This window comes from Dreissena polymorpha, chromosome 4, assembly GCF_020536995.1.
Source record: "Dreissena polymorpha isolate Duluth1 chromosome 4, UMN_Dpol_1.0, whole genome shotgun sequence".
NCBI lineage: Eukaryota > Metazoa > Mollusca > Bivalvia > Myida > Dreissenidae > Dreissena > Dreissena polymorpha.
The window spans coordinates 96,831,338-96,903,175 of NC_068358.1; the positions used below are offsets into that span (position 1 = coordinate 96,831,338).

The 71,838-nt window shown below is 34.5% G+C and overlaps 2 protein-coding genes across 9 annotated transcripts in view; one reads left to right on the top strand and one right to left on the bottom strand.

Moving 5' to 3' along the window:
• Positions 1 to 28,046: 28,046 nt before the first annotated feature.
• On the bottom strand, positions 28,047 to 57,264 carry LOC127877560 (programmed cell death protein 7-like). Of its 6 annotated transcripts, none has more exons than XM_052423534.1 (9): positions 56,589 to 57,264; positions 55,416 to 55,556; positions 52,793 to 52,882; positions 49,896 to 50,027; positions 46,922 to 47,060; positions 33,579 to 33,715; positions 31,498 to 31,621; positions 29,435 to 29,522; positions 28,047 to 28,420 (listed from the first exon to the last, which is right to left on the bottom strand). In XM_052423534.1, exons 1-9 carry the CDS (start codon positions 57,240 to 57,242, stop codon positions 28,285 to 28,287), a joined length of 1,641 nt encoding a protein of 546 aa, XP_052279494.1. In that variant the 5' UTR covers positions 57,243 to 57,264; the 3' UTR covers positions 28,047 to 28,284. The 6 variants fall into 6 exon arrangements, with proteins under 6 accessions (XP_052279494.1, XP_052279491.1, XP_052279493.1 ...); XM_052423531.1 differs by lacking the exon at positions 33,579 to 33,715 and adding an exon at positions 46,270 to 46,406; XM_052423533.1 differs by lacking the exons at positions 29,435 to 29,522; positions 31,498 to 31,621; positions 33,579 to 33,715 and adding exons at positions 42,122 to 42,209; positions 44,189 to 44,312; positions 46,270 to 46,406.
• An 8,887-nt stretch (positions 57,265 to 66,151) lies between these two features.
• LOC127879501 (uncharacterized) overlaps positions 66,152 to 71,838 on the top strand; it is a 58,968-nt gene continuing 53,281 nt past the window's right edge. The window contains exon 1 of one of the 3 annotated variants that reach the window (XR_008049126.1): positions 66,152 to 66,425. The gene's annotated coding sequence lies outside the window, so the exon portion shown is untranslated. Of the gene's footprint in view, positions 66,426 to 71,536; positions 71,649 to 71,838 lie in introns of those variants that run through there. The other 2 variants (XM_052426360.1, XM_052426363.1) reach the window with 2 other exon arrangements.

A 71,838-nucleotide genomic window follows, 5' to 3' on the forward strand; every position in this document is an offset into this window, starting at 1 on the left:
ACCATTTTTAATGTCTCCCTTCTACGTGACTCAAGAAATATAGCTACAAAAGAAAACACTAGGTTTAAATGTACAAGTAAAGGCAAAGGTTAAAGCCATGTAAATTTCAGACACTATTACTTGAAAATTAATACATACCAAAACTTTTTCTTCTATATGCTGAAAATAGCAGCATACATTTTGCCTTTAAAAATAAGATCATTATTTTCAATATTAACTAAACTCAATAGCGCACAGCTGCTTGTTTTTCTACATACATGTAGTAAAAGCGAATTGCTACATACATGTAGTAAAAGCGAATTGAAAATTTGCCTTCACTAACATTTGTATCAACTTGCCTAAGATGGGAAACTACTTTTAACACAACAACACATAGTATATATTTTTCACTGCTTGAAATCACGTGATCACAAAAGTACATCGTACGCACAAAATGGCGGAAAAAGCTCTCGTTTAATGACGAAAATTAAGGTATTCTCATATTTTATAATATCATACTAAATGATAACTATGCGCGGAGTACCCGCCTAGTCGCCTTATGTACTTAGATTTCTGTAGTTTTCACAAACAATCCGGAACAATAAGCAATGAAAATTGTACATCGTCTGAATATACTTTTTTTGACGTGTTTGCTGTTCAAGACTACAAACAACGAAATAAATACAACATTTTTTGCTTGATTACATGCTTAGAATATTTCGTACAAGGTGTTGCATGTTGTTCAAGCTGTTTTAGATCTGTGGCGACGAATTTGGACCGCAGTACATCGTCGGAACGTTTTTTTGTTTGAGTACATCGTCTGAACGGTTTTGAGTACATCATCTGAACTGCTTCTGTTTTTATTTTTAATGCGATGTTTATCATAATAAAATTGTAATAACATATGTTATCAGCCAAGCGATTTTTCGTCCAAACGACGTTCCGTTCTATGATCAGAAAAAACAAAATATTGTGCCCTAAAGCCAAGCAGCTCTCGGGATGTTGGGGATAAATCTATATGTATGCAAGTACATCCATCACACAAGGAACAGATACAAAAGGCTGAAATCCTCTAGGCCCTTAAGGTAGCTTCATGTGGGTATCCATACAGAACATGTGATGACACTCCTGCTCTGTATCAAGCTTTGTTTCCTGGACCTGTGTCTAAAGATTTTGTATTATGTATTCCTACTTTTAAGGGAAAAGTTCCTACTTTTTCCTACTTTTTTCCTACTTTTTTTGCAAAAATAGTTCCTATTTTTTCCCACTTTTTGAAAAAAGATCACTTGACAGCCTGCATGAAAATGAAGAAATGTATTCCAAAATTTAATATATTCTTAAATTATTTGAAGTTAAGGATACAGACAGAAGAAGAAATTGCCCTTTTCAAAACAAAATTGAAACACACAAACGAAAATGGATCCACATCAATCAATATTTTTTAAGTGAGGCTTAATATTTAACAGTTTTCATATAGCAATGCCCATACAATTACTAAAATAGCGTTGTCGTATTTGTTCGCATTTTCGTATGTTCTTTATCAACTGTATTTTAATTGCAAAGTACAGAAACACAGGATGAAAGAAATTATTGTTGTTGTTATATTTATCCATAATACAAACTGTTAAACATGTACTAGAATATATGCTGTGTGTGTGAGAGTGTGCGTGATGTGTGTGTGAACATATGTGAGAAAGGAAGTATACTTATCATAAGAGAAATGAAAAATTCTACTTCTATATTTTTATGTTTTATATTTTGTTATTTACTTTCATATGTTTTTCTTTTCTTGTCTGTATATGCGTGCATGTTTATGCATTTGTTTTGAGTATGTGTGTGCATGCGTTTGGTTACGATAGTTGGTACTTTATGAAAACGTAAAACCACTCTTTTTTGTACATTTCGACTTTTGTTTAATTGATAACTTCATCAGAGTGCATTAATAAATGAAAAAAAAAATATTTTGTATTTTAATAAAGTGAGTTAGCTGTTGATTCCGTCTAATCTGGTTTTGGATTCGGCCAAGATACCATCGGAAAAACAATATTCTGACTAATGTTCAAAGCCGGCAGGAACGTTATAAAGACTAGTGATCTGAGTTAGGTTCGTGTAATTTGGGGGAATGAATGTTGTCTCTAGAGCTTTCATAAGTCTTTAATTTAAATCGGCCCAGTTACCTAGTATTTTATCCAACGTAATGTAGTTTCTAACCCTGCTGGGATATCTCTTGGAAAATGTATTGACCAATTTTTATAAAGATTTAGGCATTTCATGAGGACTTTCAATTGTTCACAATATTTTAGTTGACCTAGTGACCATGTGTTTAATCGAACTTGACCAAGTTTTAAACCAATGCAATATATAATTTGGACAAATGTTCTGACCAAGTTTAATGAAGGTTGAAAAATGAATCTTCACAAGATTTGTCTTTTAATTTGACCACCGAGTTACCTAGTTTTAGCCCAAGTAACCGAGATCAAACTTCTGGCTATCAGTACGATGTGGTGCTGTATGTAGCATCTAGATTGTTTACGGTGCAATTTTTGACGAGGCAAGATGCATGACAAACGAAATACAAAAGGTGATTACAAAAGCTAAAAATGAACATTTCGTTTTAACAACTGTCAACAGTCATTATTATTATTCCATTACAAGTTTAGCCATGCTTTAGCACGGTTTTGCTTTAAAAGTGAAATAGTACTTTAAAGCGATTACACACCTTTCATGATTAGATTCTATTAGAGGCAAGTTAGAAAAACTGAACTCTGCTAGTCAACCATGGTAAATAATTATTGTTTATGCCAATTATGGGCTCGTAATTTCTTTGTTAATATCTTCATGAAGATTTATATGTCAAACGCTAAATCCAATACCTTTCATCAACAACTGTAGACAAACATAGAGACAGCTCACATGACCATCAGATCAGGTCCAACACTGTTTTATTTTTATTTTATTTTTTGTTTAAACCTATTTATTTAAGCTCGATTGCATAACAAGCCTAAGGCTTATATGAAACGCTCTCGAGTCCTTTTCCTTCGTGTCTATGGGGGAGATCTAAAGAACGCTCCCACAGTGGGGATCGAACCCGTGACCTCCCGATCGCTAGGCGGACACCATATCCACTACGCCACGGCGATCTCCTTTTATTTAATGTACTCAGTTTAAGTGATTGTCTCCAAATAAATACAACGGCAACGCATTTAAACCCATATTACTCATAATACTATTAAATACTCATCATCAATCATCATTATCATCCATATCATCATCATCCTTTCAACATCATTATTATTATCATACAAATAATAACCCAAAGACAAATAGGAGTGAGTGCTTGTATTTGACAGGACTTTCCACATATAAATGCAAAAAAACAATTCTTCTGACGCTCGTATGTGTTCCATGTGCCACCGCTCAGTTGAGGAGTCTCGAGACGACTGTAAACGATGTAATATCTTTGTGCAGATGTCTTAAGAACTGAAACGATACTATTTAAATGATGTAGGGCATGCAATTATGAATACGTAACGTGCACATGTGTGGCATGTAAAAAAGTGCAAATTTATTCATAACAATTCGAAGGCAAGTATATACCTAAAATCAAGAGTTACTGTTTGACAAAACTGATCCCCGCCGATGCCCAAAGTGCACACAAGACGCCCCCAAATGCCCATCGATCACGTTAAGTTGCTTAAATATTATAAATGTACAAATGTGAAACATTAATTTGTTTAAATAATCTGCTATTATATGCAAGATTCATCCACCACCACCAATCAAGAGAAGTGAACATGCCTTCACGTACACCCCATACAATAATCGGTAGTAATAAACGATTCAGGTAAAACCGCGAGCGGGATACGCAACCCTACTGCCATTTTTCTTTTCTTTCTTTTTTCTTTTAATGGCAGGGGGACGTATGAGGACCCATGGCTCAAGACCGGTGTCTAGGTGCCTTCATCACCTCCCGAAACCTCTAATTTAAGAGAAATCTACAAATAAGCAGCTATTATTTACTATACAAAATAAGTATTCTTTAGTAAAACATGTAAATAAACGTTATCAATTTAATTGCGCAAATTAACATAACAAACAAACATCAAAAGCATCCCGTACACACCCCGGACATCAACAAGAAACAAACAAATCACTCAAGCCATAACGTCCATAAACATTTAAAAATAATGTTGATAAATCATAAGTATTCCGTTGTAATTCACATTAAAATAAAATATGAAGCAAAAGATGAAACAAAATAATCAAGAAAACTTAGCTGCTTCAATCTTAAATGTAAATACACTCATCGACTTTCTTGGTGAAGAAAGAAATCGGTTCGTGTTTAGATCCCATCTCACATGGACTAAAAAACGACCTGAAAATAAACTTAATATCGACTTTATTTTTGCAAAATTATAAACGTAAAAATAATGTAACCAATTATTTAGATATACATATGTCCATTAAGGGCGGGCGGGCGGGGTTATCACCCCTTCGTTTTCCTTTTCCATTACTTTAGCCTGTCAAATACACCCTCGAATGGCGACTCAATAGATTTGCAAATCATATATACCCAAACACGAAAAACTCGTGCGCTTTCGCGCTAAATCGTAAACACAAAACCCGTGCAATTTTCGCGCTAAACCATTACCATAATCTCTCTTCTAAATAACATGTATAACACCATACTATACCGTATTTATCAAACCGAGAATAATTTCATATGTTGATAAATTTATTTGATGAGAATTTTATAATTTTCTGGGTTAAAATTCATGATTTAATCCAAGGTATTCTTTCAAACTTTCCTGCAATATATCAATGTTATCATTTAATCAAGACCAGAAAGAAATGGTCTATAAATATTACAAAGAATACGATTGCTTTCAATTGGTGTTTTCTCATTATAAAGTCTTATTCAAAGCTTATCAAATCTCTCCCAATTATCATGATAACTGTCGTATTCAATTTGATACTGTTAAAATAAACCAGAGCTTATTTGGATTCCTAAACGAAAAGAGATACATCGACCTATTTTGTAAAAGTAACGCAAATAACTTTACTCTTTAGAACAGTTGCATCACTATAAACAAGCGCTTGACATTTTCAATAAATCGGACACAAACACGTTTGTAAAAGGAATTTAAGCAAACTCACAAAATGAAAAGAATTTAGCATAATTAAGAGGGCAATACGATGACATACTTTTTTTAAATAATGATGTTTTTGTTTTACGCAAGAACGTTCTACTTACAAATTGCCCAATCATCTGTTGTGTTGTTTTTGTGCCATTTACAAATCGGCTTTAATGCAAATGTTCAAAATGCATCCAGTTTAATCCTGGTGCTGAATTAAACATATTTCACTGCCCGAATGTATGTCAATATAAATCCTTGAAGCCTCAATTAACGAGAAACACTAGCAAGATATGCTCTGTCTAAATTAACATTTTTAATCACGGAAGCCTAGTAAGGTCATGTACCATTAGTCTGGGCATGACGTCGCAGTATATATATTGGGAACATAATTGGAAATTGCTTTGTCAACAAGAGCAATAACTAGAAGTGATTGAAAACCAAGCATACGGCTTTCCGACTGATTTTACAAGAGGCCGTATAACTTTACCATTTATGTCAATGAATAATATTGACCGCGAAGCTTGCAATCTGGTCTTTTAGTGTCAATGCATATTTGTGAACATTTATGCTATGTATAAATGTTGCAATAAAAATATTTTGGTTTCAATTGGCCAATAATTAACATCGTAATTATTTTTTTATGGAGCAATACTGTTTTCTAATTATTTTGATACTTTATATACACTAAGTGATTTTTACTTCTCGTTGAAACTGCCTCAGTTATTCTTTGCAAAGTGTGATGCTGTTTTGACTGTTGTTATAAGACTATTGGCAGAATGCAAATACGCTAATATCAGATGGGTAATCAGATGGGTTATCACGTGACAAACAAGATGGCGACGTCCATTCCGAGACGTGATAACCACCTGTGATTATACCGATAATAACAAACAAGTATCGCAGTCATGTGCGTATTGTTTAAGGCTTAAAAATGCCCGGATGTTGGCAGACGATATAGATAACATTTTCTATGACTATTATGTTTGGCGAATTTGAATAAATATTTGCGTGGAGCAGTTGAAGCGCATTCGCTTAAGGTTCAGGAAATGCATGGATTCGAATACCGGACGTATCAGCTTGTTTTCCAACTATCTTCCTTAGAATATAAATAAGTTTAGACTATTAAAAAAAATTAAAGATTTTTAAGCGATCATATTTAATGGCATTTAAAAAAAATGCAAAAATTGTTCAACATTTATTCAAATAAACATCGGCATATATTACTGTTGTAAAATACTTTCTTAAATAAACGTCAGAAACTATTTGTAGATACATTTATTTCCTAAAACTGCATTTTCTACTATTGCAAATGATGTTGAACCATTACAGTGCACTTCGTTTTAACCATCCGCATTCATACGTTAACAAACCGAACATTTGCTGGACTTTACAAAATCGCGACGCCAATAATTGCACATTCGTCACACCCAATCCTGATCGGAATCGATTTGTAAGTTATTATTGAATAGTATCTGCTTTAATGATATTTTCGCTTCGAAGAAGCGTCTTCTTTGAAAAGTTTAGGCGATAGTGTCCGCCATGATTAACCTGAGGACTGCACAGGCTAATCTGGGACGGCACTTTACGCACATGCATTAAACGCCCTTTTAACAGACCAGGTCCCATATATAATATGACCAATCTGCTCAGCAAAACATTCACCGAAAAGTTAATTTTGGGCAAGTTAAAAATGGCATTTCTTTTGAACAAGTTAAGATATTTTTTAATTAAACTGTTTTAAAACTGCAAGTTTAAACCCACAAACTGATTTAAGCATTCAGCAAATAAACTTGTTTGAAAACAATGACTGGGGTTGCTATAAGTTATGAATTTTTAACAAAGTGAATCCCGTCGTAAGATATGTTTCGATAGCATACTTTTTTCAATGTATTTATTAATGGGTTATGAAATTTTAAATATTTTTCACGAATAAATAATTGTCTTTTTTCTCGCAGAAGAATGGCGAGTTTTTTATCAGGTAAGCAGTATACCACCATCATGATGTTCCTGTTCGGTTACTTGACTGACTATCCAGAATACTCTACTGCACTCCAATATTACGGAAATCCGGCTAATAGTATACGACAACACGTCTAATAGTACACTCAAGTGAACATACTTATGCGCATAACTGACAACCGCCCTTCCGCATAACTGATAACCGCCCGACTTGAGTAAGAGGAACGGGGGACGATGGCCGTGGAAATTATGACCACAATCAGATGTTGAGGCTAGATAGAGAAATGAACCCGCGATACTCGGATTTTGTTTTCAGCGCTCTGCAAACTGAGCTAACTGGCCTCAAAAACAGAGTAATTTATCATGTAAGGACGTTCACAAATAAAGTTATATTCACAACTTAGCGATACGATGGGTGTAAAAGTGTTTGAATCTCAAGTAAAATAACTCAGGTAACCAATGACAGCGTCTTACATATCGATCATATCGTGAAGTTCGACAAGCAAACGTGTCTCGTAAGCTGGTGCAAAGTGCGTTGATTGTGTTGCCGGTTACACACACACGGAGAATCACCACATATCCTTTCTAGTGACCAGCCTATTCAGAAGATGGGGTAACATTAAGGTTAAGATAAGACAAAAACAAAACCTGTCCACAAATAAACATCTTTAAATTATTATACAATACTATTGCATATAGTTCAATGCCTGCATTAGCAGTCATAATTTACCGTCTCGAAGACTCTTTAATAAAATACATATGTTTCAATTATATAATAGTTTTACCCATTATATAGCAGCAGAAGAAATGCTCAAAACGATTGTATCAATTATAAACCAGCACTAACATAACTTTAGGCAAGTGTATCTAATATATACTATGACAAGTATTGTTCAGAACCATTGTACCCATTACAAACCAGCACAATTGTAGATAAGAGCAATTGTTAACATGTTATATTAGATTGCTCAAAACAAGCCTTCCTTATATAAACCAACACAAGCATAAGTCAAAACAAGCCTACCTAATATAAACCAACGCAAGCATTGCTCAAAAGAAGCCTACCTGATATAAACCAAAGCAAGCATCGCTCAAAACAAGCCTATCTATTATAAACCACCGCAAGCATAGCTCAAAACAAGCACATCTACACACTGTATTGTAAACCACCATCAGCATTGCTCAAGAACAAGTCTAACTATTATAAACACGTGTTATAAATAATGACTGAAACTAGTATAACTCATAACACGTGTACCCATGAAACACATTACCACAATACTTGCTTAGAAATATTTGCCCATTACATATTAAAACTAGCATCTAATCAACAAATTGTACCGTTATATACCAGACTTAAAATTGATACGAACAACTCTACCTATTATATTCCCGCACCAGTATTGCTCAGAACAAGTGTTCCCATGACGTTCCAGCATTCACAATTCACAGAACAACTGCACCCATTACATACAAGCACTTCATACAGAAAAAGAAATTTTACTTAAATATATTTTCAGTAAATGTCATCAGTTTAATTGAACATACGTCCGATTATTACTTTTTTTGTCTGGAATGAATATAAAAAATGAATTTAAATCTCAAATAGCTTTTTTCAGACACATTTGATTCTTAAGTGTTTAAACCATCTAAAACAGTTATCAGATTGAACCAATAAAATGCCAACTGTTGAAAGTGTATTTCAATCATATGACGTTTGTATAGTACAGAAAACCGTGAGATAAACATGAATTATTGTTGGGGTTATACATGTGTATAAGTTTTCTTATATATGACTTGTCTCTTATAGTAAAAACCATGAGATAAAACTTAATTTTATTTTACAGTATTGCGATCGTCATCTAATCTCACACCCACAGTCATAGTCGAGCAACTAAACCGAGGTCGCTCAACTTAAAATTATAATTAAGGCTTTTTAATTGATCAGATATTCAGGCTAGTTTTCCGATCAAGTGTATTTAAACCGGGTATGAATGTTTTAATCTTTTGGGAATAACTTGACACTTCCTGAATAGGCTTGATGTTTCTTACCATAGTTTATAACTGCTTATAAAGTGTTTATTAATTATGTATCAGCTGAATGAGGTCAGTTCGACTCCTAAGCGTGATAAGAATACTGTTTATAGGACCAACATGTGACGTAACCCTCCATACATCACACCTTTTGATTTTGATGTGTAAAGGATATGTCATGGCAAGGTCGGATTTTCGGGACATTATTTTTATCTCTACGCTAAGGTACAATTTACAATATGAACCAATATTTACAATATAATACCAAGAACAAAATATATGGGTTTTTAGTCATTTAGCTGTGTACTTTGCCTTTTGTTTGTGGACTATTCGTTAACCCAGGGACACGTGTTTAGCCATCTTTGAAAAAAAAGGATCACTATATAGAGAATACTAGGTTAGCGTTGAATACAGAGAAGTTTATGTTGCGAGGCTTAGAACGCCGGAAGCGCGAGCCTTGGCGAGCGCTTTCGGTGTTCGAGCCGAGCAACATAAACTTCTCTGTATTCAACGCTAATCCTAGTATTCTATTTATCCCATTTGATTTTTTCAACGTGACATTTAACAAAAATAGATCTAATAACCTTACTAATAATTTTAATTCAGTCATAAAAGCGCTTAAAATCTAACAAATGTAACCATGCGTAGTGATATACATGTATTTGTTCTGGTACGCAAAATAGTCTTTAAAAAATTCACACAAACTGTAAAACAAGTAAAAATATCACCATATGCCTACATTTAATTTTACGTAGTATGCGAATTTTAACACATTACGACCGCGAAAAGAAGATTTTACTTTACTATAATTCATTTTATTTTCGAAAGAAAATGATCAAAATCCAATATGGCGGCGATTGCTCCTGACAAAATGCTGTCGATGTCAACATACATGTACACCATCGACGACCTAGTTCTGGCTACCATAACTTTAAATGTCGCTTTTAATGATTTTTGACTGGCGCGACTTTGTACAGGTCTGTCAATAGTCTAAATAAACTGTACGCTGAAGTTTCTTTAGCTATCGAAGACCTTGACAATTTTGACGAGTAAACAGACAATTGCAGCGACTGACACTTTATTTGACAAAATATAATACAGGGCAATACGTTTTCCGACTTCGGACGACGAATTTAAGGACGCGCAGAACGTGTTTTTTATATAATGTTATGGGTATGCCGTGTGTGATCCGATGCATCAATGGCGCCCATGACATGGGCCATATTAAAATCATTTCCCCGAGAGCAGGGAACGACAAAAGTACAAACAAAAATCAAAACACGTAAGAACTAGTATCTTACCTTTAATTATCCTTTAAAATCCATTTAATAATCCATTTAACTCAATAATTGACGATTTTGCATCCAGGGTCTTCAATAATTATTTTAGCATAGTTAAATAAAGACCCTCATGCCATTATATCACTTTATTCAAATGAGTTTATGAACGCGATAAACTTTCTTCTTCGTCACACGCTACGTCATGTACTCTACATTACTGCTGTTCAAATGAACCGGAGCAGTTTATCTAATAATAGCCGTTGGTAAACCCGGTTGCATTTGCAGATTTCTGCATACAAACATAAACATGTTTTATTTATCTTTGTTAAATGCCCTTATTGTACGAGAAAATAATTTAATATATAAATACACAAAGAATGGAAAACATTCCAGTACACAACAGATAAATGAGTAGAAAATGGGACGTTCCCAATTCCAGAGTGGTGCTATTTTTACCATCTTATACTTTACACAGCTCTATGCCTTACGTGAATTAAAAAGGAAAGCAAACATAGCAGATTATTCATGAACTGTGCGATATGTGTATGGCTTGTTGTACATTCTTAATATTTAAGTTAAATGTCAAAAGTATATGCTTTGGTTATAAACAATGCACATTACACGAAATAAGGAAAATGTGATCAATTGACAATTCAGATATGTCGACATAGAGTACAGGTAAAAAACATGTGAAATAAGTCGCGTTTATAATAAATCGTCCAAAAAAATGGGGAAAATGAAGCAATAAGTATGTCAATTTATGACGCCATCAATCAGCTGATTCATTATACGGATGGCGAAAAATTATGTCATGACTAGATTAAAAGGTTGAAGGTCGTATAATTTTGAGCTTAAGTTTTGTCGACTTTGTTTCTTATGAAAAATCATTCAGTGGTAAAGTAAATATAAATAAAAAATAACAAAACAAAAATCGTGTAATTTTATATTTTATTTCAACATTTCTTTTGGTGAATATGTCATATATATTTTTTTCTGCAAAATTTGCACATTTTCTTCTTATGGGTGACCTTATAATTCGATCAATGAACCAAACAATATCGACCTAATTTTAGCGCATATCGCATGACGTCATTTAAAAAGTAGTCCGTGCACGCGACAGGTATATTCCACAGTGTTGAATACAAGAAAGTATATTCCACAACGTGTTATACCGTCAATGTCGCGGTGAAAATTGGATAAATTATGTTACATACCCAATACAAACATGCTAAACATTTTATCGGTGCAAATTAAGAAAAGCAAATGCATACAAGTTTAACTTTCAAAATCTAATTTAAGTTGTGTGGCGACCTACATATGTATCAAACTATAACAATCTTAACAACTTTGAGAGAAGGCCATCTAAGGATCATTCTTTAGGATATTCATTAAAATAATATCGGGAAGGTTAGTAAGACATGTCAATAGAATGAAGTATTGACACACACTGGATAAAGGCAATCACAAAGCTAAGGATGAGTTTAAATTGTATAATTGTTTCAGGAAGTATACAGAAGAAAATATATACTGGTCAGAAATGTCTGTATTTTTATATAATAAAGTAATGCCTTGCTGTTTATGTAAATAAACACAATCATGTGAATTGGTTTATTTAGATTGTTCATCTGAAAACAAATTTTAAGTGTTTTATTACTTAAAAAGAATATATAAATATATAAATATATATAATTGGTTCTTAAATAATCGAATAATCACTTAGTTGCTTTTTTGAACGGTATCAATATTCATTTATGGTAAATGATACACATCACCAGATACACATTTTGTAAACAACCACAACGTCCCTATAAGGTCGTGTTAAAATCTCGAAAACAATCAGTTTTTACACTTGTAAAAAATATTTCATTAAATAACTTGCGATAAACTTTCATTAGACTGTCTGATTTAATACTTTCTAGAGAATGTGTGATAATTTATTCTCATTTCAATGACATTTGAAGCGCATTCGATTGCTAATACTTAATTAATTGGTTTAAACATATTTATTCAACAAAGAGTTTTACAACATAAATAAACTTTTATAGGATTGGAACGATAGCTAGGCTAGTAGGGTTCCTTTCCTCAGTAGTATATTTACAAACATAGTGGCGGTATTTGCATTTTAAGCACAAAACATTTGAATAATAATACAAGTTTTAACAAGTTTGTGAGTAAGATTGGAATCAAAGTTGTTTAAAAATGTTGAAACAATGTATTAAGAAAAAATATATTGTTGGTGTAATTATAATCAAAGAAATTATTTGTTAAAAAAATGATGAAACGATACTTAATTAAATATATGCTTAACTTTCAATGCCATGTCTCTAAAAGTTTTCCTTAAGAGTAGCATCTGCCAGTATCACTTAAAATATTTTCATGTTTCAATGCATGCACTTTGCTCTTCATTTTTTTACAGTAACAGTTATCAGAGCAAAGTCAATGCGCTATAATTCCCCTGGAAAGAACGTAAAGTAGTTAAACAAGAAGACAATGATCGAGTTATATTGCTTACGGGCGCATTATTCTTTAAAAACGGGATGTGGTACTTAATAACAAATAACAGATGATGGCACTGTGTATTCGAATGTTTGGCTTCACAACTTGTATGTTTAGAAAAATAATGGAGACCTAAATACCATTATAGTAAGAGTAGATATCATGTGTTCAATATAAATAGTGTCGACATGACTGGTTTTTCCGTCTTGACTGGTTTTTTGTTCAGACGAGATTTCCTTTTAAAAAAACATAAAAGCGAAAAGCGTAAATTCACTGAAAGAACATTATGTAAACGAGTGACTATTATAATAATATCAAAGTCAAATTAATTACAAAAATATGTAAATAATGCGTATAAGCAATACTGAAAATCGGCATACATTTATTTAAAATAAAATTGATGGTCGGTTGCTGTTTGTTTAAGTTGAAAGCTGGAATATTTGAACAAATATGATTTAAACGATTTGTTAATCACTTTCACTCATACATGCCATTGTTCGCAAAGATGGTGTTGAAAACTATAATCAGATTTTATTGTTAGGTCTCCAGCGACAAACCAGCTGCAACTGTAATGCATTACTTTGCCAGCATTTGTCAGACCAGAAATACCCATTAGGCTTGAAATTGTGCAATAAGATTGCAATCTTTAGCCGAACCTTTTTAAACCTGTCTCTGGAATGCAAATGGAATTCAAATTGGTCGGGTATGGTTGGGACTAATTCATATTGCGAGATAACTCTTTAGGACATAACTGAAATAAACACAGACACACAAATGTTTCTTTTTATAACATATTGAAAAATTAGCACTCTGAAAAGTGTCCTTTTACACTTCTTCAAAACTTTTATGTCAATGCCATAGTGCTTCATAGCATAATCTGCGACTACACGGTTACAAATCCATTTTATGACTACAATTAAAAGATAGTATGACATTAGTGACTACAAATTCTTACCAAAACATACTTGTACAATATCCCTTAACATGCAAAACGTTAAACGAATCAAACGTTTACAGTTAAGAACATATAAGTATTCTGCAATTATTATGTATTTTCACCAGATTTTCGTTATTGTGTTTTGAAATGGGTGTGTTCCTTTATTCGATATACTGTGAAAATCTTTATTATGAGTGTTTAAAAAAAGAAGAATATAGTTGAACTGAAAATTATCGTTGAATCCAATAGTACATTTTATGTTGTCGCTATTTTATATAGTCTTTGACAACTGGCATATTATTTTCACCAGATTTTCGTTATTGTGTTTTGAAATGATTGTGTTCCTTTATTCGATATACTGCGTCAAAATCTTTATCATGAGTTGTTTGAAAAAAAAAAGAATACAGTTGAACTGAACATTATCGTTGAACCCAATAGTACATTTTATGCTGTCGCTATTTTATATAGTCTTTGAGAACGGGCTAACAACGATTTTTTATAAATATTAATGAGCAAACTATCAACCAATCAAATTACGCTTCACTTTTAAATACTCTCTGTATGAAGTATGCATAGCATCTTTTTTATTAGACTGTATAACGGAATCGATTGCACATAAGTGTTCGATAAAGAAGCATATGATTGGTCAAGATGTGGAAACGTCATTTTGCTTACCTGATCTGAATCAATTAACATAGCGTATTTGATTGAACGTGGGTACCGACGAGAACATTAAGACCCATCTTGGCAAAATGACACCTGTTTAAGGTCAGAATTGCGTTGATATATGATGTTGTTGTTTGTTGTTGTTGTGTTTTTTTAAATCTAGGTACACACAACTTCTAATCGAATAAACATTAATATAATCCTAGTAGCTTCGCAATCTCCTAAATCTTCGATTTTGAAAAACAAAACATCCATTTTTTTCTAATCCCAAAGCCATGTTCACCGTGTGTCATGATGTTTTAAATTAAAATGTTTGAATTCAAAAGCGGACGGGTTTGATTTATGATAAATGTTATAATTCAAAGGCCATACTTGCATCATGCGATGTGGGTTGCTATCGCACTTGGCCGGTGTAGTATGCAACAAACAGTTGTATAAAGTTGTATTGTGAACCGAATTGAGTAATAGTATAAAGTATGTTAAGGCGACCATTTGTTTTTATTGTAGGGCTATAATTCATTAGCTTTTCCAGTTGTTTTTTTAGTTATGCGCGACACAAAAATCCGTTGGACGGGCGAAAAAAGGAAGGGCGAATGGACATGCGGTCAATGGCAAATCTCTACTCTAAACGAAGGGCATAAGAACGGCATGTGTTGATGTAGCATTTATATAAGTGCAAGAAAGTAAATTGCCTATCACAAATAAACTGGAATGTATCAGTACATATTAAGCTTATAACCTTTATAAACCTAAAAATCTTATTCGTTTAACGGGAAGTTGAAACTCTACTAATACTTTCATACTTTGTATTTAATAATTTAGCAAATTAGGTTCAAAAATAGCATTGAACACTAATAGCTATGAGCGCTTTGCAGACATCGTTGCATTTTCCAGATCCAGACTAATAGTAGTTTAGCCAGTTCTAAATAAATTATTTGCAAGTGAAAGTTGTTCAAATCATTCAATTACAGCTAATTATTGTGTCATTATACTTTGGATTATTGAAGTACAACAGTATAAAACCTTTATGCTATTGTTCTTCAATTATTTTTGCAGTAATGTATTTAGTTCAAATGTAATTGTATAAAGAGTCTTGTTCAAAGTGTTTATTTATTTAGATTTGAACAACAAGACGTCAAAACATTAATTAATTTTTATAACCAATATATCTTTTGAAAAATCTCAACCTATTAAAATAGCAAACAATGACTATCCATAAATAACCGAATATTTTTAATCTTAATTTTAACAAACTGTTTATATGTCTCTTAAAGTTGGTTTTCAGCGAAAGCTAAGGCTAATTGAGACACGCTAGGGTCTGTCCTCTTGTCAACACTGGTATTTGGCAAAATGAGTAAGGATCACACCCTAAATGCTGTAGGCCATGTCCTAATAGGGGTCTCCATGCACCCCCTGGGATTAATTTTCACCTATACCAAGTTGTTCAGTAACTCAAGTAAGTAAATTATTTTTTCACTTGTCCTCAAAGATAAACTCAATTGAAAGTGTTCATATCAACCAGTTTCCATGGCAACCGTCACTCAAAATTGGGAAACAGACCAGGGCCACTATATCACATCATTATTATACTTTATCTTATCGTAATACAAACAAAATAGTGTTTAAACAAAGGCTACACATTGTGCTTTATTTTAAAGACCAAATTATATATTTATCTTAATTGCATATTCATGAATATAAATGAGAAACTAACAAAATCGGGAAAAAATTACTATTTATGACCATAACTATGTAATTATACAATCAAATTTGATGAATTTGGTGTCTATACCTAGGTTTCAAGGGGCAAAGAACACATAAAGATCATCGGAGCTTGTTGAAGTTTACAATAGGACACACAAATCCAACATGGCGCCCAAAATGGCAGCCTAGATGGCCGCCAAAACCTATAAATGATCATAACTATGTAAATATCCACTAACATTTGATTATTTTGGTGGCTATACATAGGTTTTTAAGGGCCTAAGAACACATTTAGATCATCAGACATTGTTTAAGTTTACAATAGTACACACAAATTCAATATGGCGTCCAAAATGGCCACCAAGATGGCCACCAAAACCAATCAATGATCATCATTATATATCTATCCACTCACATTTGATGATTTTGGTGTCTATACCGAGGTTTCGAGGGGCAAAGAATACATTGAGATTGTCAGACATAGTTTAAGTGTATTATGTTAGAGAGAAATCTCACATGGCGTCCAACGACACAATACGAAGGACCACAAGTCCATTACTTTTGACGTGATGCGTGTTATGTAAAATGATATCGTTTGAACCTGCCGCGATTTCTGGATTTTGACAAGAGGATCGATATGTTCAGCTTCAGGCAACACTGAGTTAGCAGGGAATGATGCAAGATATTCTTTCCCATGATTAATAATTATGAACAATGGGGACAAAGCGTGCATTCTGTCAACATAAGCCTTAGTTTGCAACCTTGCCACAACCTTCACACCATTGTAACGTTTGACCAACCCTTGTATTGGAAGGCTGCCGAAATCATCATTGATGCGCCACAAAATAGTTGAAAATGTTGTTCAGAATTTGGGATGTTTCATAAACGTGTGAACTTGTGGGGGGGGGGGGGGCAAAAGATCCATCATGAAAGAAACTGCTCTCAAAAAAATACTTGAGGCTGTCTTTGGAAAAAAATGCAATTGTGCACATTTTGACACGAAAAGCTGTCCATGGTTTCACGAGACCATCTTCTTGTTGAAAAGTACATACACAGCCAGGACCCAGGAAGATCCAGACATTCAGATACTTCTGGATCATGCCAAGGATTTGTACTCTGCCCTTCTTAGAGGCAAAACAACGCTAGCAGATAATACATGTTATGCGATTTTGATCAAACTCGAGAGGGCTACAGAGAAGAGGAGACATGAACTTGTGTTGGCTGATGCATTAGCAGGCAGTGTCCGCTAGCTATCCATCTTTGCTGGGCACATTACCTGCAATCTGCTTATTACTACATGTATCTGCAGCAAAAAAGCAACCTAGAGGAAACGCACCCGAATGTTCATCGAAAGTTTGGTATTGGTTTTCACGTTGTTCGTAGGAAACATCTGTGCTGGGCTGGGCTAGGATGTTATCTTGTCATTGAGAATACATTAATGATGTTTTTATAGAGCACATGTGGTCTAACTCGCGGCAGTGGACTGACCGAGGAAATGCAAACCAATTGGACACTATCTGCAACATTCGAGCACAACAGTGCGATGCAGGATTTCACAGAACTGACCTTAACTACAAGTCGACAACACAAAGACTCAACTGAGGCGTGCATCAAAGGAGTTTCTTCTGATCTAGAGAAAATGCAGACACAGATTACAACCTGCTCACCATACACAGCTGACCTTACTCTGAGAAACATGGTAAATGGGATAATGGCTGGGTCAGATATGAATGTTCGTGCAATTTAGGCGGTTTGGAAAACGATCATACGAGATATCATACGAAAGTCAGTCTTTGCTTATAAATTTACGAGAAAATACAGAGCCAAAGCTCTTGGGGAATAGCTTGGCTGTTAAGATCGCATCTGACCGTGCTTTTCATCCTGCTCTTCTGTTCCAGTGTTTCCTGGTGGTGTCAAAATCTGGAGATGCTTCCCTTTCAGTCGTATTGTCTTATGAACTGAGCTCCCATCCTGCTGCCTTCTTTGAAGCCAAGAACATACTTTGTACAGCAGATAAGCCTCAGATCGCGACACATAATGTGAGGCTGTGATAAACTGTATTCATGAAACAGATGCATGATGGTTGCACTTTGCTGCATTGTTGACCATGGAGAAGGGCGACTCAAATAACGCACTAGCCGAGTCTTATGTAGATTCAGAAAAAGGAATTACGGACAAGCGACAGTGGGGTTCGATGGCTTCGAAGACGGTCATTATAACAAAAGACAACACGCACCGGAGACGATGAAACAAACGTGAATCATATTAAGAGTTTCAGCAAAGAAACAGAATGTTGATGTTAAAAAAGTAAAACTTTTTGTCTCGTGACAGAAACAAGACCGGCATGATTGCTCTGGTCAGCACAACTCTGACTATAGTGGGATGCTATGTTGTTCTGTCTTCAGGGGATGCAGACGTTGAAATTGTTAAATCAACAGTATAACGATCCCGTCGTAGCACCAAAACATTGGTGGGCGAGGATACAGATTTGCTCATCTTGATCCTGCTTTACTCCTAAAGGGACAATACGACCATCAACTTCCGCTTTGATGTAAATAAATAGTCAAAGGAATACAAAGTGTATAATATTAACCTTTTGAAAGAACTCATGCTTATTCAGGCTGTATTTAATCTTAAATGATTTTCAGCAACGGTAAAAAATGAAGTCTACAGAAGTTAATAAAACCTGATCCTATCCTGAAGTCATGTGCTATTTCATTCTCTCTTCCAAATGTCGTAAATTGTATTTTATGATTATTCAACTGCTAAGTGATAACCTCAATTCGAGTGAAGTGGTCATTGTCTCCTAAACTATGGCGTTTTACAAAACAACCATAACGTTTGAGTAACAAGTTATGGACTTGTGGCCCATCGTATTGTGTTGATGGCCATTTTGGACGCCGTGTTGGATTTCTGTGTAAGATAATTAGCTTACATTTTGTCTGATGATATAAATGTGATATTAATGTATTTTTTGCTCAATGAAACCTGGTTATAGGCATCAAATTCATCAAATTTGAGTTGATAGTTACATAGTTATATGTTATGATCATAAATATCTTTTTGCGGTCTTCTTGGCGGCCATTTTGGATGCTGTCTTGGATTTGTGTGTAATGAAATATACTTTTACAATGCCTGATGATCTAAATGTGTTCTTTGCCCCCTGAAACCTATGTATAGACACCAAACTCGTCAAATTTGAGTGGATAGTAACATATTTATTATCATAAATAGGTCTTGGCGGCCACCTTGGCGGCCATTTTTGACACAATGTTGGATTTCTGTGTCACATAATTAACTTACACTTTGCCTGATGATATAAATGTGTGCTTTGCCCCCTGAAGCCTGGGTATAGACACAAAATTTATCAAATTTGAGTGGAAAGGTGCTTAGTTATGATCATAAATAGGTTTTGGCTGCCATCTTGGCGGCCATTTTTGACGCCATGTTGCGTTTGTGTGTACTTTATTAAACTAAAACAATGTCTGATGATATAAATGTGTGCTTTGCCCCCTAAAACCTGGGTATAGTCACAAAATTTATCAATTTTGAGTGGAAAGTTACATAGTTATGATCATACATAGGTTTTGGCGGCCATCTTGGCGGCCATTTTAGACGACATGTTGGATTTTTGTGTACTATATTAAACGTAAACAATGTCTGATGGTCATTATGTGTTCATTGCTCCTTGAAACCTAGGTATAGACACCAAAGTTATCAAATTTGATTGTATAGTTACATAGTAATGATCATAAGTAGTATTTTTCGCTATTTTGTTAGTTTTTCATTAATATTCATGAATATGCAAATGAGATAAATATATGATTTGGTTTTTAAAATAAAGCACAATGTGTAGCCTTTGTTTAAAAACTAATTTGTTTGTATTACGATAAGATATAATATAATAATGATAATATAATATAATGTGATATAGTCGCCCTGGTCCATTTTCCAATTTTGAGTGGCGGTTGCCATGGAAACTGGTTGATATGAACACTTTCAATTGAGTTTATCTTTGAGGACTAGTGAAACAATTTACTTACTTGAGTTACTGAACAACTTGGTATAGGTGAAAATTAATCCAAGGGCAGTTGCATGGAGAACCCTATTAGGACATGGCCTACTGGTTAGCCAATATTTACTCTACTCAACTGCGACAATCACATATTTATGAAGTTGAATGTGCGATTTATATGTGCTCGATAATTTCCAACAATTAGGAACGACGCAAAGATTTTGATCGTGTTCTTAATCGTGAACGTATTATGGCGATCCTATGAGATCTTCCTGATTAATATAATATCTTACAGCAGTCTTGCTAATAGTGGATAATCTTAAATGGTAAACAAAAATATTTCTAAAATAAAATACGCAGCAGGTCAAAGGATTGTATTTATATCATTTGGATCAAGTCTAATAGTAAATTCCATCAATAAAATAACGCAAGATAATTACAACCGCAATCGCATTGCATCGTATCTGGGCGTATTTATTTTTTTTAACGAACAGTATAGTTGAGCATCGTACGATATCATACTAATTTTCAAGTCGTTGTTTTTGATTCATTACAAACATCCCGGCCGTATTTAATTCAATCTTTTTTGGAGATCATACCTTGTCGAAATCGAGGCATCTGTAAATTTCAAATCATAAAAATATTGCAAAATGGTAAAAAGCAACGTGATTTTAAAAAAGTTTTTTTTTAGCGTTTGTGACCTCTTAATGTCCGTCAATCCATCAGCAGCTTAAGGAGCTATGTATATACCGGAGTAGTTCATAAGACCCCCCCCCCCCTTGGAATCCGCCCGGAAATTAGCATATTCCGCCCCGTTTCAGCATGCAAAAATAATTTTTAATATTTTCCGCCTTATTAGCATATTTCGCCCCAAATTCCGCCCCTTTCCGCCAAGTTTCCGCCTCGTTTCAGCCTGGAAAACATTCTTTCTTGTAACCACTATATTCCGGGCGGAATCATCAATTTTCCAGGCGGAGCTGTCAATAAAATTCCGTTTCAATTCCGGGCGGAACATTTCGTACAGGTTATTTTAAATGTACTGACCCATTGAAATAACTGATTAAACATGGTAAACTGCAATCCTTATTTTCAGTGAAATGACCTTCTATGAAGGAGAAACTTGCACTTCTTACTATCATATTTCTGACCAAATGAATGGAGGAAGTAAACGTGGTAATGAACTAATAGTGTAATGATGGCCCAAAGAAATGAGGAAGCAACCGTAGAAATCCATGGAACTACTACGTTGCAAAATTGTTAAAAAATTGGAAAGCCAATGTGAGAATCTTTCGAGAACAGTTAACTACATCACTAATTTGCGTCCAGAAATATTGCAATTATATTTCGAGACCTATAACACTTGCATTGCCTCCAGCAAAATGTAACGTGTTTTGAACAAGCATTACCCTGTGCATCAAGGCATGTATTATCTTCAATATTGTTATTCATGTAAGTTTGAGAAATTTAATAGGCTGCACACACACACACAATAGATATTTAAGAGCATGACATGAAAAAAGAATAATAGGTGCGATTAGGATTTGAGGATGATTTACCATTATATGAAACCATGAGGATTAAGTGATGTGTTTGTCAGAAACACAATGCCCCCTATTGCGCCGCTTTTAAGCCATACATTTGACCTTTGACCTTGAACGATGACCTGGACCTTGACCTTTAGCCACTCAAACTGTGCAGCTCCATGAGATACACATGCATGTCAAATATCAAGTTGCTATCTTCAATATTAAATAAAGTTATGACCAAACTTTAACGAAGGTAAAAGTTTGAGGAACGAAAAATACAATCATATTTGACCTTTGACCTTGAAGGATGACCTTGACCTTGACTTTTCACCACTCAAAATGTGCAGCTCTATAAGATACACATGCATACCAAATATGAAGTTGCTATATTCAATATTGCAAGAGTTATAAAGGTTTAACCAACGTTAAAGTTTTGTAACACACACATACAATGACTGACACAATGACAGACAGACAGGCCAAAAACAATATACCTCCGATCTTTCGATCCAAGGGCATAACAAAATCTAAAATTTACATCGCTCAAGTATAAAAGGGGAACAATAATCCCTCAAATATGTACATTAATTTTAAATAACAAGTTGCTTATATTTAAATCATTCTATAGCTCGGCGACATTCCTAACAGAAAAAAATAAATAAATAAATGCTCCTTTCTACAAATATTTTTTTTAAACAATAAAAGTCCCTTGGACGATCTTCTCGTGATTGCAGAAAATAACGTATTTCGGTGGACAGCAACTTTCTAAAATAATTAATCCTCATCACACGTGAATCAGAATCAAATATCTGCCAAAACAAACCAATGTAATGTACAATACTATAGCCGATTGCTGGGATACAGTCAATATTGCACCCACAGGATAGTTGTGTAAGCGAAGCCCACACGGCAATATATACTTTTATCCGACAACCTGACTTTGACACTAAGTGTTTTACACTAACACAATCCGTCTGCCCGTATACCTTACGCTTTTTACGGATGTGAACTCTGGAATACATACACGCAAACGGATATTAAAAGACTTGTGGACGCACACAGGTTTTGCGTTAAACGCATACAGTGAAACTTTCTACCAGCAATGACTTTTCACTCGCAGTGTTAGATATTGAATCGCTAGAAACATGTATTGACGCAAGAAAACTTAAAATTTGACCTTTGAACAATTGGACAGTTATGCAGACTTCCTTGTAGATAGTTGGCTAAGCATGTGTTCCTGAATAGACTGACGCGATTCCTTAACAATGATTTTGAATGCCAAGGATTTATTCCAAATATATTTAGGTTACGTAATAAGTATAATCTAAATGAATATCTAAATCTGTACTTGAGCAATTGGACCTTAGTGTCACAAATGAATTGGAAGAGCATTCTTCAGAGACACGTCACAAATATAACAAGAGAAGCCGGGTATTCGGAAATATGCACTCAAAGACAGGCTTGTCCGCGAGAATGCCGAAGAACCGTAATATGTGCCTTGTGCAATCTCAAAATTCATCCAGAGTTAAAATTAGTTAATATAGCGGTACGGCGCATGTTATCAAGATTATACGCGGAACAGTGTCATAAGTGCTCAAGATGGTGTGAACATATTATTGCCCTTATAATAATCCTCACATAACAAGCATAGTGGCACTCGTCGTTAAAACTTGCGGGGTAGACTTCTACTTACAATACTGCAGTTTACCGCATATAACAAGCAGACGTATTGATGTGTCAAACGTTCCTCAACGCAGGCGCGTCAAATTTTACAATGCTTCAAACGTTATTATACCAACTTGCTCGGGCAATGTGGTTGCTTATACTTCAGATAACGTATTCTAGAATGTATGTTGGTAACATGTTACTCCGTTTGTTTCTTATGTTGCTATCAATCTTGCCGCACAACGATATTAGTACAGAATCAGTAAACAGAAGTTATTATAGAATTTCGTTTGTTTTCGTATCTAGAATGCCAGATTATTTTCGCGTAGGTTTTGATCAGCACTGGTTTGAGAATACATGTGTTTGTGCGTTATGCGTATTCTCTCATCCCCGCATGCATTGATGCACTAGGATATAACATGCGTAATGTTTATACCACATGCGTACTGTTATTTCTCCGTTACGTTGACCTCAAGATTTATTTTCCTTAACAATATCAATTTAATTCCACGCCTATAAATAATAGTTAAAAAATATGTGTATATAAGTTTGCTCTGTTTATCATGTCAATGTTTACAGTCTTGATCGCTAAAGAAGTGTAAGATATCGTACTACGTAAACATATTACTCTTATGTTTTCTTTAACAATTGTAAACTTGGATGTTATCATTTGTTCAGCTCTTCGTGTATTTTGAAGAAATAAAAATAAATACATTTGTGAAAGTAACTTCTTAATGGCATGATTAAATATAAAATTACAGTCCAGACGAGCTGTCTTATGGCAGTTTCGATCAATACCTCGAGTTGTGATCTTAACCTCTGAGGAAGAGACATGTTTTTCACACGAAATGACGCCTTCTCTTGATAATCATTAATTAAAAAATATCACGATGAAATTCAAAGCTTAAGAACATTCAAGCCTTTTTATGGCCAAATATGACCGTTAAACTAAGTGCGATCATGATCGTTGAGGTAGTGACACGGGTGTTATAGCGAAACGTCGTCTTGTGATGGTTTACATTTGTACCCAGTTAATTCATGATTATTTAACAAACTACTAGTTTAAACAGGAATTTTTAGGCTATTTATTTTTAATGTTTACACTTGATCCTAAATATTACCTCGATCTTTGAGACGAGTGTTACAAGCGACACGTCGTATTATGGTCGTATACATTTGTGGCAAGTGATGTTACACAAAATATGGCCGAGACAGAACTTCGCACATACTTGTAGAGGAGTATAAAGAATGGAATTTTAGGTGCGAAGAGTAAGAAGAATCATAAACCTATGTAGAACAGGTAATTCAACTATGAACGTTTGAGCGACAGTCCACCCTTGTCCTTTCAACCCCTCTTTAACTTAACAGTAATCACAGAGGAGTTGAACACCCAAAATGTTGAATGTATATTATAGTGTTGACACAAATAAAAATGCCATAATTTTGAGAAGTCATGACGTCTAATAAAATGTTCATTTTCTTCCTGATCTTCGATACATAAAAGTCATGAAACTGTCAAAGCGATATCCATCTTGTATTAAACGAAGAATTCAAAACACAAGTTTCGGGATCTAAAGATCAAACACAAAGAGATCAGTCTGCAAAAACTTGTCGCAGAAAAAAAAATGTCTTTCTTCGCGATCACTTCATAGAACGATTATTCATTCAACTGAAATTTTAAGCAAGATCCACCCAGTAGCTAGACGAATTGAAAACTAGAGCTTTGTCACAGGCGTGACTATTTTGTATGTTGTCTGCACAAAACAAGAGAATCTAATTTATGGCGATTTTTAATAATTATTATGCCATTATCATTTATGGTCATTTTGACCTTTGAACTCTTGAATTCTTTCTCATGACAAGCCCTCCAATGATTGTGAACAAAATTAATCACTGCGGGGAATCACGTGATCACAAAAGAACATCGTACGCACAAAATGGCGGAAAAAGCTTGACGACGAAAATCAAGGTATTCTCATATTTTATAATATCAAAATATATAACTATGCGCAAAGTACCCGCTTAGTCGCCTTATGTACTCTGGTAATTGTCGTTTTTCTTAGATTTCTGTAGTTTTCTCAAACATTCAGGAACAATAAACAATGAAAGTTGTACATCGTCTGAACATACTTTATTTTGACGTGTTTGCTATTCAAGACGACAAACAACGAAATAAATACAACCTTTTTTGTTTGATAACATGCTTAGAATATTTCGTACAAGGTTTTGCACGTTGTTTAAACTTTTTCAGATCTGTGGCAAGGAATTTGGAAAATAGTACATCGTCTGAAGTCGAAGCGAATTTTGTTTAATCAATTTGTTCTGAAATAGTCTAAGGGAAGAAATACATGAATTATAGGTCAATAGAAGTCTTTGTATTTATCGTTCTTAGAGGCAATGTTTATTGGTTATTTAATCAACTATTACATGATAAGTATATGATATTTCACTATATTTCATTTAAGATAACGACTATGGTTAGGAGACATTCTTGTATTTAAATTTCAAAATAACTATAGGTAATACAACTTAGTCTAAAACATTTAAGAGACATTATGACCATCATACAATTTTGAAATTCTTCACAAAGTTTTAATAAATAACACAGGTTTTTCAAATAATTGAATGTCAGTGTGAAAATCAATTATGCATTACACAACATTTATTGTTTAGTTATATTTTTTCGTACTTCAATTTTTTTATTGAAAGCCATTTAATATTCATATAATTTAAGTAATGTTCCACATTCTACTACCAAAGCAAATTGTTTTCTCTCGATAGAAAGAAATAATTAAAGGTTATTCTAAAAAAGTTATGAGCCGTACCTACACTAATGTTGGGAAAGTAGTTCCATACCATTTAATATGGAATAATCGCAGAAAATGTTGTGGATTCATTCCCTGGGTCATTTTAATCAACATAATATATACAAGTATGCCCCACCAGGCTTTTTCCGCCCTATGCTACGGATCCGAAATTCGGCCCCATTCCCAATGCAAATTTGGTTGTTTTTTTCCCAATCGAAAAAAAAATTCCCAATTTCAAAAAAAAAAAAAATTATATATTTTTTTTTTTAACTTAAAATATATAAGTTTATCTGATCCGGTGTAGAAAATAGAAAGTGTTGCATAATTAAATTATCTGTTTCCTTGAATTTGTTTTAAAAGCTGTAAAATATGTTAATGATTATTTAAGACTTTCCTTATTTTCCTCAAAATCCGGCGCTTCACACGATTTTTTTCACCTCAAAAAAGGCCAGGCCTTTTCCCCAAATTCAGATTAAAAAACCTGCACTTATCTCACGTTCATAATACTTTGTAAAATTTTAATAATAAGTTATCAAAATAGTCGTTATTTACCAGTTAACGGCTTCTTTGAAATATAAGAAACACTATTTACATGCGATCATTTTTCCCAATTGAGCCAATTTTGCGAATAATTTTTTTCCCAAAATGGGGGTTTTCACGACGCGAAATTCCCAAAATTCCAGTGTGGCGTATTCCCAAAATGGAGCGAAAAAAGCCTGCCCACTCGGAAGAAGCTGGATAACATTGAAGTGCACCTGTCCGTCGGGCGGTCGTATGGTTTGTATACAGACAATTTGGTCGGTATTTAGACAACTTTTTTTCTCAGAATAACTGCAAAATACTCAGACACATGATCATGCAAATGAAAAATGTGTTCAAGCATTGACAATTAATCATTTTTTACATGGTGTTTACGAATAACTTTTCCAGACAGCTGAATCCACCATATCTTGATTTTTTTTGCTGTCTGATATATAACTGTGTTTGATTGTCATCATTAAAAAGTCATGTCAGTTTGGAAGGGGGGGGGGGGGGCAAACATGGTTTACAAACATCTCTTTGTTATAATTATACAACAAAAGCAATAACGTACGTGTTATTATTATACATGAAGATGTCGCATACAAAATTATTAATAATTACAAGACTGAAAGTTAGCATGATCTTTCACTAATTAATTGAATGAGAAAACCAGCTTATGGGATACAACTGCCTTGTACTTTATTTGTAACGTTTGTGTTAACAACCAATATTTAAAAAAAGATTCACAAAATACATAAAGCATTTGCATTTATTTGATATGTAAATAAAAATAACGGAAACTTAAATAATCGTTAAAAATTGTATTCTTTCAATATTTTGGGACAAACTGTTCTTCTTATACTAATGATAAGGAACATCCTGATAAACAAATGGTCCTGCTACAAAATCATCTTCATAAATTCAACAAGTTCCAAGCCAAAGGTCAAGAAAAGTCAGACTCACATCTAAGACCATGTTTCACAGATTGCTGTAACATCATTGCCTGGAGTACTCTGCACATTTTAGGTGCTACACGACAAAAAACAGCAAATTCTGCTTGATTTCCAGACTTCAATAAAAAATGTTTGTTATTCATATTTATGTTGTACGGGCATGAACATGGACAGTTTGATCAGATAGGTTGTGTGTAAGGCTGAATTCTAGTGGATCCCTCAATGAAGTGGTAGTGAACTTCAAAACCATGTATGTAGCCTATGTAACAAAACCCAGTGGTAAGGGGTTCACCTTGTCTCTGGATTGGATACCTCAATCAAGTGGTTGATGAATGGGTGTGACTAGGTGTTTAGCCAATTAATGTGTTATTGCACACAGTGCTTCGGCAAAGAGCTTGTCTCAGATGAGGATCCCTTCATCAAGGGGTAGAATGTAGCATAGGACAGTGTTATACCACCCATTGGTCTGCCATACAGCTGGCATCAGGTGTGGATCACTCAATCAAGTAGTTGCAGGCGTTGTAAGTGACTATGTATGTAGCCTACAAATGTATTACACCACCCCTGGTATTGGATACAGCTGATACAGCTTGGATCCCTACATCAAGGAGTAGTGGACTTTGTGACCAGGTACGAAGCCCAGGCATGAGATGATGGATCCTCTGGGACCACCCAGTGATCTGGAATACAGCTGGCCCCTGGGGTGTCGGGCAGTGTCAGATGCATGTCCCAACCCATTCTGAAATGGAACATACCATACTTTGTCTAATTATACCAAACAAATATTTACAGTTTTATTGCAGCAGGCAATCATGTATTAGTCAGTTTTTATGATAGCTGACATACATAAACAAGAAGATTGTTTTGACAATTTCCAGGTCACGATCATTTACAACACAATATTAGTTCTTAATGGATATTTATATCAAACATCTGCAAGCTGCGTGTCAACAAATATAGTGATGATACTAAATGAGTTAACTGTACATACGCAACTGCAGTCACTAATTGATTTTTATCATCAATCAATTTGCAAATCCGAAATAAACCTCTTGTCTTGGTAATATATCACTTTAATTATCAGCCCCATAACGCGTTTTCTTGAGGGTAAGAAGGAGTGAATGCCAAAGTTCAATTTTGCAATTTTTAGGGACCCCATGAGACCGTGTAGAAATATTTTGTTAACTTACTTAGCCTGATATGATGACCTGGTGACAAAGCCAATTAATTTATATATATATGGTATGTTTTGATCAAAGGAATTGTCACATTTTATGCTTTGCCAGCCTTGACATTGGTACGCTAAGTGAAAAGAGTGAAATCGACTGGACACTGGCACTATAGTAGGCACTAGGCTGACTTGGGGTCTGGGGCATGGGCCCCAAAAGTGCCAATGCCTATGGGCTTCCATCATGCTTATCAGGAAGTGATTGTATTAGTGTGAAGGGTAATATCAACTGAACATCATTCGTGTTATATTTACCTTATTTGGTTGTTATGCTATAACTGTATAGGACTACCATATTAGAGCTATAGAAAGTTAAAATGAAAGTTGAATCAATGGATTTATATTCAAATATATTGGAGTTAAGAAAAATGAATATTTAAAGGTGAAGGACATCAACTGTACAACACATGTATAATTCACTCTTTCTCACATGATCTGTTGCAAACACTTTCAAATTCACATACATATTTAATCTAACAAGCATATTAAAGCAAACCGCACATACATGACACAGTGTATATTTACCTTACAGACACCAGGTTGTCCAAGCTATGGCTGGCAGACTCATAGAACTGCTGAAAACTGTATATAGGGTCCCCTGGCTGGGCCACTTCTGGAATAAACAAGAGATGTTTGTTAAACATATACAGCTCCACTGAACTAACTTATCATGAATTGTTAATTGATTCAATTCCCAAATATTAACATAAACGAGTAATAAAAATAACTAAATGGCTTATGAAACTGGCAGGAACAGTCGTTGTTTTTAAACACTTTGTGAACAAAGATAAAATTCTTGAAGCATTTACAGCTGTCAGTACTATAATCTATCTCATAATAAGAGAATTATCCCGATGTTTTTTTTTTATAATTTAACTCTTCTGAAGGGTTGTTTTACATGGTATTAGGGATTCCATAAATGACTACTGGTACTTAAAATAACTAATGTACCTATTAATATAATATTTCATATAACCAGTCCTTGTGACCTAGACATTTGACATGTTGAAATCAAAATCAGGTTTTGCCCATTCCTTTCAAGTAACTATCATACCAATTTGTATGGTTGTAGGTCAAATCATACTGAACAGAACCAATGTTATACAGACTTACCAACCTACCAACCGACAGACCTATCAACCTGGGGACAGGAGCAAAGCCATATACCCCCACCAAAACTTGTTACAAAGGTGACCAATATCCCAAATGTGTTTATGTAGCAAATAATAATAATAAAGTTTCAGGAATTTTATGTTTTTATGTCAAAAAGAGGCATATAAAAAAGTAAACCTAAAATTGTTGCACAACAAAAAAAACCATATAAGAAACAAGAGCTCCGCTGCTGGAGAAAGATGCTGCCCCCCCCCCCCCAACAGGGCCTTCATATCCATCACTCCAATCTTTGATGACATATCAAACATACACCAATTTAACACGTAATATCACAGTGACCTTGACCTTTGAACTAGTAAACCCAATTTTAATAGGGGTCATCTACTGTCCAAAGCCAATGCACAATTGAAGTATCAAGTCAATTGGTCAATTCGTTGAGTTATTGATCGGAAACGATTTTTACACTTATTGTGACAGCTACCTTGACATCTGGCCTAGTGACCCCAATTTATAATAGGGGTCATCTACTGTCCAAGACCAATGCACATGTGAAGTATCAAGCCCATTGTTCACTTTGTTGAGTTATTTATTGAAAACGATTTGAACACTAATTATGACATTGACCTAGACCTTTGACAAAGTGACTCAAATTTCACTACGCTATCTTACGGGGTTTGCCAAACAAGCTTTCTTTTGGGGTTTGCCAAACAAGATATCTTACTGTGTTTACCAAACCAGCTATCTAACTGGGTTTGCCAAACAAGCTATCTTAATGGGTTTGCCAAACAAGCTATCTTACCGGGTTAGCAAAACATGCTATCTTACAGGGTTTGCAAAACAAGCTCTCGTAATTGGTTTGCAAAACCAGCTATCTTATAGGGTTTGCAAAACAAGTTATTTTACTGGGTTTGCCAATCAAGCTATCTTACTGGGTTTGACAAACAAGCTATCTTACAGGGTTTGCAAAACAAGCTATCTTACAGGGTTGCCAAACAAGCTATAATTATGGGTTTGCAAAACATGCTCTCTTAATGGGTTTGCCAAACAAGCTACCTTATGGGTAGTGCAAAACATGCTATCTTACTGGGTTGTCAAACAAGCTATCTTAATGGGTTTGCCAATCAAGCAATCTTATGGGGTTTGCAAAAAAAAAGCTATCTTTCTGGGTTTTACACACATGCTATCTAACAGGGTTTGCAAAACAAGCTATCTTAATGGGTTTGCTAACCAAGTTATCTTACTGTCTTTGCCAAACACGTTCCTGAGCAGTTTGTTGTGTTTTATTGTACTGGGTTTTTCCTGAGCCGTGTGTTGTTTCATATCTTGCTGGATTTGCTAAACAAGTTCCTAAGCTGTGTGTCGTGTTATATCTTTCTGGGTGTGCCAAACAAGCTATCATACTGGGTAATGCAAACAAGTTTCTGAGGTTTGGTATTTTTTATATTTTACTGGGTTTGCCAAACAAGCTATCTTACTGGGTTTGCCAAACAATTTTCTGTGCTGTATTGTGTGTTCACGCTCAAGTGCCTCTGCCCTTCTCTGCCGTGTCTGCGCATCCTCCTTCTCTTTGGTCTCCTTTTGCTCCTTCTCTAACAGAACCTAGTCAAACAATATCCAATGTGTTCCTACAATTTGTATGTATATGAGCCTTACTATACAATATGGGATTTAATTGTGTCTTGTTCTGAGAAAATTGGGCTTAATGCAGTCCACACAGGCTAATCAGGGACGACACTTTCCACTTTTATGGTATTTTTAGTTTCAAGGAAGTCCCTCCTTGCCGAAAATCAAGTTTAGGCGGAAAGTGTCGTCCCTGATTAGCCTGTGCGGACTGCACAGGGTAATCTGGGATGACACTTTACGCACATGCATTATGCCCAGTTTTCTCAGAACGCGGCTCAATTGATGTGCAAAAAGTATCGCCACGACACTCTGCCGCTTGTATAAAAAAATCATTTAAAGGTAGACTTTTCTGATGGAAAATCCAGTTTGAGCAGAAAGTGTGTTCCCAGATTGGACTGTGCTGACTTCACGGGTTAGTCTAGGACAGCACTTTATGCACTTGAATTAAGCCCTGTTTTCCTAGAGCAAGGTTCATATTTATTTTCATAAATAAAGACCAGTGTCAGCATGTTCTTTAATCAGCTGTGCAAACATACGCTGCATATAATAATCGATTAAATTCAGGTCATACATTCAATACAGCCTGGGGTAGATGGAAAGAATACCAGACATTAGAAAATGTCACATTATATATCAAATGGTAATACCTAATTGTATATTCATTGCAGCTGAAGATCCTGACAGAATGCACATGTCCATAGCCGATGCATACCAAGTTTCATCAATTATGATTACTAGTGTTTGAGATCCCTCCAAGGACACAACTACCAGACTTACAACAAATACAATTATTTTATTACATATCACCATAAATTCAATAACAATAAAACAAGAAAGACAAAAGAGTGACATTATTCTTTGCAATTTTGGGCAGCATACCAATGACTTAATTCAACGATGAACTGACAAATGTAACAAACAAATTTGTAGAATTAATATCTTCTGCAAAATAAACTTTTTTTATCGGTGCAAATGCCTTGATATACAGTAGATTCATTAAGTGTAGGGTAATAATTTAATAGTAATAATAAAGTGTATGGTAATTGTTTGTATGTATTGCAATTATCCTCATTAATATCTTCACACCCATGAAGTTTATGTCGAAATCTTGTAGCATATCTGAGATATAGCCTTGAAAAGTTACATCATACAACAATAACAAAGGGCAAAAATTCTTAGTTAAGAAAGTGCAGGGTTATGGTTTTTGTGCATGACACTTCTTCCTATTGATTTCTACACACTCATGAAGTTTACTCTCGAAATGTTGCATCATATCTGTGATATAGCACTAAAAAGTTCCATCATACAAAAACAAAGAGAAATAACTCTTCTTTAAGCACATATAGTTTATAGTTCTTAAGCAAGGCCTTTTTTTCAATTGATTTCTTCACACCCATAACTTTCTTGTTTAAATCTTGTATCATAACTGAGATATAGCCTTGAAAAGTTCCATCATATAAAGACAACAAAATGCAATGACTTTTATTTGAGAAAGTGAATGGTTATGGTTCTTAAGAATGGCAATTGTCCCTATTAACATCAATGCACCCATGAAGTTTCATAATTAAAATTGTGCATGGTATCCAAGATATAGTCCTGACAAAATTCATCACACACAAAATAAAAAAGGGCAATAACTTATTAAAGAAAGTGTAGGGTTATAGTTCTTGTGCATTGCACTTCTCCTCATTAATATATCTAGACACCTATGTTTCATGTTGATATCTTATATAGTTTCTGAGATTTGGCCCTAAAAGTTTTGTGACACATGGACGGACTGACGGACGGACATACTAATGGACAGACCAATTCTATATCCCTATGTGTTTGGGGTGGGATAATCATTTAAAACCTCTCATTTCGTATGGTAATAAAAAAGCTTCTTTTGTTTCCCATGTTTTATATATTGCAAATTCCTATTTGTCTGGGTTACCTTTAGTGTGGATTCTTCTGCTTTATAAATGTTCATCTGTTTGTCAAGCAGCTCCTTCAGACTTGAAATCTTATTCTCAAACACCTGGTTCCTGGCTCCAATACTTCCTGTCCCTGCATAAATGCTGGACAGCACACCTGACAGGACACCCAATATGACTCAGCAATATTTAACAAACATCTGTTTCCTGGCTCAAATGCTGCTTGTCCATTCATTCATGATCAGCAGCATTCCCGACAGGGAACCAAACATGACTTAGCTGGGCCCTGCATAAATGCTAGAGAGTTCATCTATCAGGGAATCACACGTTAATAAAAGAAATCAAATGAGAAAAAAATAACAGTTACTTGTTTCATGTGGTGTTGATTTCATCAACAAAATACATACTTTAATCAAATACAGATATGCCATATACTGCAGTAGTTTGAATACCCAATCCCCAGCTTAGTATTTGTTCTTGGATTGATATTCAATTCTGTTTTAATACCCAATTCCCAGATTGGTATACGAACTTGGTTTGCTATACACAATAGTTTCCACACCCAGAATTCCTTATTTCAATCATTCACTATTTGCTTAATCTGAATACCCGCTAGGATAAGCTATTTATAAAAATGATTACCCACCCAGTCTCTCCAGCCTGTCTGTCCTCAGCCTGCGCAGTTTTGACAGACTGTCCAATAGCTGCTGATAGCGACCCGTCTCTGAGAGTTTTTTACGCACCTGACCCAGGATCATGTCTGCCTCCTTATACATATCTTCTTCCTGAACAAAATATATGGCTTGATTGTTTCGTTAACTTTAATGTAAGGGGCGTGATTTTTGCTCCTTTAATTCTTCCTTATTGATGACCTCATTTCTCTAAAAATATTTCTTCACCTTATACAAGACATAAAATCAAGAGGACCAAAGACCTTGAGGAGCCAGCGTTCAAAAGGTTTCACAATTAACATAATATAGAAAACTGCCCCAACTTGCTACATTGTACAGCCACTATTTTTACCAAACACATTAATTATGTTTCTCCATATGTTGGTCAAAAATATAGCTTCTAGAGTCCAAATTGATTTATTTTAGCCACATAGTTATGACCAAACTTTAACGAAGGCAAAAGTTTGAGGAACGAAAAATACAATCATATTTGAGCTTTGACCTTGAAGGATGACCTTGACCTTGACTTTTCACCACTCAAAATGTGCAGCTCTATAAGATACACATGCATAACAAATATGAAGTTGCTATCTTCAATATTGCAAGAGTTATAAAGGTTTAACCAAGGTTAAAGTTTTGTGACACACACATACAATGACTGACACAATGACAGACAGACAGGCCAAAAACAATTTACCTCCGATCTTTCGATCCAAGGGCATAAACAAATCTAAAATTTACATCGCTCAAGTATAAAAGGGGAACAATAATCCCTCAAATATGTACATTAATTTTAAATAACAAGTTGCTTATATTTAAATCATTCTATAGCTCGGTGACATTCCTAACAGAAAAAAAATAAATAAATGCTCCTTTCTACAAATATTTTTTTTAAACAATAAAAGTCCCTTGGACGATCTTCTCGTGATTGCAGAAAATAACGTATTTGGGTGGACAGCAACTTTCTAAAATAATTAATCCTCATCACATGTGAATCAGAATCAAATATCTGCCAAAACAAACCAATGTAATGTACAATACTATAGCCAATTGCTGGGATACAGACAATATTGCACCCACAGGATAGTTGTGTAAGCGAAGCCCACACGGCAATATATACTTTTATCCGACAACCTGACTTTGACACTAAGTGTTTAACACTAACACAATCCGTCTGCCCGTATACCTTACGCTTTTTACGGATGTGAACTCTGGAATACATACACGCAAACGGATATTAAAAGACTTGTGGACGCACACAGGTTTTGCGTTAAACGCATACAGTGAAACTTTCTACCAGCAATGACTTTTCACTCGCAGTGTTAGATATTGAATCGCTAGAAACATGTATTGACGCAAGAAAACTTAAAATTTGACCTTTGAACAATTGGACAGTTATGCAGACTTCCTTGTAGATAGTTGGCTAAGCATGTGTTCCTGAATAGACTGACGCGATTCCTTACCAATGATTTTCAATGCCAACGATTTATTCCAAATATATTTGGGTTACGTAATAAGTATAATCTAAATGAATATCTAAATCTGTACTTGAGCAGTTAGACCTTAGTGTCACAAATGAATTGGAAGAACATTCTTCAGAGACACGTCACAAATATAACAAGAGAAGCCGGGTATTCGGAAATATGCACTCAAAGACCAGGCTTGTCCGCGAGAATGCCGAAGAACCGTAATATGTGCCTTGTGCAATCTCAAAATTCATCCAGAGTTAAAATTAGTTAATATAGCGGTACGGCGCATGTTATCAAGATTATACGCGGAACAGTGTCACAAGTGCTCAAGATGGTGTGAACATATTATTGCCCTTATAATAATCCTCACATAACAAGCATAGTGGCACTCGTCGTTAAAACTTGCGGGGTAGACTTCTACTTACAATACTGCAGTTTACCGCATATAACAAGCAGACGTATTGATGTGTCAAACGTTCCTCAACGCAGGCGCGTCAAATTTTACAATGCTTCAAACGTTATTATACCAACTTGCTCGGGCAATGTGGTTGCTTATACTTCAGATAACGTATTCTAGAATGTATGTTGGTAACATGTTACTCCGTTTGTTTCTTATGTTGCTATCAATCTTGCCGCACAACGATATTAGTACAGAATCAGTAAACAGAAGTTATTATAGAATTTCGTTTGTTTTCGTATCTAGAATGCCAGATTATTTTCGCGTAGGTTTTGATCAGCACTGGTTTGAGAATACATGTGTTTGTGCGTTATGCGTATTCTCTCATCCCCGCATGCATTGATGCACTAGGATATAACATGCGTAATGTTTATACCACATGCGTACTGTTATTTCTCCGTTACGTTGACCTCAAGATTTATTTTCCTTAACAATATCAATTTAATTCCACGCCTATAAATAATAGTTAAAAAATATGTGTATATAAGTTTGCTCTGTTTATCATGTCAATGTTTACAGTCTTGATCGCTAAAGAAGTGTAAGATATCGTACTACGTAAACATATTACTCTTATGTTTTCTTTAACAATTGTAAACTTGGATGTTATCATTTGTTCAGCTCTTCGTGTATTTTGAAGAAATAAAAATAAATACATTTGTGAAAGTAACTTCTTAATGGCATGATTAAATATAAAATTACAGTCCAGACGAGCTGTCTTATGGCAGTTTCGATCAATACCTCGAGTTGTGATCTTAACCTCTGAGGAAGAGACATGTTTTTCACACGAAATGACGCCTTCTCTTGATAATTATTAATTAAAAAATATCACGATGAAATTCAAAGCTTAAGAACATTCAAGCCTTTTTATGGCCAAATATGACCGTTAAACTAAGTGCGATCATGATCGTTGAGGTAGTGACACGGGTGTTATAGCGAAACGTCGTCTTGTGATGGTTTACATTTGTACCCAGTTAATTCATTATTATTTAACAAACTACTAGTTTAAACAGGAATTTTTAGGCTATTTATTTTTAATGTTTACACTTGATCCTAAATATTACCTCGATCTTTGAGACGAGTGTTACAAGCGACACGTCGTATTATGGTCGTATACATTTGTGGCAAGTGATGTTACACAAAATATGGCCGAGACAGAACTTCGCACATACTTGTAGAGGAGTATAAAGAATGGAATTTTAGGTGCGAAGAGTAAGAAGAATCATAAACCTATGTAGAACAGGTAATTCAACTATGAACGTTTGAGCGACAGTCCACCCTTGTCCTTTCAACCCCTCTTTAACTTAACAGTAATCACAGAGGAGTTGAACACCCAAAATGTTGAATGTATATTATAGTGTTGACACAAATAAAAATGCCATAATTTTGAGAAGTCATGACGTCTAATAAAATGTTCATTTTCTTCCTGATCTTCGATACATAAAAGTCATGAAACTGTCAAAGCGATATCCATCTTGTATTAAACGAAGAATTCAAAACACAAGTTTCGGGATCTAAAGATCAAACACAAAGAGATCAGTCTGCAAAAACTTGTCGCAGAAAAAAAAATGTCTTTCTTAGATCACTACATAGAACGATTATTCATTCAACTGAAATTTTAAGCAAGATCCACCCAGTAGCTAGACGAATTGAAAACTAGAGCTTTGTCACAGGCGTGACTATTTTTTATGTTGTCTGCACAAAACAAGAGAATCTAATTTATGGCGATTTTTAATAATTATTATGCCATTATCATTTATGGTCATTTTGACCTTTGAACTCTTGAATTCTTTCTCATGACAAGCCCTCCAATGATTGTGAACAAAATTAATCACTGCGGGGAATCACGTGATCACAAAAGAACATCGTACGCACAAAATGGCGGAAAAAGCTTGACGACGAAAATCAAGGTATTCTCATATTTTATAATATCAAAATATATAACTATGCGCAAAGTACCCGCTTAGTCGCCTTATGTACTCTGGTAATTGTCGTTTTTCTTAGATTTCTGTAGTTTTCTCAAACATTCAGGAACAATAAACAATGAAAGTTGTACATCGTCTGAACATACTTTATTTTGACGTGTTTGCTATTCAAGACGACAAACAACGAAATAAATACAACCTTTTTTGTTTGATAACATGCTTAGAATATTTCGTACAAGGTTTTGCACGTTGTTTAAACTTTTTCAGATCTGTGGCAAGGAATTTGGAAAATAGTACATCGTCTGAAGTCGAAGCGAATTTTGTTTAATCAATTTGTTCTGAAATAGTCTAAGGGAAGAAATACATGAATTATAGGTCAATAGAAGTCTTTGTATTTGTCGTTCTTAGAGGCAATGTTTATTGGTTATTTAATCAACTATTACATGATAAGTATATGATATTTCACTATATTTCATTTAAGATAACGACTATGGTTAGGAGACATTCTTGTATTTAAATTTCAAAATAACTATAGGTAATACAACTTAGTCTAAAACATTTAAGAGACATTATGACCATCATACAATTTTGAAATTCTTCACAAAGTTTTAATAAATAACACAGGTTTTTCAAATAATTGAATGTCAGTGTGAAAATCAATTATGCATTACACAACATTTATTGTTTAGTTATATTTTTTCGTACTTCAATTTTTTTATTGAAAGCCATTTAATATTCATATAATTTAAGTAATGTTCCACATTCTACTACCAAAGCAAATTGTTTTCTCTCGATAGAAAGAAATAATTAAAGGTTATTCTAAAAAAGTTATGAGCCGTACCTACACTAATGTTGGGAAAGTAGTTCCATACCATTTAATATGGAATAATCGCAGAAAATGTTGTGGATTCATTCCCTGGGTCATTTTAATCAACATAATATATACAAGTATGCCCCACCAGGCTTTTTCCGCCCTATGCTACGGATCCGAAATTCGGCCCCATTCCCAATGCAAATTTGGTTGTTTTTTTCCCAATCGAAAAAAAAAATCCCAATTTCAAAAAAAAAAAATTATATTTTTTTTTTTTAACTTAAAATATATAAGTTTATCTGATCCGGTGTAGAAAATAGAAAGTGTTGCATAATTAAATTATCTGTTTCCTTGAATTTGTTTTAAAAGCTGTAAAATATGTTAATGATTATTTAAGACTTTCCTTATTTTCCTCAAAATCCGGCGCTTCACACGATTTTTTTCACCTCAAAAAAGGCCAGGCCTTTTCCCCAAATTCAGATTAAAAAACCTGCACTTATCTCACGTTCATAATACTTTGTAAAATTTTAATAATAAGTTATCAAAATAGTCGTTATTTACCAGTTAACGGCTTCTTTGAAATATAAGAAACACTATTTACATGCGATCATTTTTCCCAATTGAGCCAATTTTGCGAATAATTTTTTTCCCAAAATGGGGGTTTTCACGACGCGAAATTCCCAAAATTCCAGTGTGGCGTATTCCCAAAATGGAGCGAAAAAAGCCTGCCCACTCGGAAGAAGCTGGATAACATTGAAGTGCACCTGTCCGTCGGGCGGTCGTATGGTTTGTATACAGACAATTTGGTCGGTATTTAGACAACTTTTTTTCTCAGAATAACTGCAAAATACTCAGACACATGATCATGCAAATGAAAAATGTGTTCAAGCATTGACAATTAATCATTTTTTACATGGTGTTTACGAATAACTTTTCCAGACAGCTGAATCCACCATATCTTGATTTTTTTTGCTGTCTGATATATAACTGTGTTTGATTGTCATCATTAAAAAGTCATGTCAGTTTGGAAGGGGGGGGGGCAAACATGGTTTACAAACATCTCTTTGTTATAATTATACAACAAAAGCAATAACGTACGTGTTATTATTATACATGAAGATGTCGCATACAAAATTATTAATAATTACAAGACTGAAAGTTAGCATGATCTTTCACTAATTAATTGAATGAGAAAACCAGCTTATGGGATACAACTGCCTTGTACTTTATTTGTAACGTTTGTGTTAACAACCAATATTTAAAAAAAGATTCACAAAATACATAAAGCATTTGCATTTATTTGATATGTAAATAAAAATAACGGAAACTTAAATAATCGTTAAAAATTGTATTCTTTCAATATTTTGGGACAAACTGTTCTTCTTATACTAATGATAAGGAACATCCTGATAAACAAATGGTCCTGCTACAAAATCATCTTCATAAATTCAACAAGTTCCAAGCCAAAGGTCAAGAAAAGTCAGACTCACATCTAAGACCATGTTTCACAGATTGCTGTAACATCATTGCCTGGAGTACTCTGCACATTTTAGGTGCTACACGACAAAAAACAGCAAATTCTGCTTGATTTCCAGACTTCAATAAAAAATGTTTGTTATTCATATTTATGTTGTACGGGCATGAACATGGACAGTTTGATCAGATAGGTTGTGTGTAAGGCTGAATTCTAGTGGATCCCTCAATGAAGTGGTAGTGAACTTCAAAACCATGTATGTAGCCTATGTAACAAAACCCAGTGGTAAGGGGTTCACCTTGTCTCAGGATTGGATACCTCAATCAAGTGGTTGATGAATGGGTGTGACTAGGTGTGTAGCCAAGTAATGTGTTATTGCACACAGTGCTTCGGCAAAGAGCTTGTCTCAGATGAGGATCCCTTCATCAAGGGGTAGAATGTAGCATAGGACAGTGTTATACCACCCATTGGTCTGCCATACAGCTGGCATCAGGTGTGGATCACTCAATCAAGTAGTTGCAGGCGTTGTAAGTGACTAGGTATGTAGCCTACAAATGTATTACACCACCCCTGGTATTGGATACAGCTGATACAGCTTGGATCCCTACATCAAGGAGTAGTGGACTTTGTGACCAGGTACGAAGCCCAGGCATGAGATGATGGATCCTCTGGGACCACCCAGTGATCTGGAATACAGCTGGCCCCTGGGGTGTCGGGCAGTGTCAGATGCATGTCCCAACCCATTCTGAAATGGAACATACCATACTTTGTCTAATTATACCAAACAAATATTTACAGTTTTATTGCAGCAGGCAATCATGTATTAGTCAGTTTTTATGATAGCTGACATACATAAACAAGAAGATTGTTTTGACAATTTCCAGGTCACGATCATTTACAACACAATATTAGTTCTTAATGGATATTTATATCAAACATCTGCAAGCTGCGTGTCAACAAATATAGTGATGATACTAAATGAGTTAACTGTACATACGCAACTGCAGTCACTAATTGATTTTTATCATCAATCAATTTGCAAATCCGAAATAAACCTCTTGTCTTGGTAATATATCACTTTAATTATCAGCCCCATAACGCGTTTTCTTGAGGGTAAGAAGGAGTGAATGCCAAAGTTCAATTTTGCAATTTTTAGGGACCCCATGAGACCGTGTAGAAATATTTTGTTAACTTACTTAGCCTGATATGATGACCTGATGACAAAGCCAATTAATTTATATATATATGGTATGTTTTGATCAAAGGAATTGTCACATTTTATGCTTTGCCAGCCTTGACATTGGTACGCTAAGTGAAAAGAGCGAAATCGACTTGACACTAGCACTATAGTAGGCACTAGGCTGACTTGGGGTCTGGGGCATGGGCCCCAAAAGTGCCAATGCCTATGGGCTTCCATCATGCTTATCAGGAAGTGATTGTATTAGTGTGAAGGGTAATATCAACTGAACATCATTCGTGTTATATTTACCTTATTTGGTTGTTATGCTATAACTGTATAGGACTACCATATTAGAGCTATAGAAAGTTAAAATGAAAGTTGAATCAATGGATTTATATTCAAATATATTGGAGTTAAGAAAAATGAATATTTAAAGGTGAAGGACATCAACTGTACAACACATGTATAATTCACTCTTTCTCACATGATCTGTTGCAAACACTTTCAAATTCACATACATATTTAATCTAACAAGCATATTAAAGCAAACCGCACATACATGACACAGTGTATATTTACCTTACAGACACCAGGTTGTCCAAGCTATGGCTGGCAGACTCATAGAACTGCTGAAAACTGTATATAGGGTCCCCTGGCTGGGCCACTTCTGGAATAAACAAGAGATGTTTGTTAAACATATACAGCTCCACTGAACTAACTTATCATGAATTGTTAATTGATTCAATTCCCAAATATTAACATAAACGAGTAATAAAAATAACTAAATGGCTTATGAAACTGGCAGGAACAGTCGTTGTTTTTAAACACTTTGTGAACAAAGATAAAATTCTTGAAGCATTTACAGCTGTCAGTACTATAATCTATCTCATAATAAGAGAATTGTCCCGATGTTTTTTTTTTATAATTTAACTCTTCTGAAGGGTTGTTTTACATGGTATTAGGGATTCCATAAATGACTACTGGTACTTAAAATAACTAATGTACCTATTAATATAATATTTCATATAACCAGTCCTTGTGACCTAGACATTTGACATGTTGAAATCAAAATCAGGTTTTGCCCATTCCTTTCAAGTAACTATCATACCAATTTGTATGGTTATAGGTCAAATCATACTGGACAGAACCAATGTTATACAGACTTACCAACCTACCAACCGACAGACCTATCAACCTGGGGACAGGAGCAAAGCCATATACCCCCACCAAAACTTGTTACAAAGGTGACCAATATCCCAAATGTGTTTATGTAGCAAATAATAATAATAAAGTTTCAGGAATTTTATGTTTTTATGTCAAAAAGAGGCATATAAAAAAGTAAACCTAAAATTGTTGCACAACAAAAAAAACCATATAAGAAACAAGAGCTCCGCTGCTGGAGAAAGATGCTGCCCCCCCCCCCCCCCCCAACAGGGCCTTCATATCCATCACTCCAATCTTTGATGACATATCAAACATACACCAATTTAACACGTAATATCACAGTGACCTTGACCTTTGAACTAGTAAACCCAATTTTAATAGGGGTCATCTACTGTCCAAAGCCAATGCACAATTGAAGTATCAAGTCAATTGGTCAATTCGTTGAGTTATTGATCGGAAACGATTTTTACACTTATTGTGACAGCTACCTTGACATCTGGCCTAGTGACCCCAATTTATAATAGGGGTCATCTACTGTCCAAGACCAATGCACATGTGAAGTATCAAGCCCATTGTTCACTTTGTTGAGTTATTTATTGAAAACGATTTTAACACTAATTATGACATTGACCTAGACCTTTGACAAAGTGACTCAAATTTCACTACGCTATCTTACGGGGTTTGCCAAACAAGCTTTCTTTTGGGGTTTGCCAAACAAGATATCTTACTGTGTTTACCAAACCAGCTATCTTACTGGGTTTGCCAAACAAGCTATCTTAATGGGTTTGCCAAACAAGCTATCTTACCGGGTTAGCAAAACATGCTATCTTACAGGGTTTGCAAAACAAGCTCTCGTAATTGGTTTGCAAAACCAGCTATCTTATAGGGTTTGCAAAACAAGTTATTTTACTGGGTTTGCCAATCAAGCTATCTTACTGGGTTTGACAAACAAGCTATCTTACAGGGTTTGCAAAACAAGCTATCTTACAGGGTTGCCAAACAAGCTATAATTATGGGTTTGCAAAACATGCTCTCTTAATGGGTTTGCCAAACAAGCTACCTTATGGGTAGTGCAAAACATGCTATCTTACTGGGTTGTCAAACAAGCTATCTTAATGGGTTTGCCAATCAAGCAATCTTATGGGGTTTGCAAAAAAAAAGCTATCTTTCTGGGTTTTACACACATGCTATCTAACAGGGTTTGCAAAACAAGCTATCTTAATGGGTTTGCTAAACAAGTTATCTTACTGTCTTTGCCAAACAAGTTCCTGAGCAGTTTGTTGTGTTTTATTGTACTGGGTTTTTCCTGAGCCGTGTGTTGTTTCATATCTTGCTGGATTTGCTAAACAAGTTCCTAAGCTGTGTGTCGTGTTATATCTTTCTGGGTTTGCCAAACAAGCTATCATACTGGGTAATGCAAACAAGTTTCTGAGGTTTGGTATTTTTTATATTTTACTGGGTTTGCCAAACAAGCTATCTTACTGGGTTTGCCAAACAATTTTCTGTGCTGTATTGTGTGTTCACGCTCAAGTGCCTCTGCCCTTCTCTGCCGTGTCTGCGCATCCTCCTTCTCTTTGGTCTCCTTTTGCTCCTTCTCTAACAGAACCTAGTCAAACAATATCCAATGTGTTCCTACAATTTGTATGTATATGAGCCTTACTATACAATATGGGATTTAATTGTGTCTTGTTCTGAGAAAATTGGGCTTAATGCAGTCCACACAGGCTAATCAGGGACGACACTTTCCACTTTTATGGTATTACTAGTTTCAAGGAAGTCCCTCCTTGCCGAAAATCAAGTTTAGGCGGAAAGTGTCGTCCCTGATTAGCCTGTGCGGACTGCACAGGGTAATCTGGGATGACACTTTACGCACATGCATTATGCCCAGTTTTCTCAGAACGCGGCTCAATTGATGTGCAAAAAGTATCGCCACGACACTCTGCCGCTTGTGTAAAAAAATCATTTAAAGGTAGACTTTTCTGATGGAAAATCCAGTTTGAGCAGAAAGTGTGTTCCCAGATTGGACTGTGCTGACTTCACGGGTTAGTCTAGGACAGCACTTTATGCACTTGAATTAAGCCCTGTTTTCCTAGAGCAAGGTTCATATTTATTTTCATAAATAAAGACCAGTGTCAGCATGTTCTTTAATCAGCTGTGCAAACATACGCTGCATATAATAATCGATTAAATTCAGGTCATACATTCAATACAGCCTGGGGTAGATGGAAAGAATACCAGACATTAGAAAATGTCACATTATATACCAAATGGTAATACCTAATTGTATATTCATTGCAGCTGAAGATCCTGACAGAATGCACATGTCCATAGCCGATGCATACCAAGTTTCATCAATTATGATTACTAGTGTTTGAGATCCCTCCAAGGACACAACTACCAGACTTACAACAAATACAATTATTTTATTACATATCACCATAAATTCAATAACAATAAAACAAGAAAGACAAAAGAGTGACATTATTCTTTGCAATTTTGGGCAGCATACCAATCACTTAATTCAACGATGAACTGACAAATGTAACAAACAAATTTGTAGAATTAATATCTTCTGCAAAATAAACTTTTTTTATCGGTGCAAATGCCTTGATATACAGTAGATTCATTAAGTGTAGGGTAATAATTTAATAGTAATAATAAAGTGTATGGTAATTGTTTGTATGTATTGCAATTATCCTCATTAATATCTTCACACCCATGAAGTTTATGTCGAAATCTTGTAGCATATCTGAGATATAGCCTTGAAAAGTTACATCATACAACAATAACAAAGGGCAAAAATTCTTAGTTAAGAAAGTGCAGGGTTATGGTTTTTGTGCATGACACTTCTTCCTATTGATTTCTACACACTCATGAAGTTTACTCTCGAAATGTTGCATCATATCTGTGATATAGCACTAAAAAGTTCCATCATACAAAAACAAAGAGAAATAACTCTTCTTTAAGCACATATAGTTTATAGTTCTTAAGCAAGGCCTTTTTTTCAATTGATTTCTTCACACCCATAACTTTCTTGTTTAAATCTTGTATCATAACTGAGATATAGCCTTGAAAAGTTCCATCATATAAAGACAACAAAAGGCAATGACTTTTATTTGAGAAAGTGAATGGTTATGGTTCTTAAGAATGGCAATTGTCCCTATTAACATCAATGCACCCATGAAGTTTCATAATTAAAATTGTGCATGGTATCCAAGATATAGTCCTGACAAAATTCATCACACACAAAATAAAAAAGGGCAATAACTTATTAAAGAAAGTGTAGGGTTATAGTTCTTGTGCATTGCACTTCTCCTCATTAATATATCTAGACACCTATGTTTCATGTTGATATCTTATATAGTTTCTGAGATTTGGCCCTAAAAGTTTTGTGACACATGGACGGACTGACGGACGGACATACTAATGGACAGACCAATTCTATATCCCTATGTGTTTGGGGTGGGATAATCATTTAAAACCTCTCATTTCGTATGGTAATAAAAAAGCTTCTTTTGTTTCCCATGTTTTATATATTGCAAATTCCTATTTGTCTGGGTTACCTTTAGTGTGGATTCTTCTGCTTTATAAATGTTCATCTGTTTGTCAAGCAGCTCCTTCAGACTTGAAATCTTATTCTCAAACACCTGGTTCCTGGCTCCAATACTTCCTGTCCCTGCATAAATGCTGGACAGCACACCTGACAGGACACCCAATATGACTCAGCAATATTTAACAAACATCTGTTTCCTGGCTCAAATGCTGCTTGTCCATTCATTCATGATCAGCAGCATTCCCGACAGGGAACCAAACATGACTTAGCTGGGCCCTGCATAAATGCTAGAGAGTTCATCTATCAGGGAATCACACGTTAATAAAAGAAATCAAATGAGAAAAAAATAACAGTTACTTGTTTCATGTGGTGTTGATTTCATCAACAAAATACATACCTTAATCAAATACAGATATGCCATATACTGCAGTAGTTTGAATACCCAATCCCCAGCTTAGTATTTGTTCTTGGATTGATATTCAATTCTGTTTTAATACCCAATTCCCAGATTGGTATACGAACTTGGTTTGCTATACACAATAGTTTTCACACCCAGAATTCCTTATTTCAATCATTCACTATTTGCTTAATCTGAATACCCGCTAGGATAAGCTATTTATAAAAATATCAATACCCAGCTTAAGCATTGCCTGATTACCCACCCTGTCTCTCCAGCCTGTCTGTCCTCAGCCTGCGCAGTTTTGACAGACTGTCCAATAGCTGCTGATAGCGACCCGTCTCTGAGAGTTTTTTACGCACCTGACCCAGGATCATGTCTGCCTCCTTATCCATATCTTCTTCCTGAACAAAATATATGGCTTGATTGTTTCGTTAACTTTAATGTAAGGGGCGTGATTTTTGCTCCTTTAATTCTTCCTTATTGATGACCTCATTTCTCTAAAAATATTTCTTCACCTTATACAAGACATAAAAACAAGAGGACCAAAGACCTTGAGGAGCCAGCGTTCAAAAGGTTTCACAATAAACATAATATAGAAAACTGCCCCAACTTGCTACATTGTACAGCCACTTTTTTTACCAAACACATTAATTATGTTTCTCCATATGTTGGTCAAAAATATAGCTTCTAGAGTTCAAATTGATTTATTTTAGCCACATACCTACAACTGCCCCACCTTATGAAGGCCATGGTTTTCAATCGACGGAGAAATCATCAGAACAACATTAATGTTATAAGCCAGTTTCATAAAGGTAGTGAAAGCAAAAAAAAAGAGAATTTTCTTTTACTTGACTTTATGCCTTAATTTTGACCCCAAGTGACCGTTTTAAATTTAGCTGAGAAAGTATTAAGAAAAATGTTCCGCAGGTTTATTTCTTACCATTTTGTGATGACATATGCACTGAATTAGGAATTATGTTGTCAATTTACGTAAAATTGGTGAAAAGTATAATTGCTTGTTTTATAACTTCTGAAAACTTCTTGATAAAACAGAAAATGTTAATAACAAATATATTTTTTTAAATGAATATTACAACTTCAATCTCTTTCTATTTACATACTAGACAGATTTATATCAAAACACCTTAAAGTAATTGCATTAATTTGGACAGAATTTGGGGAAAAAGATACTTTTTGCGATTGAGAACTATACTAAAAATCTGAAATAAAATCAGCAAAATTATCCCTGTCCTGGAATAATTTCATGACAAAATATTAACTGGTGTATAGCGTGTTACAGGCTATTCCATGGATGACCACGTGACCTGGTTTTTGACCCAACATGACCCACTTTCAATTAGGCCGAGATATGATTGGCACAAATTAATTGACAATGTTTCATAAGTATTCAGCAATAAATGTGGTCTCTATATTGTTTTTTAACAAAAAATTACACACAAAAATTGGTAAGGGCAATATGGTTAGGTTAATGGATTATCCATAAACATTATTTTTGTAAGGATGACCCAAATAAACAGAGGCAATTATTCAAGTGGCATAGCAAGGGTAATACCACCACAATATTGGCCGTTATTAAAACCATATTAAGTTTTTGTGTTAAGGTAGATTATTCTAGCTGGTTTTATCGTGACTTACTCAGGATTTGTACTCATGCCTCCAAAAATTGTCTACTTCAACTAAAATTATACTGCACAACAGTGCTTTTATCAATATGTGTCCACGCATTTGGTGGTAATTCAGTACATTTCATTCATCAAGATTTAACTTATAATACAGATTCTCCCCTGCACGCAAAAAGTTTTTGAGGGGACAATTTTTATAATTATTTTATAATTATTTAAATTAGTATTGTTTAGCTTTTATACAAAATGAGACATGGGTTTTAAGCAGCTCTATTTCTCATATACCGATTAATACCATAGGTATGTGCAGGTCAAGGCCATCCTGCTCCATACCTTACAAAAGATTATGTGTTAGTAGTACAAAATTAATATCTTGAGGGTTAATAAAGATTAAATATATGGAATACACAAATTAAAAAAAGTGTTAAGAAAAAAAAAGCATGTCACATGTGTACTAAAAATATATTTAGTTGTACATATTTTGTTACAGTGAATTATATTGGCTTGGGTTCATTCTATGAGTATTCTTACAACTGACCAATTAGGGAATTCATTATTTTGATGAGTTGTCTCCTTTTGGATTTCCCATGATAAAAGTAGGCTTCCATTAAGTCCTGGAACATTTGGGATTTTGTTTGTTTACACATAAAAAAATACTTTTAAATTTCAAGAAGCAATATATTGATAGGTTTCATTTTTTCCATACAAATTCCAAGAATCATGTCCAGGCAAGAGAGTGTAGGCATATTAACATGATTTATATTCAATACGTTCGAAACGTTGAACAATTTTTTGGATGTGCTCACAACCCCAGAAAAGATGAGTTAAAGTTTCCTTATATTTATTACAAAAAGTACATTTATTATCATCAACAATTTTCATTTTATAAAAGAGATATTTAGTACCTAAAATTCTATGTATTATTCTAGTATGTAACCATTGTATGTAAGTATCTCTGGTTATTTTAAAAACAAAGCTGTGCACATACTTCCAGTCAATATTATTTAATATTGCATTCCATTTTACTTCACTTGAAGGTTTTTCAGTATTTGAAATAAGAGTTTCATATACAAGTTTATTTTGTTTCTGGGCAAAAACAAATTTTAGGAAACAAGAAATATAAGCTCCATCATTGGATGTTGCTTTTACAGATGCAAAACCTGAGTTTTTAATGAACTTTGCTACAGATCATTTTAGACCTTCGTAAAATAGAAAATTGATATTTTTACCTGTACAAGCTTCAATTTCTTGCTTAGACTTAAATTGTCCAGAGGTACATAATATGTCTCTTATAAATCTTATGCCACGTTCATACATACTAAAAGATTATCTTAGTTTTTAAAATATACAGTGTTAACTGTAAATATGCATCATTAAATGATTCTTATGACCATTTTGTAAGAATCTGGGATTGTTTATTCATTCTGACAATTGATTGTCGAATGTAAAAAAATATTGTTGCCAGCTTACAAAAATGGCATAAGTGCTTATGTGTATACAAAAAAGGTACATATAAGTCTGTTTGTATCATTCAATTGATAAACCATAAGCACTTTTTATATGAAAATTGCAAATTAGAGTGTTTTTACAAACCTGTTTCTTAGCTCTCTGTTGCTCCACAATTTTCTGCATGTCTTTGTCAATCTTTGCATGAAGTTCATCACGGGAAGATAACTCTTTCTGCTTTGCCAAGTACTCTTTTTTGTGGAGTTGCTTTCTCCTGGCCTAAGCAAAAATATCATAATTAAATGAAATTCTTAAAATGTAAAACAACACAAACCAGGTTACTAAAATTCTTCTGTTAAAAAGCAAAGCCTACCTTCAAATCAGTAACTAATTGCTAAAAATACTACATGGTGCTCTTTTAAAATTAAACTAGAAAATAGATATAAAATGAAAAATCCTCATTTTTTATTTGTGTTCCTTTAAAACACGCATCTGAAATCAACAACCGGACAAGTGTAGGTCCGATACATGTACTTACCATTAAGCCATATTGCATATATATATATGAAATATCAAACTATGCAACTGAGTGTACAAAACACTGAAAAATTCTTACAATCAGTATCACAATGTCATAAATGATTTGATGGGTGCCCTAGCAAAATGCTCAAAAATAGTATGGTCAAAAACATGTTCACTTAGGTTTGTAATAATTGAATCAATATGTACATATTCTGTAAAGACATAGGCATGAAGGGCTTTTCATACTTAACGGCTGTTTCTCAGAATCAATTATGGACATTGGATTGCATGATTAAATAATTTAAAAGTTAAACAATTCAGCCCGCAAACAGATGGAACTTTCTTAAGTTCTGTGAAAAAAAAAACACTCTTGTTCCTTTATCAGAGATTGAAAAAGGCTCATTACTTTGGGTGATTATGTAATGTTCAATAAGATATTAAGCCCACAAGCATGATAAATATGGGCCGTGCTCTGTCGTTGTTTTTTTTTAATATCCGTGCTCCCGGATTGAAGATTACTAGGTTCCCACAGGCTAATCAGGGGCGACACTTTCCACTGAAACTGGAGTTTTGCTAAGAAGAGACTTTCTTTAAATAGAATATATCAAACGGAAGGTGACGTCCCCGATCTGGGACGACACTTTTCGCACATGCATTAAACCCCCTTTTCACAGAGCACGGCCCATATTTATAGTGAGCTTTAGAAAATGCTGTCTGCTTACTGACAGACATTTGCAAACTATAAGCCAAATAAACCTAGTAATCTTCAATCAGGGAGCAAGGATATTTACAACAAGATGTGTTTGTGAAACACAATGTCCCCCTATATGATGTTTGACCTTGAAGGATGACCTTGACCGTGACCCTTCACCACTCAAAATGTGCAGCTCCATGAGATACACATGCATGTCAAATATAAAATTGCTAGCTTCAATATTGCAGAAGTTACATTACATGAGAAAATTTGACCCATATATTTGACCTAGAAGGATGACCTTGACCTTTCACCACTCAAAGTGTGCAGCTCCATGAGATACACATGCATGCCAAATATCAAGTTGCTATCTTCAATATTGCAAAAGTATACTTCAACACTGATATTTCGAAGTCATCGGGACCGTTAAAAAAACTTCGGATTAATGATAATTCGAAATAAACATTTGACAGAAGAAGACGTCTTTGATTCTCTAAAAATAAAACGCTATGGACTTCGCATGGTTCGGTTACACGCTACTATTAATAATTGTTTTACTTAAAAACGTAAACTAGTCAGATAGCAATAGATTGCTTCTAACGGAGGAATAAAACGATTATTTTTCTTCTTTTTTATTTTCCTCTAATTACAGAACATATAAAATGGAATCAATAGCACAAAGTATCAGAACCTTGTTAGAGCCATTTTGACAGTGTGTTTGCTGGAACACCAAATTCTCTGCTATTTGCTACGCGCAGACGACAAAGTGTAATTATCGGCTTTAGACAAAGGTGTGAACTTACGCTTTGTGTTTTGCAGTTTTGACTTCGGATTAAAGATTGATAATTAGGTGCGAATTTTATTGTTGGGACCAAAAGAATCACTTCGAATTAACGATTTCTTCGGTTTAACGAAGTTCGGATTAACAATGAAATTTTACATTAAACAAAGAAGAACCAAAATCGGGACCCGAAAAATACTTCGAAATAACAGTGACTTCGGATTATCGGTGTTCGAAATAACAGTGTTGAAGTGTATTCATAAAATGAGCGATTTTGGCTACATATATTTGACCTCTGACCTTGAAGGATGACCTTGACCTTTCACCACTCAAAATGTGCAGCTCCATGAGATACACATGCATGCCAAATATCAAGTTGCTATATTCAATATAGCAAAAGTTATTGCAAAATGTTAAAGTTGGCGCAAACCAACCAACAGACCAACCAACCAACCAACAAACAGACCAACAGACAGGGCAAAAACAATATGTCCCCCACTACTATAGTGAGGGACATAAAAATATTTATAGTTCTGTTTTAACACAAGTGGCATATTCATGTACATGTAAGGTTCTTTAATAGGATACATGTAAAGGATATGAGAATGCCTCATATGATTTGCTGCACAATACATGTGTATTGGCATTGTTCCTGCAACCTGCCCCCACTGAAATCAACATCATTCAAGGTAATTACATGTGGATCAGCGAACATTATAAATAGAATATATAATATTAATTACAGCAAATAAACAATATTGTTAAAGACTTTAGAATATAAAACATATTAATTACAGCAAATAAACAATATTGTTAAAGACTTTATGTCTCAAAAAGGGTTGATGATCTCTTTATAAATTTTTATATTTGTACGTATACATTTAATTATTGTATTAGTCAACACACATGTTTTTACCAAAATGAAAAAAAAAATGTTTTATATCTTCAGTCTACATCTTTTACACTAAATGAAACAATTGTATAGTGTGTTGTTTTTTTAAGTAAGAATACTTTTAGAAAGATATTAATAAACATTGTATTTCTCACCCTTTTCTTTCTACGCTGTTCCACTAGTTTTTGTAATTGCTTAACTGTGGTCTCTTTCGTCAACTCGTTTTGCAGCTTTTCAACATCTAACTATGCAATGAGAACATAATACATTTATACATTTATGATTGCATCTTTTTATTATTCAAGAATGTGTGTTGGTCAAATTAACAATGCATATAATGCCTAAACTGATATACCTCATACTTCTTAGACAAGACCTGCTTTGTGAAGCACAATGCCCCCTACTGCACTTTAAAGCCACACAGCAGCTATATACTAATTGAAAACGTCATGACGAAATTAGTGTCCATTGATATTTGACAAAATTATAGGCCATGGAAAGTATCTGAAAGCATTTTGAAAAAATGTGTTATTTTAAAGAAAATGTAAGTCTTAGGCCCATTACTTCGCCAAAAATCAATGGCCTGCAACGAAACTCACACTTCAACTCTAAGTCATGATGGTAGACACACCGAAACTCAGTAAAATATCTTAGTGTTTTGTAAAAAAAAAGAGTGAACATTTCTAAATCCAAGGCCCATAACTTCCTGAAAAATCAATGACCCAGAACAAAACTCACACATCATCTTAAAGTCATGTAGGTAGACTCACACACCAAGTACACTGTAACTCCAATATAGTGCGGTCCGTTATAACGCTTTGTGCAATATAACGCGGGGGGTGCTCAGATCCCGTTTTTTCTCCAACCTTCCATTTCTGATTCAAATCAATGTTATGCAACTTCATGTATTTTCAGAAAATTCAAAGAAGCCGGCGATAACAGCGTGATTGCTTTATCCGTCCGTTTAACTGATTTTAATCAATTAGAGGTTAAATGACACTCTACAGCTAATTAGTGTTAATCTGTTGTGTAATGTCAATAAAGGTGTGAAAACTCGCGAGTCCGTGTTTATAACACGTATTCCGTATCAGAGCGGTTCGGTGCACTAATTTCAATAAGGCAAGTGGAAGCGGAATATTTATCAAATTAAAGTTATTTCAAACGATTACCTGTTGATGTTTTGTATTTATCGTGTATTGTATTTCATTGAATAAACTAGGGATGTGTAAGTGTGTTATCGTTTATCATTTGCTATACATGCTTGATAAATAAAAAGATCTTTGTGTATGTTTAATGTTACAGTACGTATACGAAAAATAAATTAAAAAATCCTAACGATTTATTTACATGCTACTTAAGCAGTGTAATAGTTAACAGAGATGCACTTAAATTTTTGCCCGTTATCAGAAAGTCCACGGAAAGCACGTTTTTTACATGCTGCGCAATAATACATTTCTTTGTACATGTATTGTATTGCATTCAATCTAAATTTAGATTCGCTTTTCCAATGTAAGCTGTGTCCCATAATGCACTGTACTATTTTTTTTCTGAAAAATGGCATAGGCACATGAATTTGTTTATGAAATTTGTAAACATATTTCCTGTCATAAATGTTTAACATTACTTTTTCGCAAGTGATGTTGTAATTATATTGGATTATCGGATAAATGTGCACATTAGAAAAGCGGTATGTATACTGTTATTGTTTGATTCGGTTTATGTGCGTGTATTTGCGGATGACAACACTGCATAACAATACACAGGACCTATAATATAGGCTATACTTCCCCTTTTTTTATCGCCCACTTCAATAAATAAGCTCAAAACTTATAACGCTGTCCGTTTATAAAGCTGTTGCTTGGCTTGGACCCCGTCATCCGCGTTATAATGGAGTTACAGTGTATCAGTTTAATATCGGAAAGCGTTTTGGAAAAATGTCTGGAAATGGAATGTTGGACGAACAGAAGGACGGAAAGTCTGACTGCTATATGCCAACCTTCTGTGGGCATAAAAACGGAATACAAGCACAGTATCACAATGTATTCTTTTTCATGGAAGGTTTTAAAGTGTGTTGTTTTTGAGCCAATTTTGATTGTTTGTTTTCAAAATGAAGAAAGAAAAATAAGAAAATGAAATGGTAAGTACACTACCAGGTAAATGTCAAACACAGATATGTTCATTTACTCTTATCAAAACAATGAACCACTCACCAAAGCTCATGATTAAAGTAAACTAAGCCGCACTAAGAAGCATTGTTATTGCAATATATGGCCTCTCCATTGGGTCTCGCACTCCATCCATTGATGTCCTATATAAACATCTTAATTTTAAATGTTAAAATGCACTGTTTTCTCATCATCTGTGTATTGATCCCCTGCTGATCAGTGTCCCTGTTACAGCGTACTGTGACCACAGCAGGGTGCCAGTACACAGTGATGCCATAAAGAGGGTTTTAGAATTGTGGGGGCGGTCAAACTTGAGCTTCAATCAATCTAAAAACCTGTATTAAACACTAACCTAATATTCATTGTAGTTAATGAACACATTTTAAGAAACATACTTAAAATACTGGAATATTTCATTTTTTCTGTTTCTCATAATTTATCTTAGAAATTACAGGCAGGAAACCATGCCATAACCAATATAAAACTTAACTAGTTTCCTATTTCAAGTGAAAAGACAGCCAGACGGTCAGATATAAGCACAAAGTGTGACAACATGAAGTTGTATTCATTACCGGTACTCATGTTGAGAGAGGCAAACCTCACATACAAGTACCTTGATTTTCATCACCTCCTTCAACTTCTGATCCCAAATGCTGGAGTCTTCATTTTTCATTGTTTCAAGAAGTTGTCTATTTTTCTGCAGTCTGGCAAGTTGAACGATTAGCTCTCTTGTTTTTGTTTGTGCATCACTTATCTGCCATGAAGAAAAACATAAATTTTACAGTCATTATTTAAAAAAAAATAATAACAACACATTTTTCCCCAACTGACTGTTGCATTCTGATAAGATCATCAGCCAATAGAACCTGTCATTTGAATACCAACAGACAGCCTGTGAATGCAATGCTTTTATTAGTCTGATGACTACACAGTTACATAGGACTGCTAATTATGATGTATGCACCATTGTTTGTAAACAGCAATTAATTAACTGATGAATGTGGTTCAGGGGATGACATTTCTCATTCATTTACCGGTATTAACAAGAAAGAAAACACAGAAAAATGATGCACAATTAAAGTTCACATGTGTGATGATACAGGGGTTTTCCTAGCTACTTTGGGAAAAGGAGTCTAGTCAAATAAGGATTGTTCAAGTCTATAACATGGCAATTTGGACTCACATTTGTGCCCTCACATTAAACTCCTAAGCTGGGACAAATGGGACTTGTGCTGACATTGGGTGCACTTGGCATTCTGTCATGAGAAAAGAGCTTTGCTTCGCAATGTCGAGTTCCGTTGCAGTCATTGTTGCTAAATAAAGTTTTCTTGAATAGTTTATAATTGTTTACTTGTTCAAATGTTCATATTATTTGTTCGCCAAAAATGTTTAAAAATTTTACTTATCATCTTAATATGTTTTTATTTTTGTGAGTACAGCATAGTTTTTGTTTATGAATTTTGTTGCATTTGTTAATCGTTATAAAATGATTTAAATTATACACACACACAAAACCAAACAAGTTCGCGTTAAAACTTGTATGTTATGTATATTTTGTTAACATGTTGTGTTATAATTTTTATTTTATTGTTTATTAACAATCAACAGTTCATGATATTGCCGAATATAAAACAGCTTTTACCATTTTCCCAACATGAAGACCTCGCAATGAGAATTTTCCCATTTCAGGGGGCTTCGCACAAAATTTTCCCAGTTGGGCCGCCTTCTTCCAGTACCTTTCCAAATTGGGCAAAAAAAATTGCTGGTTACTAGTAAGTTTACTTACAGTAATGGTCCTATCACTTGATGCAGCATTTTTCTGGACCCTACTGGCAACCCATCTGTTCAGCCAGGCCTGGTCTTTATGCTTTTCTTCAAATTCTTTGTCAGTGGCATCACTGATGCATGGGTGTGTCATGATTCCTGTCTCTTGGCGATGAGACACATCCTTATGTTTAGATTGAAACTTGTTTTGTATGAATGCATTTGTCTGGTGTTCATTGTGAACCTCTCTGTCATTAAAACCTGGAGGTGGAAAACGCATCTGATCCGAAATAACTGAAGGTGAATTTAACGACGTTTGTGGTGGAGGGGCATTTAGTCTGTGAGACATAATCCCCAAATTATTGCCAGGTTGCTGAACATGTGGAGGCGGAAACTGTGAACGAATACTACCAACTTCCATTGGTCCAGAAAATATAAGAGCTGGACGTGCAGGAGACTGATTTTGGTCAAATGATTTTAAGTTATTTGTAACATTCTGGTCGTAAAAAGCCCCTTGGAGCCCAGTTTGCCCAACAAATCTTGGTGATTCTTGGCGAAAGTGGGGATTTGGAGGAAGGTGGGAATTAGTTCTCCATGGACGATTTTGTGGGTAAGGGGCGACATTTGCATTTGGGCGAAAACCTCTGTTCGGTGGGAAACGCACGGGCGCCGCCATTTTCAGTAAATCGCCTACTTCTTTGTCGATTTTATGCGATACGTTAACCGATTATCAAAGCGTAGGCTAAAATGCAGTAATAATTCCAATTTCTTAGCAAAGTTGCCGTTTGCTGTTCTCCCTTCTATTTCTATTATTTGCTCCATGAATGGACTATCAATAAAAAATACATTATGCTGTTGGTGGTATGAAATTTTATCCTTCGTGACTGTAAAACACAAAATTAAAGTTTATTTAAGCGCATTTGGCCATGCACATTGGTTGTTGATCCGCATTTATTCAAAGAAATCTATATATAATATCTGAAGTCATCTCTTAAACTCTTTGTCAAGTGAGAGACTCAGTGAATAACTGTTACTTTTACTAAAATTTTAAAGACTATTGAAAGGTGTGAAAGGGCCTTACAGTCGACCTGAAAACACAAAGCCATGCTCATATTTTGGAAATATATGTATTATGTTTCTCAGCGCGAGTCCCTGAAAAGTGTCTGCGCATATTATTATAATAAGTGCGTTGACAACATTCATCATACATGTGTTTTTTGAGATTGTCGCACGAACTTGATACTTTACCCCTTTCTTGTCAAATAAATTTGTTCCTTTATTAACGATAATTACTATTAGTACACCCACACTATATTCGACGAGATATGTTGAGTAAAACATCACTTCAATAACGTTCGATTGGTCATTGTCGGTTCGGGTACTACTTACATGTACCCCGGGTATGATAAATATACTAAAACGTACCGGGGAAATTTAACGCTAAATCGGTCGTTGTCGGCTATTTGTTTAATTAATTATATTCACATTAATTATATTCACATTTTATTCGGGTACAGTCTTATATCGACCGGCTACGTTTAAGTATATTTACCGTACCCGGGGTCCATGTAAGTATACTTAAAGGGATCTTTTCACGCTTTGGTAAATTGACAAAATTGAAAAAAGTTGTTTCAGATTCGCAAATTTTCGTTTTAGTTATGATATTTGTGAGGAAACAGTAATACTAAACATTTACCATGGTCTAATAGAGCCATTATATGCATCTTTTGACGATTTTAAAACCTAAAAATTATAAAGCGTTGCAACGCGAAACGATTGAATAATTTGGAGAGTTCTGTTTTTGTCGTTAAATTTTGTGAAACTACGAAGATTGCTTATATAAGGTATAAAATACGTTCAGCATGTGTACCAGGTCGAACCTCAAAGACCTCGTGAAGAGGCCGGTAGGACCTGTAAATAAACTCTGATTAAAAAAAAACAAAAAAAAACAACAGCATGTGTACTCGGCGGAATAGCTCAGTAGGCTAAAGCGTTTTTACTTCAGGACTCTGGCAGGACTCCAGGGGTCACTGGTTCGAAACCTGGTCCGGGCAATGTTCTTTTCCTTTTTTTAATTTTATTCTTGATTTTTTACTGGAGCTTTTACGATCCAATGTTTAAATTTATCGATATAAAGCATTTAATGAATAAGTTAAAAAATACCAAAATCTGTGTAAAGGCCCCTTTAAGAATAAGAGTACCCGGGGTACATTTTACGTAGTACCCGAGCCAACAATGACCAATCGAGCTTTAATAACCGGGCGGTATAAGTGCTATGTATAATAGTGTAAGTGTGAATTACTTGTTTACTAAACGACTATCATACGATATTGCTATAAAGAAAAATACGTATTTAAATGATCTTAAATAGTCGCACGAATATTTATTTAAAAGGGGGATCGACAGTTAATTTAAAATTGGTATTTTTACAATAACACGTTTCCATTAATCGATTTTGAATTATTTAAATGTTAAGAAAACAGAAATGTCCAGAAAGAACTTGTTAAAGTCAGCAATAACGAAATATCCAGAACGCATTGAATACATTAGCATCGCTCTAGGAAACGATACTTTATGCATTCGCCTTTAGTGTCATCCCAGATTAGCCCGTGCAATCTGCAAAGGATAATTGAGGACGACACTTTTCACTTTAATGGTATTGTTCGTTTACATGTATCTCTTGTTAGCAACATTCCCGTATATGCGGTAAGTGTCGTCCCTGATTGGCCGGCGCGGATTGCACAGGCTTATCTGGGACACTGTACGCACATGCATAAAGCCTCGTTTTCCCAGAGCGAGACTCATTTCTATTTTCTTTGTGATTTTTCCAAGTTAAAGAAAAATGCTATTAGATTGATAAAAAACACGAAGGCGTTTAGTTTCTTATGATTTTTTTCATACGTTTTACAAATCTGCTGAATTGAATTTTTTTTCCGAAAATGTCGCCGTAGAACGCCAACTGTTTAATTTCCATAGATTTACACGCACTTGCGATTACCCATGCATTAGATTTGTTTTATCATTTAATATTTTTTACGAATCACCTCCTATTGTATGACGACAATATATTTTCTTGATCCGGTGATACCATTTTCGAAATCAAATGTTGTAACGCATTAAAACAGCCGTATTCTTTATATATAGAGGCATAATACAAAGTAATACTTAGATTCAGAAGTATTTGCGCTTCGTGATAGATAAAGCGAAAAGTCAATCCGTATTTGAGGTTATCTAAACTTTAAGATAAATAAACGTTCGAGTGGTTTAAGTGAGGAACATGCTCAAACTGCACCCATTTTTATTATATTAAGAGCTATGTTGCACTGCTTTTGACAACGTTTATCTTTAATATTATTTGTTTTGCACTAAGATGGCTTTATATAAGGTATTTATTAATTCCTGAATGCTAACAGCATTGTGTGTATTCATTTCGTGTACATTGTTGAACAAAAAATGTAAACTGAATGTTTTAAAGTTGGTTTATTACATCAAATCCTCACATATAAGACACATTGATTGAAATTAATCATAAATAGTAATGAACACTGCGTGGAGTTATTATCGGAACGAGTAAACGATGGTGAAAGGCTTAAATGTAAACATATTTTCAAATTCAATTTTTGAAATATTTGAATGATCGCATTCGTCAAACTCATATGGCTCAAAGAAAAATCAGAAATAACATGAATCACCATGAAATGTTACATAATTTCAATTTAGCTTTGAATTTCAATGGCTTGTCAGAAGAGTTGATTTGTCCTTCTGAACAATTCCTTGTTGTTCATTGTCTGAACGAACTTTCTGTCGGTAGTCCTGTGTTAAGCTTTTGTTAATCGTGTACTTTAACGTTTAACTGGCAAATACACAGTGTCCAATAAATGACAAGTCAACTCATTACAATACTCTCACTTGTTACAACACGCTCTGTCCTGTAGCATGGTTTTATAGGGGCCTTTTAACAGATTTTGGCATGTTTTGAAGTTTGCCATTAAATGCTTTATATTGATAATGTTAACATTGGAGATAAAAAGCTCCAGTAAAAAATCAAGAATAAAATTTAAAAAAAAGCAAAAAAAGGTAACCCTCAGCAGGGCTCAAACCACTGACCCCTGGAGTCCTGGAGTAAAAAGTCTACCATTTAGACCACCCGACCATCCTTCCAGGTCAATGCCAGGTGTATTTCATACTTTATATAAACATTCCTCGTAGCTTCACAAAACATAACGACAACAACAGAACTCTCCAAATTATTTATTCGTTTCGCGTTGCAACGCTTTATAATTTTCGGTTTTTTAAATCGTCAAAAGATGCAAATAATGGCTATTTTAGAGCATGGTAAATGTTCGATATTACTGTTTCCTCACAAATATCATAACTAAAACGAAAATTTGCGAATCTGAAACAACTTTTTTTTAATTTTGTCAATTTACCCAAACGTAGAAAGGCCCCTTTAAGCGTAGGAATTTTTGTGAGAGAATTATAGTATAATATACACTTTAATTGATGTATGACCTTGACGATGCGACTCGTCATGCCTTATACTTTCAATTCAGCAAGTTGATATTTGTTTTATACATAGAAATGCCGCAAATAGAAGGTTTAATCAATATGTCAGCGTAGAAAATGTATCAACTGTCGTCAATAATGAATAAGGCGCCTAAGCTATTTTTGTTCAAAGATGTATTCGTCTTCATAGTATTCATATCGAATGAAGCACCATTATCGACGATACAATACGTACCCGGACTAGTCGACCTGACCTTGTTTGACGTATCTTCAGATATTCAATCCTTTGAACAATCACATAGAAGCGCTTATATAAAGTTTCATGTATTTCCAAAAGCTCACATTATCAAAACAATGTGTTTCAAATATTATAATATAAACATTAACGATCATAATTATGTAGATTGATTTAAGTTCTTACAAAAATTAAACTGAACGACATTTAAGGGCAGGGCAATTTGGGTTCTTGTTTGATCTTACCAGTTTTCATTTATTGATAAGGCTCAGAGCGGAAAGCACTGCACATATACACCAGGAGAATTGTAGGGGCAAAATAACTGACTTTTATAGTTATGCTTAATCTAATGAGCCGCGCTCTGGGAAAACGGGGCTTAATGCATGCTCGATAAGTGTCGTCCGATATTTGCATATGCACTCCACACAGGCTAATCATGGAAGACGCTTTGATGGTATATTTCGTTTAAAGGACGACTCCCAGTTTAGGCGGAAAGCGGCTTCCTTGCGGAATGCACAGGCCTATCGGGGGCGATACTCTACATGTATGCATTAAGTCCCGTTTTCTCGAGCCATGCTCACTTAGGCTTAACGTAATGCCTTGCAGCAACTATTTCATCAGTCTAAATTATTAATAAAATCCGTTGTTCGTTTCCAGGAAATCATTGATGATTTTTAAGATGAACAAGAATGTTTTTTATCTAAAAATATTAAATGTATTAAATTAAATTAAAAATAATCTTTGATATAAGTGTTTGCTTGAATAGTTTTATAATGAACTAAACGTATCAGTAGAATCCGGATCACAAATTGGATTCGTTTGAATTGCAACAACTTCAGCGGAAATTATGTGATGAGGATCATTTAATTAACTCAAGTAATCACATTAAGTTTAATAGTCTCGGATAAATTCATTTTAATTTTACATTCCATACTTGCTGACACGGGCTTGTAATTGTTGACACTGCCCATATAAATGGTCTGTGACATCTCAGAACTCCACGTAAATTAATCCACTAATTAATTTTCATTATAAAGGACTTGAGCAGGAACCATCTGAATTCAGCTTTCAATGTTCCCCATATATTTGTTTGGTTTCTACTTCTGTGAGTCCGCGTTGAATAGACTAGTCCCCACACGGCCTCTGCCATTAGACATTGAGACTTGATAGAATTGTTGTTGTTTTTTATTTTAAGTTAAAGGGGCGTTTTCACGCTTTGCTTTGGTGAATTGACAAAATTAAAAAAGTTGTTTAAGATTAGCAAACGTTCGTTTTAGTTATGATATTTATGAGCAAATAGTAATACTGAACATTAACCATGCTCTAAAAAAGCCATTATATGCATCTTTCGACGATTTAAAAACCTGAACTACTACTGCTACTGCTACTGCTGCTGCTGCTGCTGCTGCTGCTGCTACTACTACTACTACTACTACTTCTATTACTACTACTACTACTACTACTACTACTTCTACTACTACTACTACTACTACTACTACTACCAGTACTACTACTACTACTACTTCTACTACTACTACTACTACTACTACTACTACTACTACTACTACTACTACTACTACTACTACTACTACTACTACTACTACTACTACTACTACAACTACTACTACTACTACTACTACAACTACTACTACAACTACTACTACTACTACTACTACGACTACTAATACTACTGCTGCTACTACTACTACTACTACTACTACTACTACTACTACTACTACTACTACTACTACTACTACTACTACTACTACTACTACTACTACTACTACTACTACTACTACTACTACTACTACTACTACTACTATTACTACAACTACTATTACTACTACTACTACTACTACTACTACTCCTACTCCTACTCCTACTCCTACTCCTACTACTACTTCTACAACTACTACTACTACTTCTACTACTACTACTACTACTACTACTACTACTACTACTACTACTACTACTACTACTACTACTACTACTACTACTACTACTACTACTACTACTACTACTTTGGCGAAATTGACGTACTTCATTAACAGTTAAGTACTAACATATTGTCATTGGCTATAAGTGATTAGAAAATAAGTAAAACCATTCACATTTTAGGGTGTGAGTCGCGGAGTTGGAGTGCGCCGTTTCCGACCGGCTCTACATAGGAAATCATATACGTCGCATTCTGAGAAAATTGGGCAAAATGCATGTGCGTAAAGTGTCGTCCCAGATTAGCCTGTGCAGTCCGCACAGGTTAATCAGGGACGACACTTTCCGCTTTAATGGTATTTTTCGTTTAAAGGAAGTCCCCTTTTACCGAAAATCTCGTTTAAGCAGAAAGTGTCGTCCCTGATTAGCCTGTGCGGGCTGCACAGGCTAATCTGTGACGACACTTGACGCACATGCATTATGCCTAATTTTCACAGAGCGCGACTCATATTTCCCTGCTTATGATTAGGTCGTCAAGGCAGATCATAACATTCGGAATATTTTAATCAAGTATTTATCATGCAGAATACGGTTGTATAGGTATTAAGTTGTCAAGCGCAATAGGTTTTCTGGTGTGATAAGTTGTTGTTGTTTGAATATTACTAACGTTACATATATGTAGAATGCGATCAATTATTATTATACGTTAGATACGCCAATTATGTAATAAGTATGAGAGATATATATACTGTTAAAAATATTTAATTTTAAACTTAAACCAAAACTTATGTGACTTTTCAAACAATTAAATTTGTTGACACCATATTTAAACTAAATGAATATATGTTTAAATGGATCCACACATATTTTGAGATGAACTGAATTAGTTTTAATATATGTATTGTGAAAAAAACTTGGGAAAGCTTATACGACGGGGCTAACCATTGTTATAAATTGAATTACATATACTGAAAACCGAGTATATAAAGGTGCAGGCATAATGAAAAATGATACAAGGGGATTAAATTTGCCCCCCCCCCCCCGCCCCCATCGCTCACTTGTATATGTTTAGAAGATGTTTTGCTTAGTAAGTCTATGTTTAATATAGTTTACCTTGCTCATTCGGAGTAGTCAGATTTGACCACATACTATGATCAAAACGCTATATAAATAGTAGTTAAATGATAATAAAGTTTTACATAAGAAAGTGTTGCCTATTATTTGAAGAAAAATAGAATGGCAATTTCCTCGTTTGTTGCAGACCTGTTATCAAAGCTTTAGGACGTGTGGTTTCAGAGAAGATTTATTTTCTAGATTTGTATATAAGTCTATACATACTAATTTGGCCCCGGGACGTAGCCATTTTAATCACATGGGCAGGAAACAAAAATTGTTTAGAATCCTTCTATGACGCTACATTCCAAGTAGTAAATATCCAAGAATTGCGCTTTCACACAAAATATTTTTTGAAGATTTCAGAACGTTTTGAACATTTTAGAAAAAAATGTGATCTGTTTACGCACGATGGACGACGGGCGCCGAAAAAAATCAATTCCGAAAAGCACGCCTTGTTTAATGCTTGAGTACACATATACAAATTCATACTCTCAGATACCATATATGTACGTCATAGAAGGAGCTTTATATGAATACTGACCATGTTCAAAGCAGCGTGCTGTCTGAGGCTAACTCGTGTTTCAATATACTAGCAACATAAGGATTGTTGAAAGTATCGATGTGATAGGCGATTATCGTATTTCGTCCTTTATAAAAGATATGCGAGCTGTTGAATAAATAATATATTAACTATAGCTATCACTTAAGACATTATTTTAAAATAAATAGTCGTATTCATCAAGTTAGATTCAGCTAAAACACTTAATTTTCCAAAATTTTAAAGGACTATAGAATGATGTAAAAGGTCACCTGAATGGGCTTGTCGTCAAGGGTTAACTGTTCAGGCATAATTTTGAACATTTAATTGCGACGTTTCAAGCAGTTCCTGAATAATTTCAAGCAATATTAATACATAATCAGATTTTATGAACTTTACGCTCCAACAGTTTTGTCAAATGAATTATTGTTCTTATCTTATTCATAATTACAAAACACCACCCTCTTGAAGCGAGGTGAACGTTTGGATATATCATACATTTATGCATTCGATGGTACAGATAAAATAAGATAATCTTTTATTATAGTGACATGTGTTTACGTACAGGGTATTTACAGACACATATACAATGCAAACAAGAAAGCCCGGCCTAATAGGCCTATAAGTCACTCTTACAACAGTGTTAAATATAACGTGATCATTATTATACAAATGGGCAATAAGATATTTGAGCAACATACTGAGTTCAATGAATACATTAGCATCTTCTATATAATTTATTTATAAGAACATAACAAGAGTTCAATAATAATAAATCGTATGCGGACCGAACATTTTTGTGAATATGTGTAATGTATAATTGTGTAAATATAAATTACTTTTAAATGTTAATCAAATGACATTGCTGTGAAGGACATTTTACATTTAAATGATATGAGCCACCATTTAATTGAAATTTAACGGACAGTTAATTTTCGCATTGCTGTGTTTGTTATCGCCTCTTACCATTCAATAATTGGGAATTATTTGAATGCCAACAAAGAACATATGCTTAAAGTAAGCAATCAAGAAAAAACAGTAGGCGTTAAATACATTTATTTTGCTTTTTGATATGTCCATGATAAAGACAAATGACATCAGTTTGATATATAAAACGGCGTTTATTTTCTTATATTCATTACTTTTTATGAAGCTTTAAAACACTTCTGGATCGGAAATAATATTTTATTTTGTTATCTGCAAAAGTAAAGCCGTAGAACGCCCCCGCTAAGTTTGTGTAGCTTAACAAGCACTTGAGTTCACCCATGTGTTAGATTCGCTTATATATCCAGTTATATTATGTTTTAAAAATATAAGGATTTAACGCAGTAAAGAAACTGTTTTCTTTATTACAAACATCTTAAAGGCACAATAAAAAATAATGCTTAGATTCAGTTATCTTTGCGCTTCATCACAGATAGTGTGAAATGTCAATCAATATTAACGGTTATCCTAACTACAAATATATAAACGGAAGAGTGGTTAAAGTGACGGAACATGTTCAAGCTACACCTGGATTTATTGTATAAGAGGTTTGTTACACTGCTATTGACAACGTTTATTTTTATGATAAATTGTTTTGCACTGAGATTGCTTAATTTAAGGTATAAATCATTTTCTGACGGATAACAAAATGTGCGTATTTATTACTAGATTATTGATGGACACAAATACGTATGCTGAATATTTTAGCATTTGTTTCTCAATTCCTCACATATAAGACAAGATGATGAAAATTAATCATAAACAGTCATAAACATATCTGAACCAGTCAACGATCTACGGTGGTTCAAAAGTAAATGAAAAATATAGTTTTAGATTCATTCTTTAAATATTTGAATTAGCGCATTCGTTAAACTTATATGGCGACGAGAAAACAAATATATTACATTAATCATCATGGAATGTTAAATGATAGAAATTTAACGCTGAATGTGTCAGTAGAATTGAATAACATTCTGGTGTCATTCCTTTCATGTTCCTATTAATTTAATTGAGCTTCTTATCATTTTCCTTGTCGGTCTGCATATGACCGAACTTTATGTCGGCCATCCTGTGTTAAACTCTCGTTCCTCTAGTACTTTTACCATTGACTGGCAAATACACTCACAATGTCCAATAAATGACAAGTCAACTCATTATAATACTTTTAAAAAAGATATTACGCTAATATGTCCTGTAGCATAGATTAAGATATAAATATTTATGAGAGTATTATATATCGTATAGGCCAACACTTTAATTTACGTCTGACCTTGAAGTTGCAACTCCTAAGGCCTGATGTTTAAATTCAGTAAATTGATGTTTCTTAGAGGACTGCCTCTATTAGATGGTTTAATAAATATGTAAGCGTAGCAAATCTATCAACTCTCTTCAATAATGAATAAGGGGCATAACTATTTATTTTCAAAGATGTATTCGTGTCCATAGTATTCATATCGAATAAGGCACCATTATCTATGATACAATACGTATCCGGACTAGTCGACCTGACCTTGTAAATTTGACGTATCTTCAGATATTCCATCTTTTGAACTATGTCATAGAAGCGCTGATACAAAGTTTCATGTACATGTATTACCAAAAGCTCACATTATCAAAATAATGTGTTTCAAATATTCTAATATATGCATTTTAAGATAATAATCATGTAGATTAATTTTAGTTACTGAAAACAACTCAAACTGATTGACATTTTAAGGTAGCACAATTCTTGCTCTTGTTTGATCTAACCAGTTCACATTTTTTGAAAGGCTCAGAGCGGTAGCACTCCACATATATACACCCGGGAGAATAGTAGTAGCAAAGCAACAGCTCTCTGGGAAAACGGGTCTTTATGCATGTGGGTTAAGTGCCATCCGATATTTGCATGTGCACTCCGCACAGGCTAATCATGGACGACATTTTCCGCTGTACTTGTATGTTTCCTTTTAATTAAGGATTTATTCCAGTTAAGGCGGAAAGCGTCTGCCTTGTTGACTGCACAGGCTTATCTGGAACGATACTTTGTACGTTTGCATTAAGCCCCGTTTTCTCGAGCGTTGCTCATCTAGGCTTCATGCAATGCTCTGCAGAAACCATTTCATAAGATTGATTTATTTTTACAATCCGTTCTTCATTTTCCAGGAAATCATGGTTGCTTTTTCAAGACGGTCGGTGTTTTATAAATCTAAATAAAGAGTTTGTTTGTGTAGACATAAAATCATGAATACTCTTTAAATAAGTGTTTGATTAATATAATTCTAATAAATGAAAATTATCAGAAGATCAAGGAACACAACAAATCGTTAATATTGAACCATTTTAGCGCATATTATGTTACGACGATCATTTTATGGCCTCAATTAATTACATGAAGTTCAATAGGGTCTCTGATAAATTCATTATATTCCCGACTTTGGGCTTGTAATTGTTGACATTGCCCATATAACTGGTCTTTGACATCTCAGAACTCCACGTAAATTACTCCAATAATTACTTTTGATAATAAAAGGACGTGAGCAGGAAACATCTAACTTCAACTTTCAATGGTCCTAATTTATTTGTTTGATTCCTACTTCTGAGAGTCCACGTTGTATATTACTCACACTGCCTCTGATATTGGGCATTTAGAATGGATAGAAATGCGTTTTTCATTTGAAGTTTAAAGTTTAGTGTTGGTACAGCCTTGGAAGAAAGGCACGTGCGATTTTATAAAAATAAATAAATACATTTCTACTACAACATGTATGAAAATACTAGACCAGTACGAAATAAGTTTTGTTATGTTTAAAAATGTTTTAGCGATTTCTTTTAAAGGTTTGTGGTCCCAATAAAATATTTGGACTCCAAATGAAAAGTAAATGGATACATGTTGCTCTTAATGGATCCATACTTATTTGCAGATGAACTGAATTAGTATTTAGAAATGTATTGTGAATAAACTTGGGCTTATAACAAGGGGCTAATCATTGTTATAAAATTAATTAAATCTACTGAAAATCCGACTATTTAAATGTGCAAGTATAATGAAAAGTGATACAAGAGGATTAAGTTTGCCCTAGATCGCTCATCTGTTTATTTCTGAACGTTTTTTGGTAAGTAAGTCTATATATTAAATTGTTCACCTTGCGCATTCGCGATAAGATCATATATGACCACAATAAATGATCAAAACGCCATGAAAATATTCATATTCAAACATAAAAGATTTACATACGAACGTTTTGCCTACTGTTTACAAAATATCATGACAACTTTCTTTTATGCTACAGGCCTATTATCAAAACTTAATGACGTGTGGATTTATTTTAATATAGAAGTCTATAAAAACTCATTTGGCTCCGAGACGTGGCCATTTTAACCACAGGGACAGGATTCAGACGCAATTTGTTGTGATCATTATATGGCGTTACATCCCAAATAGTTCACCTTTAAGCATTGCGCTTTCAGACGACACAATTGTTGAAGATTTCAGAACGAGTTGAACACATTTGAAAACAGATCACACAAGAAAATCATTCACGTAAATTTTATTTTAAATCTGCTAAGCTGTGTAGGACATGATGACATTTAATTAAAAAGATTACTCATGACGGACGACGTATGACGAACGACGAAAAAAAATCATTTCCGAAAATCACGCCTCGTTTTTTGCTCAAGTGTGCTGACATGACACTATTCACACGTTAAGTAAGTGTACAGCTAGTTTTAAAATATTTGCAAAAATAAAATAAATGCACTATGTATTGAAATTCTCGGAAAATGTATTTTGGATCAAGAGGTTTACAAGCTTTGAGTATTTTACGTTGTGAATGAAATGACCAACTTTAGTTTGAAAAACGTGATACATTATTTTACCTATGTTGGAATCAATTGTGAATTTTTAAAGTGAAGTATATGATAACACTAAATTAATAGAGAATATAACTGGTCATCTCAGGGTTTTTTTTAATGTTTGAAAAAAGAGATTTTTTTATATAACCGCATATAGGGAACTATGACGTTATTGATTGCATATTAATATAAGAACGCATTAATACTTGATAAAAAATACCCTTCTCAGAAAATTTAAAGATTAAATCAATTTATAAACACTCTGTTATTGATTCTGAAAATGGTCAATCGAAACGGGAATGAAATGTTCGACAGCTTCTTAGTTCTTAGAGTGCATCCATTTGCATGCGCTTTTTGGAAAATGGTAGACACATATATGCTACTTTTTACATACAAGAAGTGGATTACAACGTGACGTTCATCTTTTTAACTTCAGTTTTTAGCCATTGACTGAAAACCTGACGCCCGACATTGCTATAATTGTAACAAAAAAATCTTAAAGTGTAAATTGGTGTTGCTAGTTCGCGTCTTTACTCAACATTGTGTCAATATAGAGGGGCAGTAAGGTCACCTTATCAATAATAATTGTGCCAGTGCAGTAGTCTATCATACAATCACATTAAGCACAATTTAACTGTGCTTCGTCAAGTAACTGTGTTTCAATGTTATCAAGTAAAATATTCTTGTACATAAGATTTACATAAGTCAATTATAGCTTTATTAAAGAATGGTTAACACACATTGAGTTGCATCCACACTAAAACTTCATTGTTTCTCATAATTAAAATTCATTTAATAAAGTGTCTGTACGCAATTGGGAATCATTCACGACAATGTAGCGGTGCGACAGTTCGGCGATTGATTCATTTGTACCATGACTTTAATCACTTAAAAAGTTTAAATACATTATTATGTCCTATCCACCACAAATACATGAACCAGTAGTTATTTTAACAATCCGCAATACCCAACTGATAATGCAACGCACTGGGAAAGCTTTTTTCGCATCGAATGCATTTCAAATTAGCATTTCGCATCAATTGTATTTAGAATATCTGCTATTTTTGTTTAATTGTAATGTAAAACAGCGCACACAATTGAGAACAATGCGTGTGCGTAAGCGTGTGCGCGCGTGTGGCGGGGGGGGGGGGGGGGGGGGGGCGGAGGAGAAGCATGCGTGCGTGGTAGCGTGTTGTGAGAGAGAGTGAGTGTTGTGTTACCGAGAGGGGGGGTGGGGGGAAACGGTTGGAGACCCAACTGCTACTGTTTTGTGACTTCCAACTAAACTAAATAAGCCGGGAGGAACAGTCTTATAAGCTTCAAGCTTTTTTCCAAGCAAAACCTTCAGCACCATTGTCTGTTTTCATCACAAGATTGTCCCCTAGCATAAACTAACTAGCATCATAGATCATTTGTGCGTGTAATTTCAATAACAATTGACCAAAATAGTCGTCGTGGATTTAAACGGCATTAATGTTTATTCAAATGTCTGCTTTTGAGAACGGCAATTTTAAACAGAGGGTATTCAATATGTCTTAGATTTTACTAAAGGACGGATTTACAAATGAAACGAAACAAATTATAGATTAAGACTTATAGTCTTCACACTGAAATAGCTTTGAGTTTATCGTGTGAAATCATCTTTAAGTGTCGCTTTTTAGTGTCGGATAATATTAAATCTAGTGGTATGTCATATAAATCCTCGGATTTTATGATAAAAGGGTAAACTCAAATTCGTTAAAAGGAGAAACATTTATAATGTCCAAATCCCAAATGCCTAGATTCAATAGTATTTGATCATCGTGATAAATAGGTCGACATATCAATTCATATTTAAGACTATCTTAACTTCCCTGTAAGATTGTATTTATTTAGGATAAAAACATATTATTGCATTTTAACGGAAGATACGTGTGAAATCTACGGATTTTTATCCAGAGGTTTGTGACACTGTATGCATTTCTTATAACATGTGTTTGTTGAGCGTTTGACTAGTTATAAAAGTATATTTAATCTAGAATTTAAGTAATTCCTGTCAGAATCCATCATGTTAAACGTCTTTTAGAAAATACATGTATGTTTATACAAAAAAATGCATATAAAATGATAAAATTGCGAAAATTGCGTATC

Excerpts from the sequence above, each read along its gene's own strand:
- LOC127877560 (XM_052423534.1), bottom strand. The coding sequence starts at position 57,242 with ATGGCGGCGCCCGTGCGTTTCCCACCGAACAGAGGTTTTCGCCCAAAT. Across the intron at positions 55,557-56,588 it reads CAAGTGATAGGACCATTACT|ATAAGTGATGCACAAACAAA; the intron begins GTAAGTAAACTT and ends TCTTCATGGCAG. Across the intron at positions 52,883-55,415 it reads AGGAGGTGATGAAAATCAAG|TTAGATGTTGAAAAGCTGCA; the intron begins GTACTTGTATGT and ends CTCATTGCATAG.